This window comes from Salvia splendens, chromosome 17 (assembly GCF_004379255.2).
Source record: "Salvia splendens isolate huo1 chromosome 17, SspV2, whole genome shotgun sequence".
Lineage (NCBI taxonomy): Eukaryota > Viridiplantae > Streptophyta > Magnoliopsida > Lamiales > Lamiaceae > Salvia > Salvia splendens.
In genome coordinates, this window is record NC_056048.1 from 7,247,121 (window position 1) to 7,315,655 (window position 68,535).

The 68,535-nt window shown below is 36.7% G+C and overlaps 9 protein-coding genes across 17 annotated transcripts; 5 read left to right on the forward strand and 4 right to left on the reverse strand.

The window, feature by feature from the left end:
- The first annotated feature begins 4,233 nt into the window (after positions 1–4,233).
- Positions 4,234–6,888, forward strand: LOC121773622. Of its 2 annotated transcripts, XM_042170515.1 has the most exons (11): positions 4,234–4,302; positions 4,462–4,589; positions 5,118–5,213; positions 5,362–5,446; positions 5,537–5,658; positions 5,745–5,769; positions 5,861–5,944; positions 6,034–6,063; positions 6,147–6,249; positions 6,395–6,459; positions 6,633–6,888. In XM_042170515.1, exons 2-10 carry the CDS (start codon positions 4,497–4,499, stop codon positions 6,456–6,458), a joined length of 702 nt encoding a protein of 233 aa, XP_042026449.1. In that variant the 5' UTR covers positions 4,234–4,302; positions 4,462–4,496; the 3' UTR covers position 6,459; positions 6,633–6,888. The 2 variants fall into 2 exon arrangements, with proteins under 2 accessions (XP_042026449.1, XP_042026448.1); XM_042170514.1 differs by lacking the exon at positions 4,234–4,302 and having other exon boundaries at positions 4,310–4,589.
- Positions 6,889–11,411: 4,523 nt separating this feature from the next.
- On the forward strand, positions 11,412–12,838 carry LOC121773853 (uncharacterized protein At3g28850-like). Its single transcript, XM_042170768.1, has one exon. The coding sequence runs from the start codon at positions 11,517–11,519 to the stop codon at positions 12,663–12,665; it is 1,149 nt and encodes a 382-aa protein (XP_042026702.1). The 5' UTR covers positions 11,412–11,516; the 3' UTR covers positions 12,666–12,838.
- Positions 12,839–23,647: 10,809 nt separating this feature from the next.
- On the forward strand, positions 23,648–27,871 carry LOC121774024 (mannose-6-phosphate isomerase 1-like). 2 transcript variants are annotated; one of them, XM_042170939.1, is made up of 5 exons: positions 23,648–24,194; positions 24,602–24,736; positions 26,489–26,701; positions 27,106–27,372; positions 27,449–27,871. In XM_042170939.1, exons 1-5 carry the CDS (start codon positions 23,841–23,843, stop codon positions 27,779–27,781), a joined length of 1,302 nt encoding a protein of 433 aa, XP_042026873.1. In that variant the 5' UTR covers positions 23,648–23,840; the 3' UTR covers positions 27,782–27,871. The 2 variants fall into 2 exon arrangements, with proteins under 2 accessions (XP_042026873.1, XP_042026872.1); XM_042170938.1 differs by having other exon boundaries at positions 23,653–24,194; positions 24,569–24,736.
- Positions 27,872–29,850: 1,979 nt separating this feature from the next.
- On the reverse strand, positions 29,851–31,785 carry LOC121773431 (40S ribosomal protein S7-like). Its single transcript, XM_042170290.1, has 6 exons — positions 31,629–31,785; positions 31,011–31,093; positions 30,830–30,903; positions 30,634–30,757; positions 30,199–30,381; positions 29,851–30,102 (listed from the first exon to the last, which is right to left on the reverse strand). Exons 2-6 carry the CDS (start codon positions 31,083–31,085, stop codon positions 29,983–29,985), a joined length of 576 nt encoding a protein of 191 aa, XP_042026224.1. The 5' UTR covers positions 31,086–31,093; positions 31,629–31,785; the 3' UTR covers positions 29,851–29,982.
- A 201-nt stretch (positions 31,786–31,986) lies between these two features.
- Positions 31,987–36,845, forward strand: LOC121773863. The gene is made up of 11 exons (XM_042170780.1): positions 31,987–32,210; positions 32,871–33,063; positions 33,172–33,257; positions 33,610–33,694; positions 34,061–34,139; positions 34,280–34,410; positions 34,540–34,626; positions 34,788–34,891; positions 35,307–35,437; positions 35,879–35,992; positions 36,405–36,845. The coding sequence occupies exons 1-10, from the start codon at positions 32,152–32,154 to the stop codon at positions 35,989–35,991; spliced, it is 1,068 nt and encodes a 355-aa protein (XP_042026714.1). The 5' UTR covers positions 31,987–32,151; the 3' UTR covers position 35,992; positions 36,405–36,845.
- A 348-nt stretch (positions 36,846–37,193) lies between these two features.
- LOC121773618 (protein ABA DEFICIENT 4, chloroplastic-like) lies at positions 37,194–39,059 on the reverse strand. Of its 4 annotated transcripts, none has more exons than XM_042170512.1 (6): positions 38,788–39,059; positions 38,214–38,415; positions 38,025–38,125; positions 37,802–37,930; positions 37,613–37,701; positions 37,194–37,502 (listed from the first exon to the last, which is right to left on the reverse strand). In XM_042170512.1, exons 1-6 carry the CDS (start codon positions 38,839–38,841, stop codon positions 37,361–37,363), a joined length of 717 nt encoding a protein of 238 aa, XP_042026446.1. In that variant the 5' UTR covers positions 38,842–39,059; the 3' UTR covers positions 37,194–37,360. The 4 variants fall into 4 exon arrangements, with proteins under 4 accessions (XP_042026446.1, XP_042026445.1, XP_042026444.1 ...); XM_042170511.1 differs by having other exon boundaries at positions 37,194–37,505; XM_042170510.1 differs by having other exon boundaries at positions 38,208–38,415.
- Positions 39,060–40,333: 1,274 nt separating this feature from the next.
- On the reverse strand, positions 40,334–44,074 carry LOC121775526 (caffeoylshikimate esterase-like). 2 transcript variants are annotated; one of them, XM_042172609.1, is made up of 9 exons: positions 43,939–44,074; positions 43,624–43,820; positions 42,857–42,886; positions 42,200–42,326; positions 41,962–42,108; positions 41,470–41,600; positions 41,243–41,380; positions 41,077–41,175; positions 40,334–40,723 (listed from the first exon to the last, which is right to left on the reverse strand). In XM_042172609.1, the coding sequence occupies exons 1-9, from the start codon at positions 44,030–44,032 to the stop codon at positions 40,514–40,516; spliced, it is 1,173 nt and encodes a 390-aa protein (XP_042028543.1). In that variant the 5' UTR covers positions 44,033–44,074; the 3' UTR covers positions 40,334–40,513. The 2 variants fall into 2 exon arrangements, with proteins under 2 accessions (XP_042028543.1, XP_042028544.1); XM_042172610.1 differs by having other exon boundaries at positions 43,624–43,815; positions 43,939–44,060.
- Positions 44,075–51,264: 7,190 nt separating this feature from the next.
- LOC121774171 lies at positions 51,265–59,507 on the forward strand. Of its 3 annotated transcripts, XR_006044943.1 has the most exons (5): positions 51,265–51,508; positions 52,067–52,199; positions 52,284–52,502; positions 54,509–54,639; positions 59,450–59,507. XR_006044943.1 is itself a non-coding variant. In XM_042171087.1 (3 exons), the coding sequence occupies exons 1-3, from the start codon at positions 51,345–51,347 to the stop codon at positions 52,338–52,340; spliced, it is 354 nt and encodes a 117-aa protein (XP_042027021.1). In that variant the 5' UTR covers positions 51,265–51,344; the 3' UTR covers positions 52,341–52,796. The 3 variants fall into 3 exon arrangements, 1 of the variants encoding a protein (XP_042027021.1); XR_006044942.1 differs by lacking the exon at positions 59,450–59,507 and having other exon boundaries at positions 54,509–55,616; XM_042171087.1 differs by lacking the exons at positions 54,509–54,639; positions 59,450–59,507 and having other exon boundaries at positions 52,284–52,796.
- A 3,732-nt stretch (positions 59,508–63,239) lies between these two features.
- On the reverse strand, positions 63,240–65,729 carry LOC121773834 (cytokinin hydroxylase-like). The gene is made up of 5 exons (XM_042170753.1): positions 65,236–65,729; positions 64,863–65,089; positions 64,546–64,787; positions 64,052–64,421; positions 63,240–63,833 (listed from the first exon to the last, which is right to left on the reverse strand). Exons 1-5 carry the CDS (start codon positions 65,540–65,542, stop codon positions 63,408–63,410), a joined length of 1,572 nt encoding a protein of 523 aa, XP_042026687.1. The 5' UTR covers positions 65,543–65,729; the 3' UTR covers positions 63,240–63,407.
- Positions 65,730–68,535: the final 2,806 nt, after the last annotated feature.

A 68,535-nucleotide genomic window follows, 5' to 3' on the forward strand; every position in this document is an offset into this window, starting at 1 on the left:
GTTATTTATGTCATTTTCATGAGAGCAGAAAACCGTCACTTTGGTTCATTCGTTTCTCTTCAAGTATGTGTCGTGACGGAGAAATTATTTGCCACATATGTTGATGACGGGGTACAACAGAAACAAAATGTTGTCGAAGTGACGGTTCTTTCTTATGAAAAAAAAACAAATAAATACTCGTAGCTCTTATATTTTGCAGGTATTTTGGTAAAAAAAGTGTTGAAAATTAGTAAATTTGTTTTAGTGATATTATATCAATATCAAGAGACATCCGATAATATTAAAAAAAAAGAATAATTGTGGATGACATTGCAATTATAACTTCCAACTGTGACGAGTATGATGAATGAAAGAGTGAATATGAAGGTAGTATATGATGGTGGTTGTGTTAGGGTAGGGAGTAAAGAGGAGGGATGCTTCTTTGTGTTTATAGCAGAAATTGGGACATAATGAAGGAAGACACACATGTGCTTCCAACAATAACATAAATAATTAATTATAGTATGTGGTACATACATAACATAGCCCACTCCCACGCTCTGCATATTTCACATCTCCAAAACTAATTATTAAATGCTCTCACTTCATAATGGTCGCATTATTTTATTTGCAGGACATTGGCATTCAATTATCCACATGCTTTGATCCTCTATTCCAATTTATGTTTATTTAATTTATTGTGTGCTTCATTTAGTCATCTAACTTAATTTGTTGTTTATATGCTCATCCCCCGGTCGCATTATATATAGTACTACATAATAATAATAATAGTATTAATTTGTGCATTTGGACTTACATATATGTACACATTGAAATAATTCCATACTCATTTTTCAAAAATAGGATACGTATTTGCCATGATCTATGCTAAGTGACAATGTTGAGGCACTGCAAGACTTTCCTTAACGAGAGATATTGAGTTCAATCTCATACATTTAGTTCATCCTGCACCTTGTAAAATGATGCATCTAGTGGTTCCGTCTTTGTAATTATTGTAGTACTATTATCTTATATGGTGAATGGTGATGGTATAGTGTTTATATCACAACTATGGTTTTTCATAAAAAAAAAATTACCTTGGTCGATGGAGACAATAAAAGTTTCTTAAATGGGTTCAGATTCAGGTTTAAGACAACACTTATTTTGGTTGACCCATTAAGTAGGTGGCCCAAAACTACTTTTTCTATGTCCCTATGCCCCCACTACTAGTAGTTGCCCACGTGACCAACAGCCTATGTTTACAAAACAAAGTTTTACTTCCTTGGATATAGTCCAATAAATACACGAGTAAATTTGTTTGTCTGTTTAGAGCAATATAAATTCGTTTGCTTGTTGGTAGTTGTTCAATTGATTTGACGGGGTTTTAACTGATAAGTTAAACTAGTTTTAATAATCTGTGACAAATTTAGTTACTTCCTCCGTTTCTTCATAATTGAGGGACTTTTCGACACGGAGTTTTAGAAAAAAATGTTGGGTGTGTTAAATAAATAGATAAAAAAGTAAGAGAAAGGAAAATGTAGAGAGAATAAAGTATAAAGTGAATAAAATATAGAGAATAAATTAAAAGAGAGTAAAGTAAGAAAGAATAAAGTAAGAAAGAGAAAAAAGTTACCATATATAGAAATGACTCAACTATAAAGGAACTTCTCGAAATAGAAAAATGACTAAACTATGAAGGAATGAGGGGAGTACTAGTTATAATTTGTTAAATTCTAAACTAATTTACGAAATACTAGTACCAAATAAATTTACACAAGTGGAGGACAGTATTAAGTATTATTGATTTTAAAAGGGGGAAGAAAAACTAACGATTAAGGGGCTTCTTGGAATGATGGAATGGAATGGAATGGGTGGGAATGGAATGGAGATGGGGATGAGGATGGAACGAAGGTGAGAATGGAATGACAATTTCATTTCATTCTTGTGCTTGGTAAGCACAAGGAATGCAAATGGAATGAAATTGTTATTTCTTGATTGATTCTATTATTATGTTTGATAACTAAAAATAATATAGAAATAGAATGGAATGAAAGAATAATTAATACGTTGATTCTATCAAATAAAATATATTTAATTTAAAAATATTTTTACCAAATACTCCATTTTTCTTGTGTGTGTATATGTGGTGTTGTGTATGTACATGTGGCGGTGTGTGTTATATGTGGTGTTGTGCGTATGCATATGTGGTGGTAGTGTGTGCGCGCGCATATGTGTTACTCTTTCTCTCTCTCTATTTCAATTATTAAAAATTTTAAGATTTTAATTTTATTATAAAATTATGATGATACTAAATATAAATATAATATAAAATAATATTTATATAATTTTGTTAAAATTTAAAATAAGAAAGGAAAATGAAATAGAATGGAATAGTCATTCCTTAGCTAAATGGATGGAATGATCATTCCAATTAGAATGGTGATTCTTAAGAAAAATATTTACCAAGCAAATGAATGGAATAGAGATAGGAATGTCGTTCCATTCTCCCATTCCATTCCATCATAGCAAGTAGGGCTTAAGAGCTGAACTTTGCCGCCATGATATTTTTTGGTATAAAATGATATATGGATTTAAATCGTTGTTCCAAATGAACCAATTACCATTTTCAAAGTTTTCAAAATATGAATTAATGTGACTGAAATAGACAAACCGTTTATTATCTTAATCAGTACTTAATCTCTCCACCCCCATCGTTAAGAAAATTCCCCGAATAAATATTAATTAGGGAAGAGCAAAAGCTAAAAAGTATCAAGATTTCCAAATAAACAAATAGATAATCTAAAAAGAATCGATAAAAGTTGTAGATAATTTAATGGATAAAAAGCAACAATAAAAAGACTTTTTTTTGTAATTTGCGGCCCCCATTTGTTTTGTACTACTATTATTATTATTTATTGTCGGCAACTTGTTTATTAATATGCGCATATTTCCGCCTCAATCATATACTGAAAAATCAAAGAGAAATTAAATTTCATTTTATTTATATGTAATCTCTTATTATACTAGTTACTGTAATAGCTTTTCCGAAATTGTGTATAATTTTATTATCATCATATTATGATATTACATTTAACAAAAAATTGGTTGATAAGTGATAATTCGAAAACACCAACATGATGAAAATTTTATATTACAAGTGAATACTATAAATATATTCAATGTTTTACCACGCCTAATTGAGTTCAAAAAAGAGAAACAAAAAATCTAGTACATCTAAAATCTGCTCAACAAGTTTTTTATCACTGGGCTGAGCCCAGTGGCTGTAGTGGAACAAAATTTGGGTATTACTTAAAGCCCAATACCCTTTTCATTTTGCCCTTTACATTTTCGGAAAAAAAACAGTGACTTCTATACACAGATTGCAAATAAAGCTTGAAATTTTTTAGAGAGAAAATAGCTTCATTCCTCTAACTTGGTGTCATTTGTTTTCTTTTCCATGTATTTAAATAACTATATTTTCGTAGATTACTCCTATTTGAATAAATATATTAAGATCCCAAATTATTGCTAATAGTTATTCCAAATGCTCACTGTAAGTTGGCTAATAAATAGTAGTAGTACTCAAATAATCAAATTACGTTGGTTACCACTTTCCACACAATACCCTAATAAAGCCCAGGAATTAAGAGCAAAAATATAAAAATTCAATATAATGCCAAAATAATACCTTTTCCATTCACGATTAAATGTTTTATTTTAAAATGAATGTTGTGTACCCTACATATATATAGTGATAACCTCAGTTAGTCAGTTTAAGAATCGGAGGTTCTGATTTTCAAAAAATTGGAACAATCGGATTTGTAGCAATTTTTCCCTATTTTTGTTATTGATTTTCTCCAATATCCCACATTTTCCCGTAATTTTCTCAAATTTAGGCTAAAATCGACTATAAACGACTAATTATATTTCCAAAAATTTTAGAACTACACCAATGAAATACACTTTCGATTTAACTATAGACAAACCTCATCCGCTCATGACTAAATGATTCATTTGAGAACATGGATTACAAGACTCTGTGAATAAAAATAAATAATTTATAGAATGTGAAATTCGTTTTATATAGTAAATAATTTTATAAATATGAGAAAAATGAATTAGTTACACTTATTATACGCGGAAGCTAATAAATGAAGCATTTAATTATAAACATTTGAAAATGACAAAACGGATCTTTTAATCTCCGGTAAAGTGTTCATATAATTGTGTTTAAGGTTTTTTCCTTCTAAATAATTAGTCGATAGACAACCGACAACAACAAACGTCCACGGTTGATTCGTCGAGTCAGAAATTGAATTAAATGTATACTACTAAAATAACGAATTCAGTTCGAAGATTTCAAATTTTCTCAAATATCAAGACTCCCTTACTTTCAATTTTATTTTTTTGAAAATTTCCTCACTCTCTATCTTCTATTCTTCTGCAAGTTGATTCTTGATCCCCTGTCTGTGTATATTCTAGGGCCCTTTCTATTTTTTTCCCTCTAATCTGAAAACATGAAGCCTAACTGGGAGCTGACGAATTGCTGTCAACATGAACAAGTCCGATTTCTAGCAACCATTGGCATTTTCACCGTTGTTATTCTTGCTGTAAGTCTTCGTACATATTTTCTCTTGTTTTATTAAACTCCATTGTTGTTATTGGTTTAGATTTGGGTATTAGACGAACATAGGCATTTAGCTTGATTGCAAAAACTATTAAATTCGTTGTGAAATCTTTCTTGATTTTGAAGCTTTGGCTAAGTCATTCGATCTAAATTTCGTGTATTGAGCTTTGTTAATGTGGTATTGTAAAAAAGAATTGGAAGGGATTAAGTAGGATTCACAACTGGCTCTCTCTTACCTGTATTTGGCTCGATCCGGTGTCGATTACGTTGTAAAGGTTGAAGCTTTTGTTGAAGTTAGGTCACATTTAGAGATCTTTGCTTGAATGAATGCTGGGTTTCTAAGCTTCAAGCATTTCATGGTGGGAATTTTGTGTGTGTGTTTTGTAATTTTATGCTATATGTACAGCCATTGAATTGGGGAATTAGGATCTTTCTGGATTTTTCGCACTTTGAGAAGCCATTTTTGGTGAAATAACTTTCCAGTTTGATCTTCCTGTGGTGATGATGGCAGTTCTGGAGGACATTTTTGCTGACACCTTTTAAGCTCATCACTGTGTTTCTTCATGAAGCAAGCCACGCGATTGCGTGCAAGATTACTTGTGGCGAGGTAGAAATCTTTCTTAAGCTCAGCATTGCGTAAGGGCTTCTGGTTATATTGACTTAGGAAGTTCAATAGACTTTGTGTGTGTTCCTACCGCCCTACAGTGCATTCCTCTTTGTTGAGTCCGAGGCATCTGATATCCCGTTACTTGTAGGTCGAGGGCATTCAAGTTCATGCTAACGAAGGTGGCATGACTCAAACACGTGGTGGTGTATATTGGTTGATCTTACCGGCTGGATGTACTTTTTCTATATTATGCTTCTGTTTTTGGTTAATTTTGATGCATATGCTACATGCCATCTAATCATTTGTGTGGCTTCCTATTACAGACCTTGGATCATCGTTTTGGGGTATGGCTCTCATACTTGCTTCGACAAACCTCCTCTCCTCTAGAATCGCTGCTGGTTGTCTTATTCTTTCCCTCTTTATTGTGCTCTTCATTGCACAAAATGTAAGTTTCTTAGAAAATCGTCCCTGAATTATACTACATCTGTTATGATTTATGAGGATTGACTGACTCATTCAAACGTTGCACAGTGGACTCTACGAGGGCTTTGTATCGGTAAGCCTGTGAAACATTTTTGTTCTTGAGATGTTGTAATTTCTACAAATTCAAGATATTAATTCTTGGATATTGCGGTTTAATTTACCAGGATTTATTGTTTTTCTTGCTGTCGTCTGGGTTCTTCAAGAAACAACCAACGTTCGTATCCTTCACTACATTATTCTCTTCATTGGTATAGGCTTACCCATTATATTTGCTGTCTCTTCAACCGGCTTTCAATAGATTTTCTTGTGTTTCTCACACATTCTTCTCTGATGGCAGGTGTTATGAATAGCCTGTTTTCCATCTATGGTAGAAATTCGACTTGTCGCCATCAGTAAATTAAACTCCTCATCACTTGGTGGGACATAATATAACTGTGTTTTATGATGCAGATATATACGATGATTTGATATCTCGAAGGGTTCACTCTAGTGATGCTGAGAAATTCGCAGAGCTTTGCCCCTGCTGCACGGGAGTTGGTTGGGGAGTAATCTGGTACGCACGTATACATGTACAGTTTCAAATGAATGACTGCAAGTTTAATAGGATATGATCAGAAACAACTTAGTAGCCTTAAAATCTCTTATGCTTATGAAGCTCAATGTTTTTCTCTTCTTAAAGAATTTACTAATTCTTGTAGGGGAATGATATCCTTACTGTTTCTCTCTGCATCGATATATCTTGGACTCGTCATCTTGTCCTGAGGTGCGTTACCTTGCTGTAATATATTCGCCAAAACATATGATGAGAGATTTTAAGTTAACCATGGTAGTTATTCTGATGACCACTGAGAAATGATGCAAAGTTTATGAAATCTTCAACTCAGAAAATAGTTTAGTTTCGTCCTTATTTGACAATTTCAGTGTTCATTTCTTCAGGGTTGAAAATAATGGAGTTGGCCTATTAAGGATTGCAACAACATTATCCATACATATATCTCCATAGCAATCAAATTCATTTATTTGGCTGCATCATCAAATTTGATCCTCAAGCTTCGCATTCTAACAAAAATCGAATTATTTTGGTTCCAATTCTGTCGAATGGTTATAATTTTAGAAATCATTTCCAGATTGTAATATTCAAATTTTATAGTATATGATTCAATGCCAAAACTGGATACAGCATTTGTTTTAATAAATGTGTTTACAAATTCAACTATCGTCATAAAAGTAAACAAATAATTTAAGGCTCTATTTAGCCCCCAGAACTGATAATAAACTAATCAAAATTTTTTAATGGTAAGAGCATCTAGGGGTGAGCAAAAAAACTGGAAACCGAATATCCGAATCGAACCAAACCGAAATTTTGAAATTCGGTTCGATTATTTCGGTTTTTCGGTTCGGTTTTGAAAATACAAAAATTTTGATTTTTCGGTTCGGTTCGGGCGAACAAAAAAATCGAAAAACTGAAAAACCGAATTTATTTAAAACCGGGCCCAAATTAATTATTTTCAGTGGCCCAATTCAATTTTTAAAAAATGGCCAAATCTCCTGCTATACTCCCATCTGTCGGCCTACTCCCTCCTTACCACTCCAAAAATCCCCAAATCATCTCAAGTCGTAGATCTCCTACATCTCTCTCATCCCTCTCGTCCCTCTCGTCGACGCCGCAGGGCAGCCGCCCTTCCCGCGCCTCGCGGCGGCGTCCCGCAACCTCCGACACCACCTTCTCCCCACCTCTCTCCGTCTACTTCACCCCTCCTTCATTTCTCCCTCACAAATCAAAGTCTCGGTTGAAACGAATAACCCTAACTTCTCTCTCTTCCTCTCAACGAGTCGATCCACTGACCGCCGTTCACCTCGTCCTCAGTCGGCGCCACGGCTGTGTAGCCGCCTCCCTCGCCGTCCCGGTGCCATCGGAGCAGCGGAAGGGCTTCGCCGTTTCGGAGGTACCGTCGTCAAGCTTGGAAATTAGGAATTGTATGTTTCTGTATTTGATGAAATTGAATGTTCATTGTAATGCAAAATTGTATGATTGTTGTTTGATAGGAAATTAGGAATTGTATGTTCACAGTAATGTAAAATGCTATGATTTCATTATTCAGTTACATAGATGTTGTGTAAAATTGATGATTTCTTTGATAAATGTTGTGTAAAATTGTATGATTGCATTTTGGTTCTCGGTTTTTCATCATTTCGTTTTTTCGGTTTTAGTTCGATTTTTTAGTTCGGATTTCGGATTTCGGTTTTTCGATTTTCGGTTTCGGTTCGGTTTTGATTTTAGCCTAAATTCGGTTTTTCAGTTTCGGTTCGGTTTGGGCAAAAAACCGAACCGAAACCCGAATGCACACCCCTAAGAGCATCCACAGTGGGACGGGTGTCCCGACGGACTTTCCAAAAACACCTCCTGCCACGTCATAAGGACCTCCCACTGCACTGCCACGTCATAAGGACATCTCACTGCCCAATGACGGACATCCACAATAATAAAAATTCACAAATTCACCAAATTAAACAATTTACGGAATTAAAATTTCGACACGAATACGGAGAAAATGCAACCACTTTATTTAAAACAAAAAACATACATAATTATTAAAATATATATATAGTTAAAAAAAACAATCTCAAGCTTCGACAAATGCCGCCCCTGTCTCACTCCTCGTCATCCCCACCGCCAGTCCCGTCGTCCTCGTTGCTAGTCCCGGCGCCACTATGGGGCAGGGGTTCCATCCCCAAATCGCTTCTCACAGTGTCGATGACATCCTTCAACATGATCTTGTATAAAGGATCACTCGCTGCATACCACTTGTCCATGGTGTTGAGCATACTCTGCGTTAGCTGCACACGGGCGAGATTGTTGAGCTCGGGAGTGACCAAGGATGAAGATTCCGATTGGACCTCGTGGGACTCGCTGGCGCTTCCCCTAGCCATTCGCATCGCGGTCTTTTTCCCAACCGGGCGACGACGGCGGGAAGATGATTGAGGGGTCGGGAACTCTGCCTTGACATCAGGGAGTTCGTGGGAACCGGCATTGCTGCTGTACTCCCTGGAGGCGTTGTTCTTCGTCTGCTTCGGCCAGCCAGCTTCAACACCCGCACTAAACTTGGCGGAAGTATAGACCTCCCAATATTTGAACTCCCCGAAACGCAACTCACTGTCGGGGTACTGTTGGTGAGACAGAAGCTTCACATCATCGGCGGACATGCCGCTTGATGTCGTGCGGAGGTTGTTTTGGTAGATGCCGGCAAATCGGCTGAGCTGCCTCCTCAGCCGCTCCCACGGTTTCCGGCATTGCTCTCCATCGTGAGGCTTCCCACCTGGCGGTTTGAATTGAAGGTAGCTTTGGCTAATGCGCCACCACATTCTGTCGATGTGCTGGTTAGCCCCGATGTAGGGATCCTCGACTACACCGACCTAGGCCTTTGCCAGCGCGACGCACTCCTCTATGCTCTAGGTGGTCCTCTTTCTCCCGCCGGCTTCCTCCCCCACCCCCTCGGCCCCCGCCCCATCCTCGTTCCCCGCACGCGAGGACGAGGTAGTGCCCTTGCCCTTCCCTCTCCCTTGCTTCCGCGTCCTCCCTGCCGCCGGTTGCATCTCAGTGGGAGACTCCCTGACCAGAGATAGTCCCAACTCCTCAAAAGAGAAAGTCTCGATGCCGGTGAACTGAGTCTCCAGAGGAGTACTCTGTGGGGAATCACTCGACAATAAATCCATGTAGGGGCGATAGACATTGTCCCCAGGTGATTGGGGGACCCCCTGTCTACTCCACCAACAGCGGCAGGCATGCCCTGCATCATCCCAGTCATCATCATCCTGGGCCTTTGCGGCATCATCCCCGTCATCGCGGCACTCACCCTGGGCATTTGGGGCATCATCCCACCCATCCCTGCACACCACCGGGGGGGGGGGGGAGGGGGGTACATATTGTAGTACCCCTGCCTCATCCCCACCATTTGGGGTTGGGCATCGTTGGCGTCATTCCGGGCATCATTCCGGACATCGGTGCACTTCCGCCGGCGTTTCCCCCCAATTCTAATGGGAAACATCGGCGTTTGTGTCTTGCTCGTGGCGGGGAAATCACTATCGTAGTGCTCCATTTATGTTCAAAAGAAATGAAAGTATAGAGAGAGAAACTCGTTAAAACAAGTGGTGCGAATGAAATGAAGTTCAACGGGCCGTATATATAGAGTTTTTTTTAAGAAAAAAAATAAAAATCGGGACGCCCATCGGGAACCCGCAATGGCGGACGTCCCGACGGACGTCATCGGAAATCCGCGGAACTCCGGTGTCCGCAAGCGATGTCCGCGTCCGCCTCGCGCTCGCCTAATGGCGGACGTCCCGCGCGGACGTTCGGCACGCCGGTCCGACGTCCGCCGCTGGGATGCTCTTAAAGAGGATAGAAACCCAGAATCATATATGATATATCCAAGTCATCATCAGGGTCCTCATCTGAATAAGGTATCTCGTCGTCTGAATCACGAAAATAGATTATCTCCCCCTGCCGGAATCCTCTTTCTCGGCACAAATCTGCTCAATGTCACTTCTGCATTAATTGAGAGGTTTCCGATCACCATATATTCGAATGTTTTTGCCGTTGCCGGTGAAACAAAAGATTGAGATGATTGTGTGAAGAAAAAAATCCAAGGCTTCACAGAGCAGATCAAGAGAAAGCTCCCTTGATTTTAACAAATTAGAGCTAATAAGGGAATGTCATAACAAATCATTCACAAATTCAAGATGAATCAATACCTTGATTCTCAAATGGAAGGACCACTTGCGCTCGGTCGTTTCACTCCTTTTCAGACAACTGTAGACGTGCACACTGGATTCTCCCCTTCTCAAGTTATTACCAATTACCATCAAAGAAGAGGCTCATTGAATTTCCCCTCGGTCCATCCACTGGTTGAACCATTTGCTCTAAAATAGCGCTCAGTAGCCCGGGCCTCATGCAGATCCGAATGTAACACCCAGAATAAGCTAGAATTTTGGCCTTGTAATAAAAATATCAAACTTAGAAGGTATGCATGTTGGATTTATGATCAAGCAATGTGGAATTAAAAAGTGCCATATAACAAGAGGAATCAATTTATACAAGTGCTCAGAAACAATAACTTAGTTTCAAGAGACTAATGCTCTCCCTTTTTAGACGTTAGTTGTCATTCTAATTCTGTTAGTTGAAACAAAACTACGACAAATATAGAAAGAGACATTCAAAATTATTGACGAATATGTTCGTTAAATAATCAAATCGTAGTAGTATAATTTTATCTTTTCTTGACACCACTTAAAATTCAAAAAATCGAAGTTTGGACAATATGTTTGTTCCACTACAAATTTGTAGTTTCCTTTTAACCATTACTCTTTGTCTTGGACCCCAGCCATCAACTCACAAATAAAAATATTTGTGGGTCCATTTTGAAAATAACAAAAGATACGAGGGCATGCCCCAAAATATTACTCCCTTCGTTCCTCTGTAATAGAGGCGTTTAATTTTCAGCACTCGTTTTGAAAAAATGATAATAAATAATTAAAACAGAGAAAATGTAAATAATAGAAAAAATAATACAGAAAAAACTCTTAACTATATTATTTTCTTTTTTACATTATCTTTTTACACTTTAGTAATTTATTATAATTTTTTAAAAATGAGTGCTCAGAGTGAAACGCTTCTAAAGAGAGACAGAGACGGAGAGAGTACCACCTTATTTTTCAAATTTCAGACCGTTGGCCAATAGACAGTGTAGTAACGGTTTTTTCTTACTGTCTTAAAAATAAAAAAACAGAGCAACATTCTGAAAAAATCACTCTCCCCCAAATCAAATGGGCTGCGTTTCGTCAAAGCTGGTAGCTAAAGAAATTCAGGAGAAAAGAAAATCACTCAGAAATGCCGATTACGCCCACCACGTCGTCTCCCTCACTTCAACCACCTACGGCGCTCTCTCCCTAGACAAAGCAAAGGTTCAAAATCCGATTCCAGAATGCGAGGTGGAAGAAGCAGCGAGTAAATCTTCGTCGTCGCCGCTCCGGGAAGAGCCGGCGGAGATAATCAACTCGTGGGAGCTCATGGAGGGTTTGGAGGAGGAAATTGCCATCGCCGTCCAATCAAAAAAAAGCCCCAAATCGAAGCTTTTCAGGGATTCAATGAGCCCTATGAAGTTCCTGGCTTCTCCGAGGAAGGCGAAGAAGGCCGCGGGGAAGGAGAATAGGGGAATTAGGTCAACAGAGAATAGCCCCAAACCGATTTTGAAGGAGAGCAATGCTAATAATAATCACAGTGTGAAGAAGCCCTCTCCGAAACTGTGGGCTTCGATCAAGAAATCCGATAGCACGCAATTCGATTCAGGTGTCGTTGCGTCGTCGAGGAGGAGAAGCCTAGGGCCGCTGTTCGATCCCGAGCTCGTGGCTTCTCTAGAGAGAGAGGTGTCGGAGGAGGAAGAAGAGATGATTAAGAACAAGAGCAATGCCACATCGGGAAATTCGAATGCATTGCTTGAATCTTACACGAAGAAATGCCCTCCCGGGGGAGAGAATGCGGTGGTGATCTACACAACCACGCTGAGGGGGATCAGGAAGACTTTCGAGGAGTGCAATGCGGCGAGATCCACGATCGAGTCGCGGAACGTGGAGGTTATCGAGCGGGATGTGTCGATGCACTCGGCGTTTAAGGAGGAGCTGAAGGTGCTGATGGGGAGCCAGGAGGTGAGGGTGCCGTTGGTGTTTGTGAAGGGGAGGTTGATTGGCGGGGCGGAGGAGATGGTGAGGTTGGATGAGGAGGGCAAATTGGGGATTTTGCTCGAGGGGATCCCGGAGGCGGCCGCGGACGGGTGCTGGCGGTGCGGAGGGGTGAGGTTTGTGATGTGTGTGGAGTGTAGTGGGAGTTGTAGGGTTGTGGGGGAGGATGGGAGGAAGAGTGTTAAGTGTGGCAAGTGTAATGAGAATGGCCTCATTCAGTGCCCTAAATGTGTGTAAGTTATCTCACTTGCTCTTTATTTAAGGATTAATATGATTGGAACCTTATTGATTGAGGTTTGATTTTGCATTCTAAGATGTATTTTAGGGTGTAATTTGCAAGCTTCGTGAAGTGTGTCTTTTTGTGCATTGAATTGTGTTTTGTTTGAGAAATGTTATACTCACTCCGTCCCGCACTACTCGCACATTTCCTTTTGGGCACGGAGATTAAGGAATGAGTGATAGACAAAGTCAACAATTACGACTGTAGGTATAAATTGTTACTAAAAATGGAAAGAGTGCAAATAACTTGGGACGCCCAGAAAGGAAATAAGTGCAAGTAGTGCGGGACGGAGGGAGTACTACTTATTGACATAGATATGGGGATTGATAGGGACAGGACGAGGTTATGGGTCGACCACACATGATTTCAGAATTCAATTTCTAGTCAAAACAAAATATGCAGAAAACGACTTGTTGAAATTTTGTGGAGGTTCATTACAAGGAAATGTGGAATTTATCAGTTTTTATTGATGGTGCTTTCAATCTTCTTGGAAGATTATGAGATAGATGATGTATGGTGAAATTAGATGAGATCCATTTTAACAATCAACTTTTTATGTCTGAGAATAATAGTCTCATGTATGTTTTTCATCAGTTGGCAAATAATTTAAAATTTTCTTATTGTCTTAAGTATCTTTTTTCAATCAGTTGACAAATTATTTATAAATTGTCTTATTGTTTCATGTATCCTTTTTCATAAATCCACAAATAATTTATAGTTGTCTCATTTACATTTTATTTTTGGTAAATGAATTAAATATTTCACTTACTTCTTCTACTTGCATTTATTATAAAATATACGACTTGCATCTCACTCATTTTTACTATTCACTTTCCTTTACAAGATTACTTTTTACCCTTTCAATTGTTTTAGGATCTTTATATTTCTTTCATTAGTTAGGTGAGGTATCAATTGAGAGACTGAACATCTTTTGAATCACCAACAACAACACTAATTATACAAGTAGTACTATAGTTTGTGGTTCAGATGGAAATGCCGGTTCATGTTCCAAAAATATTGTAATTATAATCGGACCATAATGGACTTCTTAGTCTCTAATTTTGAACCATGAATCACCAGTTCTAGTTTAGAGATCATCGATTCCAGTCAGATTTTCATTTTTTCTTGTTTAAATAAAACATTGTTATGAATTAACTTGTACTTATAACTTATTCATTAATTTAAAACAGTAGAATATATAAATTAAATTTAAAGCAATTCAATAAGCACAAAAATCAATATTTTATTGATTTGAATTAATGATTATAATACTCTTAATTGATGAAATGTCCTCGTTAGCTTAATTGAGGATGATATTTTGCAATTTAATTTTAAATATCAAGTCTATCTATGCCCTTGACGTTCATGGTAGAATTGCGAAAGTACTGCAAGTTTTCCGAATGAGCTAGGAATAAAGAATTAAAGTATCTAATTCAAATCCATTGTCAAATTAGCTCGTTTTATAAACTGCGGTTACAAATAAAGAATTCATGTATTTAATTCAAATTCATGAAAAAATTAGCCAACGTTATGTAAGAGCACTAGCAATGGTGGCCCTTCTCAGAGCCTATCTCAATTTTTTCCTGTCACGTCAGCAGACCCATCTCAGAGCCTATCTCCATGCAATGAGAGCTCATCTCAGAGCCTATCTCATTTCCACATCAACACTATTTTTATATTTTATTTTTAATTATTAGTCTGAAATAAAAATGATATGAAATAGCAGAAAAAATAAATTAAAGACAACTCAATAAAAAATAAATTTCATTAAAAAGAAAATATTCTACATTTATAAAAAATACAGAAAAAAATAAACTAAAAATATTGATAAAACATTAAAAATATTGTGACTAGAGAAAAGTAAAATGTAGAGTGAGATAAAATAAAATGAGATTAAATGTGAATAATTGGTGGGGAATGGAGTATATATAGAGGGTAAAAAATGAATTTAAAAAAAATCGGCCTAGCCGATACATCGGCTGAGGCGTGGAGGCCGAAAAGAGTGGCCATCAGCCCCCTCTCCACAATGGGAGCCGATAGGAGGCCGATCGATATGCCCTTGCGATCAACCCCCATTGCCAATGCTCTAAGCGATATTTACATTATTTTATATTGTATTAGTACTAAAATAATTAAGATAAAAATTGATTTCATCTCAAGATTAAAAATCTAATTTTATATATATCATTCCATGTTCCTATTTTTCTAAAAGGAATAATTAATTTGAATTTAAATTGACTAATCAAAATTGATTACAGGAGTATTACTTTTATTTTTAGTATTCGATTATAATTTATTAAATGCAGATACGCAATGCGGCTTCTACCACACTATCGGTCGAGGGTCGTGCATATGCTCCTTCCGCAATAGCTATTCTTCAGTTACTTTTGAAATATTATTTCCGCATCGCACTACTATAAAGGTTTCAATAGTTTGAAGCGACGAATATAGTATCAAGTTATTAGAGGAAAGATAAATAATGGACACACATTTATGAGATCATTGAGATGTAAATTTGAGACCTCAAGATCTATCTGTGATATTCTTCATCGCTCTACCTCTACCTTTAAAGTATAGATTTTCATGTTTTATTTATATGTCTTTAGGATACAAAAATAAAAATACTACTAAAGAAAAACATATATTTTCACTTAGCTCGAATGTTCAAAACACAAAACAAAAAATTTGCCGATGTCACCAAAAATTTATACTACTATATCCAGAAAATACGAATATATATCTTGTTTTCCTCATTAATTCAATTCAACAATATCAACTTTTCAATGTACTTCCTACAATTATTTTACACTTAATTTTAATGGATTGATGAACTAAAACTCTTGGTGCAAACTACAGTTTCCCTATAAAAGTTATGTAATCAAGAAAAAAGTGGTCTATCATCTATGGATTAATTAGTAGTAGGTATATAGCTTTAGGGTTGTGATCAATTGAGATTTTTTAGCCTAATTGAGAATTGAGATGCATTATTAGTCATTCATTTTTATTAAATGAGTGGTCCAGAATTTGCCACATGAAAAATATTTTTAGATTAATTAATTATGAAAGGGTAGAATGGTAATTTCATGGTACATTTTATTCAATAAATACTTTTTTTAATTTTAATTTTTTAAAAAAAAATTAAAAAAAATTACATTTTTTTGGTCAACTATATATACAATTAATGTCAACTATACACATATAATGTCAACTACATATACAATTCATGTCAGCTACACACATATAATGTCAACCACATATACAATTCATGTCAACTACACATATAATGTCAACTACATATACAATTCATGTCAACTATACACATTAATGTCAACTATAAGTTGTTGACATTTGATGTCCAGGCTATTGACATTTGATGTGCATGATATTGACGATAATACACTCGAGTTGATATAATCTACTTGTAGTTGACATTTCAAAAATGTTATGGATGAGTGACTGAAAATGCATCTCAATTCTCAATTAAGCCAAAAAATCTCAAAATAACGTGACTCTATAACTATATAATAATAAGGAGAGATGATTTAATTGATGAAAACGTTTATAAAACCTAGTCCTAGCTAACTCTACGTACTTAACTCTATGACTTCCTATATAGTACTGACTTTTAAAAAACTCATAAAATTGAGGTCTAGACAACATTCTTCTTTATAAGTCCACTATGCACTTATACGGCCGATTCAAAAACCAGCTATTACAGTTCAAAATAGGTAGGTTTTTATCATTCTTTTATTTTTCATAAATTTTCCTAGTTTTGGTCCAAAACTAAGGGTTAGCCACCAATTCACGGCTATAGTATTAATCAAAGTCGGACTAATAAATCGATAACCGGATATAGTTGAGTCCACCAAAGCCTATTGCGGTTTGGCTCATAACCATTGATCCAGTTAAAGCTGACCTTGCAATTCCGGTTTATTAACCGTATTACTAATATTATACTAGTACTAGTTTATGAGAGTTTGACCCAACTCTATGGTAATTTAAATTTTAATTAATCATGTTTAGTTTCTTCCATTTTTTATTTGTTAAATAAGTGTAGACATTTGTAGACTGACCAACATAGCTCCAGATTATATATAGATGATCCCAAATGAGTAAATTAGGTTCTTTGATGCGTAGCATATTTCTTATACTTTTCTCCCTAAACTACACACTTTTATGTTAATTATAACTCATCAAGTGGTATTTGTATTGAAGTTTAGGAGGTTTGGAAGCTGGAAGTTCGCCGGGGGAACTTGGTAAAGCATGCAGAGATCAGAAATTTCACCCGGTCGGGCGATTATGAGCTTCAAAACGCCCGGTCGGGCGATACGCGTAAAAGCATGAGGAGAGTCCAGAAAGTTCGCCCGGTCGGGCGATTCTTGTCTCTAATTTCGCCCGGTCGGGCGTTTGTTTCTTTTAACTGCACTATTACAGTTTTGTGCGGCGGTTTTCTTTTCCCAATGAGAAGGCTGCAAAAAGGAGGGAAGTGACGTGAAGGGGGCATTAATTAGGAATGGAGTGAGGAAAATAAAAGGAGAGGTGGCAGGGGATTGGAAAGAGGGGGAGTTGACGGCTGGAAAGAGAAAGGAGAGAAAGAGAGAAAGAAGAGAGGAGGAAGGTCCGGCCTGCTCTCCGACGATCCGACTCCAAATCCCAACTCCACTCACGAGAGCTTGAATCCTACGGTTTTAATTGCAAAATTCACCATGTGTATAGGCTAAGCTCTCTATGTTGCTCCAAGTTGTAATCTAGGCTTGTATGGATATTTTTACACCATTGATTTCATATGTTTGTGTCCAACTATGTGCTCAATATATATTCACTATGTTTTTGGCTAATAACGTAGTGATGTTAATTCCTCGGCTATTGTCTCTTTAACATAGTTTAGGAATGATTGATTGTTGGATTGCTATCGAATTAGAATTGTTCAGAGGATAATTTGATAGTGGATTAAGTAGGTGACTATAGTAGATGATCTTTTATTCCCGCGCTTCCGCAGGAATTTAATATCATTGAAAATTAATTCATGGAACAAGTGTTCAGCTGACTGTGAATTATACGTCGCAAACATGTTCAGTGCACGCGATTAGGTTGATGTTTTAATCCCTTCGTATGTTTCATTGTTAAAGGTGTAGAATAATACAAGCCTCGTGAGCAACTTGGAGTGACATCTTTCTCCATTTTCGTACCTTAGTTTGTAAATTTAGTTTATTAATTTTGTCAATTCTTGTTAAATAATCTACGCCTCCCTGTGGTTCGACACTCTTTTACTACAACTGCATCTGTACTCTTGCAGAAAGTTGTAATTTTAGAGCTAATTTATTAAACTTGTGTGTTCTTAATCCATTAATATAAAAGCTCGAAAAATACACATCAATAACATTTGATAATATCTTTTGAGATTCGTCAACTATGAGACCATCCATTACGCGTCTCGCCCGCGTCTCGCGTCCCATCCCAGAGAGATGGAACCCCGGCGCGACGCGTTGCAGCTCGCCGTCCCGTCCCGCGCCGTCCCGCGTCTCGTCCCGCGTCGCGTCCCGTCGAGCCACGAGACGGGCTGTCTCGCCACGCGCCTAAGCGACGTGGCGCGACCCGGCGTCGTGCGTGACGCCCACTCGCCGGCCCGCGAGTGGGCGTCGTCACGTGCTGACGCAATAAATATTTTTTTTTAAAATTTGAATTTTAAAAAAAATAAAAGAAAAAAAAATTTGTAACGGTAATAATACCGTTTTTTTGTTTTTTTTTTAATTTTTTTATTTTTAATTAATTTTTTTACTCTATAAATACTCCTAAACTCATCCTCATTTCACACACAACTACACATCTATTCTTCCTATCATCTAAATTTTCTCTCAAATTTTCTCTCAAATTTTCATATAACAACTCAAGATGTCCGGCGACGGCGACGGCAACTACGGCGGTTCCGGCTCCGGCGGGTGGGATCTCAACGCGTTCGGCGATTGGGAGACCATGATCAACACATTGGGAGGTTCCAGTTCATCAACGCCGGGGACCCAGGGTTCGGCGACGCCAGGGGGGTACCAACCACCCAATTTTGACCTTGATGCATATGTTCGTCCCTCCGCCCAGCGGTATTCGCAGGGATTATCCCAGATCCGGGAGGATTTTCCCGTTGATCCCACGCCGGGAGTAGGCCGAGGCAGTGGAGGTGGCCGAGGCGGTGGAGGTGGCCGAGGCGGTGTACAACCCCAGGCGGGCGAGGACGAGGAGGAAGAGGAAGAAGATGAAGAGGATCTAGGCCGGCATCTGTACAACAACCTCGAAACGCTGGCGGTGTACAACGCCTGGATCACCGTCTCGTACGATCCCATCGTCGGGAATCAACAATCTCGGAAGTGTTTCTGGGAAAAGGTCTGCGAGGTCTACCACCAGATAAAGCCGAAAGGCTCCCGCAAGCGCAAATTTAAAATGCTCCGCTCTCACTTTGACCGAGTCGACCGACAGGTCAAAAAATTCTGCGGCATCTACTCGGCCGACGAGGCGCGCTACCAAAGCGGCGCAACGGCAACCGACATTTTGACGTCCGCTTTGCGCGCCTACTACCAGGACGAATGTCATCAATTCAGATTTGTTGATGTTTGGCAGGCCGTCAAGGACGAGGAACGGTGGGCCGGCGGTTTTCGCTCCAGCTCGGGCTCAACCTTGAAGCGCACGAAGCATACGGCGAGTGGCCAATACTCGTCTGGTGGTGACACCACTGAGGGCATCAGCCAACCTGAGGCTGAATCCCAGGAGTTTGCGGGTACGGTCGGCGATGCTGGAGGATCCGCGAGTGGGCGCCGTTGGCCGCAAGGGACGAAGGCGGCGGAAGAGGCTAGAGCAAGGAAGGGCCGAGGCGAATCAAGCCAGCCGGCCTCGGGATCGGGCTCGCGGGGAGGCTCGGACACACTTATGGTGGCGTACATGACCGCCACAATGGCGGACACTTCCCGCTTCTCGTACGCCCAATTCACGGCCTGGTGGAACGGAATTGTGTATATGGCAGCACAACTTGGCCTTCCGACTCCCTCTCAACCTCGACCGCCTCTGGAGGATGATTAGCCGACGGAGTAGTTTTTTTATTTTTTCTTTAAATTTGTATTTTAAATTATGTTGTGTGTTTTTTATGTTGTGTTTTTTTTTATGTTGTGTGTTTTTTAATAAAGTGTGTTTTTAATAAAGTATGTTTGTTTTAATTGAATTGGGTTGGGAAAAAAAATAAAAAATGAAATTGAATGAATAGTAATTAAGGGACGGAATAAGGGACGGTTAAGGGATGGAGCGTTGCAGGTTCTGTCCCTTAGTTAAGTGATGGAGGAAAAAAGGACAGTGGGGCCCTCAAATAGTGGTCAAATAGTATTTAAGGGACGGTTTAAGGGACGGTATAGAGACAGCGTAGTGGATGACCTGAGTTAATTTCAATTTAACTACTTTTTAGCTATTTTTAATATTTTCATGACCAAAGTGCCCTCAAGGCAATGAAAGTCATTTCAATCTATCTTCTCTCTCTTTTTTATTAAAATATACTAGCATAATTTATTCTCATTCTTTCTTCATCTCCTTTCTTCTTTCTAATTTTTTCTTTCCCTTTACCCTAAAAACCCTAATACCTCAAATATAAAAACCCAAAATATGTAATTTACTCTCTATTCTTCATTAAAATATGTAATTTTGTACCATTTAAAATTCCAGTCCAAACAAATCGCCGCCTCAGAAATCAACCCAAAATCTAGAACCAGGATTCCCTAAAAATTCAATCTTTCCATAAGAAATTCCAAAGAGAAGTGAAAGGGGCATGCATGAGGAAGTATGTTTTGTAGAGAGATGGGGGTGTTGAATATACTCTGGTGTGGTGGAGGAGCATTGTGCATAAATTAATATTTGTCTTTAGGGTAAAGGGAAAGACAAAAGATGAAAGTGGATGAAGAAAGAAAGAAAAATAAATTAGTACATACTTTAATGAAAATGAGAGGGTAAATAGATTGAATTGCCCTTCATGGCTTTAAGAGCATTTTCGTCCAAAAAATATTAAAAATAGCTAAAAAGTAGTTGAATTGATATTAACTTATAATTGATGAACTTTAAAAGATATTATGAAATGTCACAGATCAAATTTGTTCATTTAGGATAGTTGATGTACTTAAAAAAAGATGTTCCCTCCTAAATATATGTTAGAAAATTAGGAAAACTGCTAGGTTGATGATTTTATAAAAATATACTCCATACTAATATTAGTTGGTGGAGGTTTAAACCCTCAATTTTTACGCCCTTGGGTGACTTATTGCGAAACTAGTTCTCATTAAAATACATACTCAACAAATTAAATATAGCTACAAAACAGTAAAAATCCATATGGATAAATTTAATTCATGGTGTATTGGTATATACTTTTTCACTTTTATAAATCGAATAGAATAATCTGGATGATAAAAGTAGCATCTATAAATTTATAATTGATGGATTGGATTACACACGGGATTTTTGCGGCGTGTGTGACTATGAAATGCCCACGAATTGGAGGGTGAAGCATCCGATACCGCTGAAACCACGTTTTTTCATCATTTAACGCTAAAATAAAGCGACGTATTCTCGCGAGAACGACTTCACGTTTGATGTAATCCAATTTATTATTAGTATGTGTATTGTATGTCACACCTCACATGCATATAAATACTCCTAATTATTATAAAATCATTTTCTTGATGCTAACCTTAGAGTTAGACCAATCCGCTTTCTATTTATGTTGTTCAAATTCTCGAACCATTTCAACTTTAACTCTAGCAATTAAAGTATAATTAATATATTACTACTCCCTATATCTTTTCTCTTTTAAGTTTTATCTATCATCCAAAATTAATTTCATTGTAATAAACTAAAAATGTACTCCTAATTTATTATTTAATTTTTTTAATCTCTCTTTCTTCAATTTTATCTATATTTTTTCTTTAATTTTCTACTTTAACAATTTTATATATTAAAATTTGTGTTGTTTATTAATAAAACTAATTTTAATGGATGAATGAAGTAAAGTAAGGAGGGACAACTTATCAAACTACTCGTTGGAAAATCATCCACGTGATCAATGTCCCATTCTATTAAGTACTATAATAAATGAAATATATAATAACAACAATGAATGATCGAATATCAAATTTAGCAACTTGCACATTTAGAATAAAGTGAGCATTTTTAATGGTTTGTTAGGTCCGTGAACTTTGAAAATATCATTTGAGATCCGTCAACTACTAGTTAATATTAATTGAAGTATTTCCTATTTTCAAGTTTTTTGGGATGAAATACCCTCAATGCCTTGAAGAGAAATACCATCAATTTATTAATAGTATTCAAAAACTAAATAAAATATTTTAATACTCCCTCCGTTCCGCGGTAGTGGAGACGTTTCTTTTCGTCACGCGATTTAAGAAATATTGTGTTAAGTGAATTAAGTAAATAAAGAATAAAGTAGGAAATGAAAAAGGTAGAGATGAAGAGAGAATAAAGTAAAAAGAGTAAAGTAAGTGACAAGAAATGTGTTGACTTTTACTAAATAGGAAAATGACTTTGCTATTATAGTAAATACCAAAATGGAAAAATAACTTCATTACTATGGAACGGAAGAAGTAATATTTGTTAATAATAAAATAATATATCTATATTCAAGTATCACTAGTGTCTATTGACTGTGATATTAATATTTACGAGTACTCAAAAATATTTTAAAATTCTTTAATTATAAAAAGTTGAAGAAGGAACTTTTTTTGCATGTCACAAAATTAAGTGATAATATTGAAGGTTATATTATATTTAGAAAATTCGTCAAAAATATATACTAAGTAGTAAAGATATTTATAAAAGATATGCATATGTGATAATTTTAGTACAAAAATATATATCCTTCAAGGCGCTGAGAGTATTTTTCGTCCGAAAAAACTTGAAAATAGTAAAAAGTAATCCGATTGATATTAATTTATAGTTGACCAACCTCAAATGATATTTTCACAGATTTAAAATGATAGTTTGACAAAGTTCACATACCATAAAATTTTTTTCCCTCTTTATAATATACTAATAATAACAGTTTTTATGGATCTAAAAAGCTAAATTATATTCTTCGGATCCAAAAAATAGTCATTTTTTTTTTCAAATATCCATAAAACGTACTAATTCTAATTTCATTATATTGTTTAGTGGACGAATGTATTGTTTGTATTGAATTGGTTTCTGATTGATTGAATAGTTACCCTGTATAACACTCCCTTATATAGGATTTTGTGATGTGTTTACAACGATAAATATCAAGCTACTTAAATAGACCAATTCAATACAATAATATATTCTGTGATATCTTCAGTGATATGTAGTCTTGGTCTTCAAGTATCATCTATATCTTCTTATGATATTTTGCAGTATATATCTTCTAATAGAATGGGATACTAAATATCATTAATATTCACAAATAGTGAGCTACGTATTTTTCATCGCTCTAATATATTCACGGCACTTACAATGTTTTTCCACTTACTCAAAATAAATCTCATAATAAGTGATCAAATCAAATGTACTACATATTCACATAATTGAATTACAAGTATCCCGTAATCTTCATAAATATAACCTAAATACTATAAGATCAAATACTACTATACTCACATACATAAATTAAATTGGTAGGTATTACGTGATCTTCATAAATATTACCTAAATATTACAAACATATAAAAAAGGAAATCATGAAAAAGAGCTTACCCTAGAAATTAATTTAAAAATATTGACTCCAGCAAGTTGGGTTGGCATGCAAGTAACCAGATGGGTCCCAGGAATGCTGACGTGGCCTAGGTTTGTGGACCCTAAACCTGTCAAACGCCGTTACTGCTTAAATAATGTCAACTCGCTGACGCTGTGCGCCACCGAGTCATCACCCGCCGTTTCCAATCTAACGATAACGTTAACAATATTTTCTTCCCCGTCAACTCCTCTCTCTTTTTCTCTCTCTATCTTTCCCTCTCGATTCTGTTGTCTTCAAAACCGCTCTCTTTTTTATTTCTCCCATGGATTTTTCGTTTCTTCTCAATTTCTCCTCTCTCAAATTCCACTTCATTTCTCTCTCTAGACTTTGACGTTCCGATTCCATGGGCGCGGAAATTCCTGGAATCGTCAGGCTCAAGTGCTCTGTTCAAAAGTATGACTGGGGAAAGCTTGGGGACGAATCGGCTGTGGCGCGGCTGTACGCGAAGAACAGTAGGGAAGAGGTGATCGGCGCCGAACCCTACGCTGAGTTGTGGATAGGAACTCACGACTCCGGGCCCTCCTACGTCGTTGCAGCGGCGGAGGGAGTGAGGGATGGTGGCGTGGAGGGGGAGGACACCTATGATCGTAAGAAGGGAGATGTTGTGAGTTTGAAGGACTGGATTGAGAGGAATCCGAGTGTTGTTGGGGATAAGGTGTTGCAGAAGTGGGGACCTACTCTTCCTTTCCTGTTAAAGGTATTTTGTCGAAATTTCCTTTGGTTTTGCCGCTGTTTTTTCTGGAATTTACTGAAGAAATTGATCTTAGACGTCATACCATCATCTTTCGACTCTATCGATGCTGTACCTAAAATTGAATCAGTTGCATTTTATACAATCTGTACACACACGTATCATGTGTATGGGCAATGCAATCTACATGTTATGCACTCAATCGCCATGTTATCCCGATTTCCGGTAATTAATCAGATGTACTCCGCATCTATGAATCTAGTTTCTGCACCTATTTCCATTTGTATTTGAAAGATGATGAATCGGATGCTAAAAGGGTGTTAATTTTTTCTTTTTGATAAAATTGAAGAGAAATTGAAACGAATTTTGAGCAAAAATAGGTACTTTCAGTGGAAAAGGCTCTGTCGATACAGGCTCATCCAGACAAGGATTTGGCTCGAATTCTGCACAAGCAGCAGCCAGAGGTGTACAAGGACGGTAATCACAAGCCGGAGATGGCTTTGGCACTCACCAAGTTTGAGGCGCTGTGTGGATTTGTTGGTCTTGAGGTAGTTTAACCATCTCTGATTTTATTTGATTGAGATACTATTATTTTTCATTTGCAACTGGAAATCTTTCTAAATGTGTTCAAGATACTTGTACAACAATCTATTTTGTCTGTAGTGATTTTGTTTCGGGGCTCGGTGTATATATGCCGTAATTCCTAACATATTGGTCCAAAAGCCAGTAGGTAAATGGTTTGAGTGGTTGGCCTGTTCTCCATCTGACCTATGGTCTGATGATGTGTTCTCTAATTCTATCTCACAAAGTAGTGTATAATTATGATTTGTTGAATGCTAAGTTGATCTATAAATAGTTAAAGTGGTTGGTGAATCTGGATGGATTTTCTCCCCATGTGCACTTATTTTTTCTCTTGATTGCTTTGAGAGTCTGAGAATATTGATAATAAATTTCATGTGAAGGTGTTCCTTTCTGGAATCGATCAACCATTTTGTATGTCAGCCATGGCATCAGCTAAAATGGCTTATTTTTATGATCCATATTAACTTTGTTTTTGTTGCTTTAGATGATATTACCAGTAGCATCTTTGAACTAGAAAAAAAAATGCAGTTTTTTTATTTTTTGGCTTTAAAACTAGTATTGAAGGAAGTTATGTGAGCAACCTATGCGGCACGGATACGGATACGCGTATCAGTATCCGAAGGATACGGATACGCGGATACGGCTCTTTCCCAAACAACCCGATACGCGGATACGTTTTAACTATTTTTTTAATAAATAATAATAGTGCATAATAAATTACAAAATAGATATTCTAATGTTATTATACAAATAAAAATAATAAAATTACAAAATATTAAAAGCTAAAGTCAATTTCTTTTATGGTCGATTACACCACATCGATTTTTTGGTTATACTTATCCATATTACCAATAATATTGATCAAAATATTTATTTATAGTTACAAAATTAGACAAAGTTAATGGAGTAATAAATTGGCCCAAAAATGAGCCCCAAATATACTCCTTTTCCATCGTGACCACTTCTTGCCCAATTCATTCTCCCATTTCCAATTTTCTTCAATCCCTAGTTGAGGCAATAGCGGCGCCTCCCCTTTCTTCTTCTTCTTCTTCTTCTTCTTCTTCTTCTTCTTCTTCTCCTCCCATTAACTGTCGATTTTGTTCCCAAATCGGATTGAAGTTCGTAAATTGAAAGTTGCGAAGTTCTTCGACAGAGATGGACGTTGATTTCGAAGAGGAGAACCTCAGATCTTTGCAGATAGAGGAGGATGAAGGCCCAATACGGCCCAGCTCGCGGATACGCCGAAGGATACGTATCGAATCTGAGGTTTCCCGGCCCAATACGGCCCAGCTCGCGGATACGCCCAGGATACGTATCGACGGTGTATCCGTCGCGTATCGGTATCGGATACGTATCCGATACGCGATACGGCAACAGGGTGGCGTATCGGTGTTATATAGTGAGCAACTGACAAATTTATTGATTTTGAATGATCTGTGTCAGTTACTATTAGGCATGTTAGCCTTATTGGAGTAGGAGTAGATTAATTTCCTAATGAGGATCGCAAATTTTGGCCCTCGTTACGTTGTACACTCTGAAACACGACTAATCAGTGATTTGTTACATTTTGAAGACATTTTAGTGAAGTATTTAACGGCGCTAGAAATGAACCAAGTTTCAGACTGAAGATGATTGAACTAGCTGAAGATTAAGTATGGATGACATCAGATTCCCAAAAGTTCGATGTATTTATTTTTAGGTATTTCTCTTTGTTTTAGGAACTTAAGAATGTCGTTCGCTTTGTACCTGAGATGACAGAAGTGGTTGGAAATTCATGTGGGATTCAAGTACTAAACACTAGTGAAGATGATGGGGAGAAGATAATGAAAGAAGTCCTGCAATCCTTATTTACTGATCTCATGTCGGCTAGCAAGACTGTGATATCTGAAATAATTCCCAAGTTGATAAGTCGGTTGAATAAAAAAGGCCAGGTATGTAGTTTCTTTTATTAATTGTTCACTATTGTTTAATGTATGCTTGAAACTGATTCTCAGCATATAAGGTGATTTGGAACTAGTCTACTTCATTCTCTCATTTCCCTCATTTTGTCCTGTCAGTTTGAACAAACGCAGCTTCTACTTAGTAGCTCAATTAGAATTATCTTGATGCAATGAAAATGAAACTTCATTAATAGTATGTTGTTATCCACTTTAGCGAGCCGAACTGATAACCTTCTGAGAATACCTATGAGCTCAAGGAAGTTTTATTCGAACTAACAATATCATTACCAGTTGAAAGAGTTGCACACCAAAAGTTTAAGGACCTGTGTTTGAATTGTAATCATTCTATTTATTGTCCCAAAAATTGCATAAATTCACAGAGTAATTTCTGATAGGAAATGAAGCTGACTGACAAGGAAGAGCTGGTATTGCGTCTCGAAAAGCAATACCCCGGTGACATTGGTGTGATAGCAGCCTTTTTGTTTAACTATGTGAAGCTGCAACCAGGTGAAGCATTATATTTGGCAGCAAATGAACCACATGCTTATATACAAGGTGAATGTGTAGAATGCATGGCAACATCAGACAATGTGGTCCGTGCTGGTCTCACTCCAAAGAAGAGGGATGTCCAAACTCTCTGTTCAATGCTGACATACAAACAGGTAAATGTGATGATGATTACAATTAGTCCAGGAGCTCAAATTCCTTATTGTGCGTCTAATTCAACTATTTATGCAGAGTTTTCCAGAAATCCTCCCTGGAGTTGCTGCAAATCCTTATACAGTCAAATATAGCCCTCCGTTCGAAGAATTTGAGGTCGACTGCTATAATATTCCCGAGGAAGTATCTATTGTAATTCCAGCGGTTGGTGGTCCTTGTGTTTATCTGGTGGTTGCTGGCGAAGGAACCATGCATGCGGCTTCTAGTAAGGAGGTGATTGGCGAAGGCGATGTTCTATTTGCACCTGCAAACACTGAGATCACTCTTGAGACTCATTTAGGTTCAATTGTGTATAGAGCAGGAGTCAACAGCAGGGCTTTGGAGGAATTTGCAGCAAAACTAATGCACTAGTTTAAAAACTAGCTGTACATCACACGTAGAATAAGGAAATATGAATCCATTTTCTTAACTGGGAAAATAAAACTTATGGAACTCAACGCACAATCATGCAGTGATTGATCATTCTACGTTGCACATTGCATAAAATTCTTACACATAATGATGATAATCTACTCATTCCCGTGTTTCATGCAGGGATTATATACCCTACAAAATTTGAAGGTCAATTTTGTGTTTTTCCTAAAGTGTTCCATCGTTTTTAAGTAATTATATCATTTAGTATCTATTGTTCCATTTTTTGAATTAAATCCTCCTGCAAAAAAATTTCGGTGATCGAGATATCAAAGTCACAACTGAAATTACACGATTACACAAATTACACCTACATTACCCAAGATTAGACACGTGTCATTTTGATATTCTGGTCACTAAAAATATTTTACATGACATTTTGTTCAAAAAAATGAAACGATTGTAACATTTTTAAATAAACTCTCTAAATGATAGTAGGACAAAATGGACTCTTTACCCAAATTAGAACGGAGTAAAATATAGTTGGAACTGCCTAATGAGCAACCAAAATTTGAAGCCCCATTTGTAGGGTTCACGAAAACAGCTGAAGTCTGGAATTCGAGAGCCTGTATGATTGGCCTAATTGGGACATTCATAGTTGAATTGGTAAATATTTTCAAATAACTTCATGATTATTCACATATCTAAAAAACAACTTTTTTCTCTTTCTCTGAAAGTTGACATTTTATAAACATCTCTCTCTGTAGATTCTGAATAAGGGGATACTTGATATCATTGGGGTGGAGGTTGGAAAAGGGCTTGAAATTCCTCTTTGAACGTGTTCAGCCATGAACAGCGGCAAAGAATTGGAGACTGGATTCGATTTCGGTTTGCTCTTGCAAGAATTAGATGTAAATTCTAATTAAATTCATAATCGATCCAATCAATACATGATCAATATAATTAAGATACCAAATTATTGCTGTTGTTATTGGTGATGGATTTGAGCTCATATTGTCTAACACTAACTTAGGTAATCGACGAACTTTCTTACTCTTGAACTTAGTAGCTGATTTGTTTTCCACTTAAGCATTTTTAAGACTTATCCCTCTGATAATTACAACATATTCCTTCACTTTAATATTCAAGAGATGGGCTATCTACTATATGCAAATGTAAATCTTGAGTAAACTAAGTGCATACATCCTCCATCCATCAAAATTACTTTCATTGTTGTACGGCGCGAATTTTAATGCAAAATTGGTCATAGAAAAATATAAAATAAGTAAAGTATGAGAAAGAGAAAGAGGTGGATAAAAATCCATTTTTAGTATGTGATTAATTTTAGTGGAAAGACATAAATAAAAGGACATAACTATTTTTCATGGATGAAAAAAGATACTACTACACATTTACCATTTGAAAGTTCATTGCATGATACTATGAAGCAATTTATTGTGTTTAGATAGTAAAAAATACATCTTCCATTCGCCAATAAACGCTGCATGTTATCATTTTAAAATATGCACCATCGAATGTTCATTTCACTTTCTCTATTTTGTTTTTGCAATGGACTCACATTCTAATTTTTCTTACATTTCTTTAATCCTGAGTCTAGTTATTTATGAACCAAAAAATATTTGCATAAATTGACAAAGCAATTTATGAATGACAAGGAACAACTTGCCTTTGAATACCCGCCGCCTTGTTGAACTATGTGAAGCATATCGACCACAAGCTTATTTACAAACAGGTATTGTGGTAATTAAATTAAAATGATTCACCCTTATAGCTAAATAGGGGACGTATTTGTCACTACAAACCCATGATTAGAAACTTAAATCCAATATAGTAATATAGATGCACCTCTATAAATCCAAACAATTAATATGGGGATGACTATTAGCAAATTAATATAAGATCATATTCCTATTTAAACACGAGATGCACCTTTACAAATTCTAACAATTGCATAGCATAAAATTCATTTTAACAAATACTAATGATCTACAACTAGGAAAAGCATGAAAAACCGTTAAACGAGGCAGCAAATGTATGGAATCGGAAAATTTAAACCAAAGTGAGATTTAAACTAGGAAAAGAGTACCGCTTAAAATTTAGCTTGGTCAAAACTTGGAACAACTCTTAATTAATCCATTAAAAGCAGAACAAGAAACTAAATCTAGTAAAACATCAAGTTTTCAGACCTCCACTGTGGGGAATTCAAAGACAACATTTTTCCCAGAAAGCTTCCTGTACACCCCAGCAAAAGTTTCCAGCTTATTTTCAGTATCGTTCCTTGACTTTGGATCCAAGAACACCTGCAATTGAAAGAAAAAAAGATGAGTACATTAACATGTGCTGGTCATCCCAGACTAGGAGAGATATTTTTGGAGGCATATCAATGAAGCAAGGACCTTCATGATCTTTGATCCATCAAGTCTGTATCTGATACGTTTCCCAACAATCTCAGCAGGGTACACAACATCTTCAAGCACCGCTTCGTGGACTGAAGTAAGTGTGCGGGATCGAGGCCTTTGGACAGCAGAGCCTTTCTTGGGGGGGCGTACTATCCTCCTGGTAGCAACAAAAATGACATCCTGCATAGACATTCAATACAGGGATGAGCAAATAAATATGCATTAAATACAGAATGAGCAAGTAAAACAATAACATCATTTAGCAGAAATAATACAAAATCATTAACAGTAAAACAAACCAACATCAATGAATTGGAGAAGTTCAGTGAAAAACCAAAACCCAGTCCACCAGTAAAAAAAAGTTGATTATTTTCTTCTTAGACGAACAACAAAAAAGAGAAAATATCTGAGAAAAACAACAAATCCGCGTACCTTTCCGCTGAACTTCTTCTCAAGCTCTCTAACAAGCTTTGGGTGCACCTTGCGGAAAGCTTTCCTCAGTCGGTAGGGAGCATGGATCACAACAGCCTTCTTACCTCCAGCCACATCAATTTGGCTGTAACAAATTAGAATATCTATATTGTCAAGCTCGGATAGTACTGGAACACATTAATACTGATAGACTTACACTGCAGAGTTGATATAGAGGTCTTTCAATTCACTCTTAATGTCTTGGTTGGTGTTTTCCAAATCAAACAAAGCCTGTAAACAGGCACGAAGATCAGAATACATAATTGAGTTCTAAATTCAATAAATTCCTTGTGCATCACAATTGAGTTCTATTCTATGTATAAGGCATATGATGAGACCTGAGCAACAGACTCCTCAAATTCAGTGGGATCAGCATCCCTGTCTTTGTGGATTTTTTGCAATGCGGTAAACATATTGACTTCTGCAGAATACAATATTAGGTTGATCATAACAAGATAGTACTGCAAATTCTAGCAGCAAAAAGATTATAATTATTCAGATAATAAAACAAATAACCATAGAATTATGTGTAATCATTCAAATAAGCTACAAATCGAATGTCATTCCTTAGTCAGTAATGTATCTTATGTACGCCTCCACGATCAATACATCACATTTACCACTTGCACCAGAACAATTGCAATCTCAAATATATTGTTTTGGTGGTCATTGTTTTAACCTATCTAAAAATGTGTAATCATCTACGAATCCGAAAAGGCTTGATTATATCACCCGGCATCCAAATAAGCTTGAATCTCGCCAACAGGGAAACCACTCGACACTAGCAACATACTATCTTAACCCAAAAAAAACTATTCGAAAAACGTTCATCGAGATCCAAATCGCACAACGGGTGCATTTAACAATTATCATATAAAATTCAAATAAACAACCAAAGAAATTGAAACCGCAGCTATATTCAAACAATTTAGAATAAAAAATCTCTAATAATGCACCTTGTTGGAGCTGTGCGAAGCGACAGAGGGGGAAAATCCAAGCTTCGGCGCCGGAGGCTGTACCTGAAAGTATGGATGAAAGGAAGAGAGGGTGAGTACTTCGCAATAGAGCTTATATATTACACCAAAAACCCTTGCAATTTGGGCCGCCATCCACTGTGCATGGGCCGCGATCCATTTTTTAAATTTACTCCAATTAAAACAGCGTTGATATATCCAAAACAACTTGATTTTATTAATAGGAGTAATATTTACCACAACGAAATTATTATGAAAAATTAAAATTTTATATTTTATAAATATTAAATAATCATTAAATTAAAAGAAAGAAGTTTCTTAAATACAATTAGAAATGAAATTCAAGTCGGGGTTTCAACCTGAAGCAGTCTTCTTGTTGATTGGGAGCAAACCCAAAATCTGCTTTTCCCTTGAATCTCCATTTCCTCTCCAACCCGCTCAATTTTGTAGATCAAACGACTTAAATTTTCGTTGGGAACCAAAAAGTAGAAAGTGATAGAGAAAAATGATGTCCCCAAATCATATACCGGAAAATCGTAGTCCTTCCCTCCCGGCCACTTTCAGGTCAGTATTCTGCATAGCATATCCAATTCCATTCCAAATTATTTTGTTTGAGACTTTGTTTTTTCTCAATATTGTTGAGTAGCTCAATTTATGGAGCTGATTGGAATTTCACAGTTTCAGATCCCATTGTGTGTGCGAATGTGTTTATTTTCCTTCACACTGAAGTATTTATGCATGAAGCACTGAAAATTTGCTCCTATGAGAACAGAAGAGTTGATTGGGAAATAGGACTAATTTCAGTTTTAGAGAAATTGGTCATTGTAGAGGTAAATGCGTGGTATGTGTTGAGCTACCAATTGTAGCGGATCAAATAGTGAAGTGAGCCCCCACAGAGAAGGAATGTTTTCATTTTCGTTTTTTCTAGAAGAGGAATGTTCTATTGTAACTTATAGAGTCTATAGTAGTTATAACATGAAATATAGAAAAGGTACAGTACAGGACAATGCTGGTTCGGTTTTTGTGTTTTGCATTTAAGCACGTCGATTTAAAGTACAAAATGCATTACATGGACTGTTTTTAGCCATTTCCACGGATGAAATTATCAAGTGAGTGTACATATATGATGAGTGGTCACAATATTTTATAGATGCCGTCAAATTCGAATTGTCTAGTTGATAAATCATGTTTCTTGTTTTCTTGATCTGATATTGTTGAATGTAGGCAAACTCCCTTGAAGGTCATCCATGTCTTTGGTAACTTTATGAGAATTTGGTCGATCTACTCTGTCTACCGCTATTTGTCTCAAACAGGGGCTTCAGTTGTTTTGTTTATATTCAGCTGTCTTGTTCCATCGTCCATTCTGTTTTTACTTATGCAAAAACCTTGGAAGGGCAGATCTCTTTCTAATACGCAGGTTATCACGAAACCCACTGGGACCTTTTATTCTTCTTCCTTGCTTATTAAAGCTTAAATTTGATATGAACGTCTTTGCTTATGTCTTTAGCATTCTTACTTCCTTTAGGTAGTGCCTTCTGTGATAAATGGTGGTATAACTGCCCTATACTTCATCTTATGGGGAAAGGGGCTTCGATCTTGTGGTCCTCTCAGGTGAACTATCAAACCGATTTTATATACAGCTGCTTTAACTTGTTTATAGGCCTTGCAATTCATAGAGGATGATGGATCGCAGCTACTGGAAAAGAATCCTCAGTTAACCTGGTTACTAGCTTTTGTTTATGTGACCTTCACAGTAGCATTTGTCTGTAAGATAGTTTAAAAAGTGGTGTGATTCTTGATCCTCAGAAGAGTAGAATTACATAATCTGTGACGATACATGTAAATGAAATGCGAAGGACTGGCATGTAGTCATCTTTTATGAAATAAAATGTTTTCAAGGGTCAAACCAATTCGTACATGTAGCTTGCCAATTGCTCCATGAAAGAAATGCTTAATATGTCAGGATCATATTGGCGGAGTATTCAGGTGCTGTCCTTGGAGTGTTATCTGCAGTCTTGTATGGAAGGAGAGATCGTGTTTGGAGAAAGGTATTTTTTCAATAGGTATCACAATTGTTTCCACTTGCAATTTATAGATGCAAAGCTTAATCCTGTCTTGATATTATGTGTACCTATCAGAACTTCGGTAGCTTATTACTGTTCATTCTTTCCCTCTAAGTGAAGGTGTGAGGTAGTAAGATATCCTCGTGGATCAATAATTAAATTTCAAAGAACTTGATTAGTAAACTTCATTAGTGTAGTCAAATTTCTAGTGAATTTCATATGCAGGCTCAAATAGTCTAACATCAATCTGGATGCATAGATAAATACAACTTTTTCTCTTGAAAAACATGTCACACAATTCTTTTTCTCTTGACATGCTATTCTAAGTAGTTTTTCTTATTTCTTTATCAGGTTGGGGGCCTCCTTGCAATGTTAGCATCTTTTTACTTTTTGTCTCAAGGATGGGCCACAGCTTCACAATCTCCTCTTTATATCCTTTAAAGATTGAACTATTGTTAACTATTTATTAATGTATCCCATGCTACTGAAGAAGGTGGTGATTAGGTCTTCCCTTTAAACACATTCCATCCATATATGATTTGGGTTTTGGTGAACTTAACTCAGAACTACCATTTAGTGATAATGAAGATGCAGACGCCCAGCCTGAAGAAGTTTTAGGTGTTAAACAGATGCTAATTCCCATATTTGCTGGAATTTTATCAGCATTAAGGAGAGTGATCGCAAGACGTGTCTCACTTAAGGTATCGACTTCATTTGGCTGTATATGTTTTGGATATCAGTTCTTAATACCTCTGCCAAATGTACACAAATCCGAAGAAACAAACTGGAACTAAACATGACATCCAAATGTGTGCACTTTATCATTACAGAATCAACTTAAAAGACGGTTGAATGCCGTAACCATTGCTTCTGCCACCTGTTTTCTCTTCCCTGTCGCCATGTGGGACATGATCATTGTGAGTGTCATTCTTTTGTCTTTTTAGCTGAATACATATCCTGGTCTTCTTTTTTCTTGTCGCTCTTTATGTTGTAACTTTTTCCCTATTAATCCTTAGGTGTAGAAATTGCCTGATATATACTGATACCTGGTTTCTCAATTGTGTTGTGAACTTGTCAGGGGTCTACAAATGTGGAATTGCCATTTTCTATGTGGGCCTTTTCAAGCTTTGTCGTTTTTGGAATTATTTTGATATTTTATGTGGACAGTATTGCAGAAGAGAGGTACTTTCTTGGCTTTGTATGCATCTAAGTAGGCTTCTGTGCTTCATATGGATTTATACCTTTTAATTTGCTTCTGTGTTCCGGTTTTATCGGGAGTAACACATAATAGCCTAGTTCCTTGTGATCTACTTTGCATAAAATCTGGCTCAAAGTTTGGTAATCTGTTTCTTGGGGCCAGTACCAGTGTACCACCAGAAATTTTACGAGTCTCAGCATACTTCTCAATAGAGCAGTGCTTACTAAAATAGAATAGTAACATGCTGATGAACTTACAATAAGTATGTGTTGTACTTGTGCACTACATCCCTTGTGGCAGTGTAAAATCTGAAGTGTTTCATTATTTCTTTGTGTCATGAGATATTGTAGTCAATTCGTAGTGATACATGGTATATTGATTGGGTGTAACAACTTGCAGATTGAATATGGTGTTCTCATCTCCAAGACATTTGCTGGTTGCTGGAGGATGCATCATTGTGATGGATATTGTGTACAAAATGGATTTCTCTTTGCCTGGCTTTTTACTTTGTGCAGCCATTTTGGGCTTTGGTACGAATGGGGCTTTTTTTGCTTTATTGTTTTTATTACAATGTATACACTCCATGGGCTATGATTTGCATGGATAGAACTAGGCATAGTTCCCAATTTATTGTTGTAGTAGTGCACTTTATGTCAGTCCTGATTATGCTGTCATAAGTAATTTGTCAGGTATTCACTTTTCAAACTTCAAATCATTCACCTTATACTAAGCATGTTTAGTTGTATGCTTTGGCAAGGAAAAGTTTATCAAAATCAGTTTATTTGTTGTAAATTGTTTGTGGATTGTCAGTGAATCCACTTCCATTTATTTTTCAACTTTTTCTTAGTATCTTTGTTAAATTCTTCTTGCCCCTTTTCGTGTTTATGTGGTAGTGTTTATTGGCCAATGGATATTTTTGATGTCCATGTGCACCTGTAAATGGGTTCTCAATGAAGCATTCTAATTTGTAGGGATACATGAAGCAACTTCTTTGGATCGTATGAGGAAAGATTCATTGCAACGTTCAGTTATATCAGATGAAGCTTATGAGGACCAAATTCAGATGTCACCACTTCCAACTTAACGTAAGGACAGTTCCACAATTTGTGACATCATATTCACAGTATATCATGCATCTATTCTATACATGCTTAATTTTCTTATTTTGATTGCGATGAGTGATCTTTTTCTTATAGCAGTTTCTGAAAATGAGAATCGGCACTAGATGTAGCTGCAATTACGAAATTCTACCAATAGCGAATATCATGCTAAGTATGACATTCGAAGATAAATTCTAGTAAACTTGTTTGAGTAGGATTTCTTCACTGTGAAAGGTAGCTTCGTGTCATGAAAAAAAATTTATATTGTTCTTAAATAAACTGATCATCCTAGGCCTTGGTGTCCAAAGAACATTAATGAATTGAGGTTCTTGTGTTTTCTTCGCATGTTGAGCTCATCTGATATTACTTTTCTGAACTCTTATGAACAACACACCAGATGTGGACAACTGCTGAGGCAAGGCTCGGGGTGATTAAGAGCGGCACATATTTTATCTGACTACAAAATTTGCAGTATCTAGCTCAAAGTTGGCAGTATCTTGCTCAAAATTTGCAAAGAACATTTGTGACTGCAAGGATCTCTGTGCTGTTTGAGTAACATGGGACTACAAATATGCTAGGAAGCATGCTAGTTTTGCAGTTCAAGATATTGATTATGGTACATATGTAGCCACCACAATCTTTGGTCTTTTCAGTTTTAGAGGCTATTTTTTTATTTCTGAAAGGATCTGTAAAGACCAATGCTGCGCTGCATATATTCCAGATCGAACAATTCCATAGTTCCCCATTGCTATCTTGATATTGTTGTTCTACATTGTTTTTTTATTGTTCTAGTCTTGTGAAGTAATAGAATCATGTGGCTAGATCAGCTGCTTCTATATTTCCCTCATTCTTACTCTAAATACCTGGTCTGAGTTGATATTCAGTTAAATATTTACAGAAAACAGCTAATGTTGTGCTGCACTTTATGCTAGCTACAGTCCCAGGCCAGCGATGGAAACCAGCTTGATCGTGAATATTCGAATTTGCCTCTCCTGAACCATCAGTTTTTATGCGTGATATTAGATAAAAGTGGAAACAGTTTGTTAATGTTGTTTAGGATGCTCTTATTGACATTTGATATTGGCGCAAGTCACCAACTGATTGCCGATTTTGCTGAGCAATTGATGGTTGTTGTATCATTGCGTGGATTGTTAGGTATAGCTGGGCAGGTTTGTACTATTAATCATGATAGACTAGAATAGATTTGGACTTGCATATAAATCAAACACACCTTGACTATCTAATGATGTAAACAGAGGGCAGAACGGCATTGTTTCACTGATATATGTAGTAATTTAATGGAACAAGGACTACTCCTATCACTGAATGGATTGATGAAAACTGGTTGCTTGCTTAACGAGTTCCATGCTCTGTTTTCCTGCTCACTGCTTTAGTTATAAAATGTGTAAGAATGCCAATGGGGCAAAACAGCAGGCAAAGAGAAACCGAATGCCGGGTTTCCACGTTGTCTTGCAGTCCATCAAAATACACCTGCCTGCTTCAATATAAATTGACTCTCAGTGTTTGTGTTTGGGTATGTGTATGTGTTAGAGAGAGGAGAGAGGAGAGAGGGAGAGAGAGAGAGAGAGAGAGAGAGAGAGAGACCTTGCAGCAAAGAGATCGACGGCTAACAAATGAATCCAAGCAGAAGCGAGAGTCATCTCACTCGAGAACATCTTGGCAATGCCCGGTAGCTGAAACACAAGTAGACCCGTGAGCGTTTTGAGTGCATCTTTCCTCCATGTTAAACTGAAAAATGTTTACAGAACTCTACACTGCAGTAAAAAAACACACCTCCGGCAGCAAGTATTTACTTGCAAACATGTAGCGGATTGTGTCGGGTGTCCACGACAGATAGAGTAGATAAGCATACAAGATGGCAAGAGCAATATAGGGTATGCTGCTTGCCACTATTTTCTTAGTCTGCAAAACCACAGATATAAGAAAACTCAGTGATGTTTGATCATAGGAGAAGGGTATATGAACAAGAAGTGTGTTTACAAAAATGGGTATTTACAAAGTCAGCTTGAGGCGCGACAACCATGAAGGTGTAACATGGAAGCACAGCAACTGTACCCCATGTAAAAGCACTAGCAGCAATCTGAGAATTCGCAAGCCCTGCCAAATTCACCATTCGATGTAAAATTCTTCCGAGCAACACGAGTATATTGATGCTATAAGAGACGAAGCAAGTAAAGACCATTACACAAAGCAGATACGACTGAGCTTTTTCTGTGTACAGCCATTGTTCCAGGAATAGGTATACTAATAGTTCTTGAACCTCCAAGAAAATTAGAGCTTGACCGTTGCCTCATACCAAGAACCCATATTTTCGTGCTTTCATGAGAATTATTACTCGCTCGGGTGTTACATAGGTTAGTAATGGGCGGTCTTGTGTGAAGATCAACCTGCAAGATGATGCAGAAACCTAACTTGTGAGAATCTCACATCAATGGAATGCAAATTCCGTGTTGAATTCTTGCATCAAAACAAATAAACAAGTCCCTAAGAGTTACTAGTGCCACCTAATCAAATCTTGAACTGCAAATGCAATATATTTGCTCCAAAATCATGTTTAATGATAGTGAAATGCAAAATGTAAAAATCAAGAAAAGGCCAAAGACAATTGAATCCAGCATTGGGCATGCAGCAAATTTAAGAGGGATCAACAAACATACTCATTCATTTACAAAAAAAAGTAGCAGCAAAGACAATTGACAACACAAACACAAACACACACACACAAAAGAGGCATTGATTTGACAAGAGAGGAAGCATACCCGGAGAGGAGAAACGCAGGGTGGAGCTCGGAGAAAACAAGAAGAGAATGACATTTCTTGTATTGGGCTCACACAAAAAAAGAAAGAAAAGTCGTTCAAGAAAGAAGGGAATCTTTATGCATTTGCAGAGATGGGGTCTTAATTTATGAAGAATGAGAGAAAAAGTAAATTGAGAGGCGAAGACGCGATGCTGAACTGGAGATGCCCACTCACAGTTTCTCGCCTGTAAATAGTTAAGGCATTTCAAACCCAAATCCAAAGAGACAACGTTATTGGATAGAACTAGAGAATGGCCTTGTCCCTCCGCCGACTAATTTATCCAAATGCATCCTCCTATGCGCTCATGCCACGTGTAATTTGCGATTGTTCTTCAGAGTGATTAATCAGAGTAATATTTATTTTTATTTTTATTTTTCTTTTTCAAATTAACGTTATTCAGAACAGTGAGTATTATATGTCTGTGATATAAGTATTTGTTGATGAAATAGTCGTTAATTTCATTTGAGGGTGTGATTTGGGTATTTGCAATTCCTCAATCCCTATAACAAAAAAAAAAGTCTTACAGTTGGTGATACCCTTTAGAAAATGGATTGACCCATCATGTTGTATATCATTGTATCAATTTTATATATTCAAATACGCCAAAACCTTGATGCATCGCCGCAATCATTATTTAATTATTGATTAGTATTAATTGATTGTTGATTAACTGGATGTATTTTCAAGTGAATTTTTAATTAGGGCTGATGCGCGGTATTATTATTATTATTATTATTATTATTATTATTATTATTATTATTATTATTATTATTATTATTATTATTATTATTATTATTATTATTATTATTATTATTATTATTATTATCATCATCATTATTATTATTATTATAATTATTATTACTACGTTTTGCCGCACCTGAACTTTTTAACGCTTCAATTTCATATTGATTAATCATTGATTTATTACATGAGTAGTTTTATGTATTCCTTAGGAAAATTGCTAATTAAAATCCAATTTAAATTTAATCCAAATTGAGTTCTTGACCACTTGAAACTAGAATGAAGCATTTACGATTTTTGTTGGTATGATCCAAGATCGAAACATCAAAAAGATCTTAACTTTTCAAAATAAAATGTTAGATCAGCACTATTCTAAGGGGTTATTGTTCGCCTATATACAATGCAACCTAACCTAAAAGCACACACTCATTAGAATAGCATATTTGTCACATGAAGACGAACTTAATGATTCAGATTTCAGACCCACCAAAAAAATCTGGAACAGGTCTGGTATGTTGTCGTTCTGACAAGATTACACGCAGCTAAAAAATAAAAAATATAAAAAAAATGAAATCTTTCTCTAATCATGGCTTTTTAAAGCAAACTTTTCAAAGTAAAAAAAAAAACACAACAAACTCTGTGGAGTTGTGATTGGTGCAACAGCAAAATGCCATTATATGTTTGAAATCAAGCTGGCATCGAACCACAATCAATAACCTGTAAAAATCTGTATACCAACACTCGAGAGATGGAAATGAACCTAATATAGCAACAATAAATCACGTGTTTTTCGTGTGTAAAATGCAATCAAGAATGAAAATATCTTGCAAATTCATTTGGTTTTCTGCAGTCTTGAGAGTCTTAAATTCTTTCTTGCAACTCTACAAGTACCTTAAACGAATACTGGAACGCTGTTTTAGCCAAAGCACACGACAGGAGGCCTTGCTTAGCAGTGCTTGTCGAGCCAATATATAATATCGTTGAAGACTTTGAGTATGATGTCATCGGGCTCTCCCTCGAGCAGAGAGTGGAAGGAGTGGTCGTACAGGTTGAGCGTCTTGTCTTGGCTCTGGGCTCTCTCGTATAATGCGCTGCTCACTGATGGATCCGTCACTTTGTCGTCCTTTCCGTGCAGGATCAGTAGTGGCAGAGACACCTGTAGTTGGAACAAGTTTGCGGTTTTCAGAAAAAGAAAAGAAAATTCCTTATTTTAACGAAACGACATTGTTTTGAGCATTTGGCATCAGCTAACGACATCGTTTCGATCAGCGAACATTTTGTCCATATAAGGTTTCCCGACTGTCATATCACCATCGAGTTGACTGAAATTAGGATCCGTGAGATAATTGCGAAGGGTTGAAAAGTTGTGATTTTAAATTCAAATTCCAAACCTTATGAGATTTATCAGAAGTCAATGCAATTTCATGATTTAAATGACAATTGTTCCAAAATATCATCAACAAACTAGAACAATAAATGGTTGTAATGAAGCGATTGAGAGGGACATACCTTTTCCAATTGTTGCTCGATATCTTGCGTTGTCCTCAGCAACTCCACAGCTGTTCTTAACCGAGGCTTATGCTTGTAAGCAACGACGTTGTACGCAGTCTGAGTCATGGCAGAAGTTAGATAAACCTCCTTGTCACAATATCATTAACACGGTCAGAATCACAACCTGTTGTCGCTTCTTCACATCTTTGAACGCCAGCTCGGCCAAGTCCTTTTGTGGGACAAGCTTTTGCTTTGGAAATAGTTTCGCGAGTCCAATTAGAATTTGATCCAATGGCCACGGGGGAACCATTTCATCTGCTAACTAGATAGAGAGATATTCCATCAACTCAAAGCTCGGGGAAACTCTCGATGGATGCTTAACTCGTACAAGAGGAAAACTAAGTAAGGTACCTTGCACATTGGTGCAGCAAGAACTGCACCATTCCAAGCATCGGGTTGTTTTAGGTGCACCTTGAGGGCTACTGCTCCCCCCATAGATTGCCCAAACAAAAAACTTGGCAAAAGACGAAACCCTGGATTCTCTGCATCGGATACTTGTTTAGCTATGAAACAGCTGAGCAAAGGGAAAACAAAAAGGAAAGCATAGCTTTTACTAGCACTACACAGTTAAACCCAATATTCTAAGCTAACCAATTTATCTTCATTTCTACATGAATTCCATAAGGGATATATTCTTCTAATTTCATAAGCCCCAAATGCTGCCTCCTTTGATTCATGAAATGAATACCTTGTACAGCATAAAGTATAGACTCAACACCGCCAGATAGAGATTGTATATTATAAGCACGAGTGGAGATTGTATAAATCATCGTATGTAACACCTTTCACTATAGAGATTGTAGAAGTCGTCATATCTAGCAACTGAGTTTATGGGTATCATACCTTTCACTTTAGAGTATTGCTCAATGACATCATCAACGATTAGGTCAAATTTCGGAATGTAGCCATGTAGACCTTCTGACAGACCGAATCCTGGGTAATCCATAGCAAAAACGGCATAGCCAGAAGATGCTAACTTTCTAGCAATTCCTACAAAAAAAATCAAATAATAATTTAGTTCCAAGAACCTCCTTAAAAACGATAAAAAAAATATAATCCGAGTATCTTATGAGCCACATGCCTTCAAAGAAAAAAGTGCATGTATCACCATAACCGTGACAATAACAGACCACTGCCTTTGGGGACCTGCTATCTGGAACCCAACTTTTCGAGAAAATTTCCAACCCTCTGGAATTCACATCATATGACTGTAAAAAGATATAGGACAAGTTACCATCAGAAACAACATCAAGAGCTTTTGAATAAACTACAAATACCAAACACTGCAACTCAGGGCTGCTTATAACAGAAAGGAGCATTGTTAGATTCTACCGAAGGCAAGAATGGCTAAGCAAACGATAGTTGCATTGTACACCCTCCCTTGGCACGTAAATGATAGGAAGAAAACTCCGTTTTAGACAAGAAATTTTTTAAAAGAGGACAAATCAACGTTCTTGTGTGATCCAAAAAGTGAAGGTTGAAATACTTAACATATTACAAAAACCAGTTTCTAAATATTGAATAAATTCTTTGTACATGAGTCTGAGAGCAGGTTAAACGATGGGATCTCACGAAGAGACAGTTGAATGATATTGCATGGTTAGAAACATCACCATGTAAGAAAACAACAAAGATCAAAGTAGGGAATATAAGAAGAATGTGGCTTAAAGCTTGCAGTCATGCAAGCATTCCTAGACCTTCAACAACATATTAACCTGCAAAAAAAGAGAAACTTTACCTCTGTCATCTTCAACCTGTCGCATGGCATCTGCGAAAACGAGAGGGACAGTCTTGAGAACTCTACAAGATAGATTTATGCATACGGACGAGCAAAAACAAAGGATGGGAAATGAAGATAAAGCTCACGCTTTATAACTTGCAAGGATAAATAGATTACAATTCTTTGCCAATATCATAGAGTAGAAAAAATAAGTAATGTAAATCCGAACTAAAACCAGTAATGTTATCTGAAAATCATGGTTCATTCAATCATGGACACAAGACAATCTGTTTGAAAGGCATATATAGATTGCCATTTTCGCAGCTGACAGTCGAAGGAGCTGATAAGCTTATGACATTCCTATGCAAAGACATCATCACCGGTTTTAGGCAGAGACAAATTGATCCCATCTAACTGATTTAACTAAGGCTTGTTTTATTTCAGTATTTCTACCACAAACTTTCACTTCATCCTAGCTATTAAAATCATCTTCTTGCAGTTTTGGCATTTTAACTTTCAAACATCTAAAACAAAAATGGAGCCTAAATTACTGCATATCAACACTCATTCCCAGCCAACGAAACCACACAGTTCAATATATCAAATTGATGCAGTTAAACAGAGTAAATTCTCATCTTTCGCTGTGTAGCAAACTGCAGAAATCCTAATAAACAAAATTCAAAACATATTGAATTTTTAACTTAACAGATTTAATTTTCAAACGGCCGAAATTTCAAAAGATTCAATTTTTAACTTTCAATTATTATTCCAAAAAAAGCAAAGACCTTAAACAAGATATGATCAATGGAGAGCTGAATGTGCTTGAAGGCCTCACGAGCACGACGCCTGGGGCCCACTTGGTCCATGTCAGCATCCAGAATCTTCTGCAGCTCCTCAGTGACACCCTCGAACTTCACCGGCTTCCCCATCGCCTTCACTGCTGTCTCAGTCTTCCTCCTTGCGGGAGAAATCGTGGGCTTTACTTCAATTTCATACAGAGAAGAAAACCCAGAAGGAATGTTAAAAAGAAAGAAGAGAGTGAAAATTCCTAGAAGAGGGAAAGGTGATGACAAGTTGGGATTCGCGTAATTGAATACTACCATAGAAATGATGCAGCTCAGAAATCTCTGTAGCTCTCAATGCCATGTGGATATGTGAGAGTGGAACGTTTAAGAATTCATAATCGTTTCCCATTATTATGCTTTAGCAGAGAGATAATAAATGTTTAAGTGAAAAGAGCAAAGCAATTAGAGGATAAGATAAATTGTGTATATAATATACTAATTAAATATTCTTCTTGAATGATTTTGCTTGGTCGGAACTCACGTTCAACGCCAATTAAATATTCGTCTTGAATGAATTTTTCCTTTTTTATACTCCTTGTATATAAATTAAAATTGACTGATTTTTTTATGGGAAGATAAATTGCGTATATACAAATTAGTTTATAGACTTTCACACCGTAGAAGAAATAATCAAATGATAATATGATAATTTAATTATTTCTTACCTTTGTCATCCTCCATCATATTATTATGCTTCAAATAAACAGAGTTTTTTTCATCTATTCTAAAATCTCTATTCTCACAATTATTTTCGAGAAACTTAGCCATATCAAATTATTTTAAAATATACTTCTGTATTTATTTTCTCTATCAAATTTATACTTCATCCCATTAGAAATGAAACATTTATTTTTCGGCACGAGATTTTATGTAGTATTGTTTCGTGAGTTAATGAAGAGAGAATAAAGTAAGTGAAATAAAAATTAGAGATGATGTTGTTTCTATTTTAGAAAACGTTTCATTTCTAATGAGACAATCCAAAAAGAAAAGCGTTTATTTTTTTTTGACCGCAGGTGTTCCGAACCCGCCTTCGGCGAAATCGGATTAATCCTGCTCGGTCAGGCTTGCGGATTCGGCCCAGCGGGTGTGGTGGAGTTTGAATCCGAACTCCTCTTCGGCGGAATCGGATTAATCCTGCTCGGCCAGGTTTGCGGATTCGGCCCGGCGAGTGTGGTAGAGTTTGAACCCGTGACCTCAAGGTCACCACAGCTCCGCGCTGCGCTACAACCAGTTGGCGAGGGTTTGAGATTAATATTATTTGAGCATCGTACCATTGTTCTAAACAAATTAAATTATTAAATAAATAATTCATAAAAATATCAATTTAACAAAACGCAATGTAGACCGACCGAATTTTGACGGTGTTTATATGTGTAGTCAAAGATTTTCTTGACACTTATAAAGTTAATTTCATTTTTATTGGAATCATATAGATAAAAATTTGATAATTTTTGTTTGAAGATAAAATTTCGATAATTAGTTGATGTTTTTAAACTTCTCGTCCAAATATCGGCCTTCCAATTCACTTTATACATTTCCAAAAATTCGGTAGCTTGTTTCTTGGGAAATCATTCCATTTTTGCTATAATTCCAATGGTGCGATTTTGCTGGTGAAAAAATTGAGAAGATGGCCGATTGTTGTGAAGATCCAATGACAATGTGCCGGGTCGTTTGCCCCAAGCCCCGATGGGTCGCCTCGCTCAATCTCATTGCTATGCACGGGACATAAAAATTTCAAATAATCAATACAAAATATAATAAAAATATAGAAAAGAAGAACTCAAAGCAATGTGAAGATATAAAAAAAATTGCACTACTCCTCAATGAATGTATTATTTATATACAATTTTAATTTATGATCCAAGTGGAGTAAAAACAATAAAATTAATTACAAAAAGAATATGTGTAACTAAGGATCAAAGAATAGAAGTTAATTAGAATAAATATACAAATAAAGAAAATACGTGTGAGTAAAGATCAAAGAGTAGAAATTGGAATAAGAAACGTACAATGACAGTTTACTCATATTATATAATTCAAAAAATATTTTAATTAATTAACTATAAATTTTAAAATAAATATTAACTAAAACACTTTAAAATATATAATACATATAGATCAATCACACTTCAATGACATACTACAACTTCGTACAAAAATAGTAGTATTATTTTAATATTCAGTTAAACTCAAGAATAATTAAAACTTTCGGTCATTCAATTGAATCGAATATAAAAAATGTCTTTATTTTTATGAGGATGAAATATTAAATATTTTAATTAAATAAATATAGCATGAAAATTAAATTATATATTTGTGTTGCCATTTAGTTTATAGATTAATTCAAAGAAGAAATTATTACAATTGTTTTGTCTAATTCTGGGGATCCTCTTAGAACAATTGTTTCAACTATATATCCGTCCTATATGAATCATGAAGAGTTGAGTAATTGTTTGCATGATCGTGTCATACTTGCTCCTACTTTAGAGGTTGTTGATGAATAAAATTTTAATTTTAACCCAAATAGAAGGCAAATTAAACTCTTTAGCACAATTCCAATTTTAAACTCTTTAGCACAATTCCAATTTTAAACTCTTTAGCACAATTCCAATTTTAACTCAAATAAAAGGCAAAATAACAATACATAAACTTAATTAAAAAGATGAATTTAAATTAAAAAATATTTATACAAAGTCCAATAAATTAATAGTTCAAAATTAAACCCTAATTTTTAAAACATAACTATAATGATATATACGTAACACCCAATTTAAAACTATATTTCTATAATTTTTTTCAAAATCATAAAATCTAATACAAATAAAGCTCAAATAATACATTCCTTAGACTAAAATTTCAGCACAAATAAACCTAAATAACAGTATACTCCATAAATTAATATTCCCTACAAACCCTACAGAAAAATGTGGCACCTCCCTCCCTTTCTCTTTCTCTCAGCGCCGATTGCACTCTCCCTTCCCATCTTCTCTTTCTCTCTCAGTCGGCATCGCCGCTGCAACCCTTCCTCCGACGTCCTCCTTATAAAAAAGTGAATAGAGTATACTACTATTTTTTTCGTAAAAAAGGATAAAGTTACGTGAATATTAATTATATAATGAATATCAATAGATTCGTAGCACTTCTACCAACTATTCATCCTTGGAGTTCGAAGCCACTCTGCCTGCGGTCTACCAACGACGGAGTCAATTCCACATTCATCGTTTAATTAAGAATCGTGTAAGCTAGAAAAGTTTAGAAAAAGAGATTGTAGATTAAGGGGCGTCTGGTAGCCACCACAATTATTAACATGTTTTCATGGTTAATTGGCTTTCTTGATTTGGTGGATAGGATAGTAGGTTGTTTGGTTGAGCCCATATAGGATGTTTGGGCTTATTTTCGGCGTTTGATTCAACAAAAGAGTGAAGGAAACAAAATGTCATCCGACTAAATTACCCTCTCAGGACTGGAATCTGATTAGTGTCGCACACCCCATCTGACCAACAGATCGAAATCCAATAAACCTCAAATTCGAACTAATACAGCAGTAAGGAAAGGCAACTTAGATGCACAAACTAGCTTTTGGTAGATGCACAACAATCTATCCAAAAATGAGTAACAATGGTTCTTGCAGGACGAAATTAATTATGCAACCCAGCCTTATCGAAGACAAATTCGCAAAATTGGCACTAATGCAGAACGAATGCAACATCACAACCAGACTAAATCATCACCTTAAGACCATGTTTATCAACAATCACCAATATAATCCAATCTAACAAGCCACTTTTTCAGTACTATAATTCTATCTCTTCCACATCATCAATATTCATTCAATCCAACCAAACTTCTTTTTATGATTTATCAATGAGCACCCAACCATATATATATATATATATAATATTTTTTGTAATAATAATATTATTACATAAAATATTTATTATTGCATAATAAAATTTATATATAAAAAAACACAATAAATGACCAACTAAAATTTTATAAAAATAAACAAATAAAAAATATAAATTATATTCCCTCCGTCCCACTTTAGGAGTCCCGGTTGAGTTCGGCACGAGTTTTAAGAAATATAAAGGAAAGTTGGTGAAAAAAGATAGTGACCTGTCTATATCAAAAATCACGAAAGAAACATACATCAACCAAGTCCAAAAGTGACTTGGGAGCTCATCCGGACATGGTCCCCTAGACATTTCGGACTTCGCATGGTTTGGAATGCTGGGCTGACCCTGACTATCTCTGTCTTCATCTGGCGCCTCCTCCTCCGGCGGGTCCCTGTTGAGTGTTATGTTCAGACCCGTGGTATCTCTCTCGCATCCAAGTGTATGTGTTGTGTCTCTTCTTTTTCAGTTGAGTCTTTTCAGCATTTGTTTGTGTCGAGTCCTGTGGCGAGATCGGTTTGGGATTTCTTTGATGGCTGGTTCCCCTACATTAGCACGCACATTCACACGTGCACTGATATTGCACATAGATTAGGTTTTTGGTGGAGGTCCTCTCACAGGGCCACTGCCTTGCACATCAGCTTCATTATCCCTTGTTTAGTATACTGGTTTATTTGGACGAAGAGGAATAGCTGCAAGCACCGCGGCGTTCTTTTCGTTCCTCCCATGTTATTTGGCAGGTTATTCATCATTTGCGGGCCTTGGTGGCGGCGGGCGTGCTTTTACCCCTTCACTGGCGCGGTTGCACTCCGGCTGTCGACTTCATGCCTTCGGTTCCTCATCGCCGGCGAGTTCTGAGGTCCCTGAGTGTGCTTTGGCATCCACCCGACGATCCTTGGGTGAAGCTGAACACCGATGGGGCCTTTATCACCTCGACGGGACAAGCTGGCGGTGGGGGAGTGGTTCGTGGTTCAGACGGTTTTCTCTTGGGGGCCTTTTGCATGCCACTCGTAGCTGGGTCGGCCTTTGAGGCCGTGCTTTTATCTCTTCTTCACGGGTTGACAATGGCTATGGAGTTCTCATCGCAGGTTTGGGTCGAGATGGATGCAGCAGCAGTGGTCGCGGTGTTCACTTCAGGACGCGGGGGAGCAGCGGATGTGAGACATCACATGGCTCGCATTCGCACTTTGCTCTCACAGCTGCAGGTCAGGTTCTCTCACATCTATCGAGAGGGCAACCGGCCAGCCGATTTCCTGGCAGGTAGGGGGGCCCAGACCCCTGCCATCACCTTCTATGATGCGGATTCAGCGCCTCGGTATTTGAAGTCGCTCGTGAGGATGGACCAGTTGGGCTATCTGAACTTCAGATTCAGATATCGAGATGGATGGCTTCTACACTTGGCTCGTGGTTTTGATTTATGGTTTTTATTTTTTCCTTTGGAGTTGGCCAACCCTTGGTCACCATCCTTGTATTTACTTGCTTCTTATTTTAGTTCTCTCGTTAGTTAGATGGTTAGTATCCGGTCTGTGGGGATACCATTGTAGCTTTGTTAGCTCTTGTGATTTGTATCTCCTTTGCGGACCGAGTCACTTTTGAGCTTGGTTGATGTATGTTCCTTTCGTATTTTTTGATATAGACAGGTTGTGGGTCTGCCTTAACCCCCCACCATGACGGTGTTTGAGGAAAAAAAAACCAAATCCAAAAGTGACTCGGTCCGCACAGGAGATACAGATCACAAGAGCTAACAAAGCTACAATGGTATCCCCACAGACCGGGTACTAACCATCTAACAAATGAGAAAACTAACATAATAAGCAAATAAATACAAGGATGATGACCAAGGGTTGACCAACTCCAAAGGAAAAAATAAAAACCATAAATCAAAACCATGAGCCAAGTGTAGTAATCATCAATCTCGATATCTGAATCTGAAGTTCGGATAGCCCAACTGGTCCATCCTCACGAGCGACTTCAAATACCGAGGCGCTGAATCCGCATCAAAGAAAGTGATGGCAGGGGTCTGTACCCCCTACCTGCCAGAAAATAGGCTGGTCTGTTGCCCTCTCTAAAGATGTGAGAGAACATAACCTGCAACTGTGAGAGCAAAGTGTGAATGCGAGCCATGTGATGTCTCACATCCGCTGCTCCTCCGCGTCCTGAAGTGAACACCGCGACCACTGCTGCTGCATCCATCTCGACCCAAACCTGCGAAGAGAACTGCATAGCCAATGTCAACCCGTGAAGAAGAGCTAAGAGCTCCGCCTCGAAGGCCGACCCAGCTACGAGTGGCGTGCAAAAGGCCCCCAGGAGAGAACCGTATGAACCACGAACCACTCCCCCACCGCCAGCTTGTCCCGTCGAGGTGAAAAAGGCCCCATCGGTGTTCAGCTTCACCCAAGGATCGTCGGGTGGATGCCAAAGCACACTCAGGGACCTTAGAACTCGCCGGTGAGGAGGAACCGAAGGCATGAAGTCGACAGTCGGAGTGCAACCGCGCCAGTGAAGGGGTAGGAGCACACCCGCCGCCACCAAGATCCGCAGATGCCGAATAACCTACCAAATAACATGGGAAGAACGAAAAGAAATGCCGCGGTGCTTGCAGCTATTCCTCTCCGTCCAAATGAACTAATATACAAGGCAAAGGATAATGAAACTGATGTGCAAGGTGGGAGCCCTGTGGGAGGACCTCCACCAAAATCCTAGTCTAAGTGCAATGTCAGTGCACGTGGGAATATGTGTGCTAATGTATGGGAACCAGCCACCGAAGAAATCCCAAACCGATCTCGCCAGAGGACTCGACACAAACAAATGCTGGAAAGACTCGACTGAAAAAGAAAATGTGAGTCCTATTTTTATATATTAGTTTTATAATAAAATGTGAGTGAAAAAAGGTGAGTGGAATGTGGGGCCTATTACCAATTATGAATACTCCTAAAGTGGGACACCCAAAATGGTAAACCGGGACTCCTAAAGTGGGACGGAGGGAGTATAATCTTGAGAAGGATTGAAATTTTTGGAAGGATTAAAGATTTGAGAAGAATAGACATTTGGGGAATCAAAATATATTATTCTCATCATCCTCTCTAGTTATTAGTTAGCAACAAAATGAACTAAAAAATTATGAAATTGTATCAAAGAAGAAGGATTATATGAGGAGCAAAAATGATATTTTTTGTATTTCAAACTATAGTAAATGTGGTTTATATTTATAGAAGATAAAAAATTATGAAATTTGTAAAAATTTTATAATTTTTTAATAAAGTACGATATATTAAAGATATATAAATTTTAAAAAAATATATCAACCAATGAGATTGTGCCATTTGACAGGATCTCATTAGAAAATGAAATTGAAAGGAGTGGAGACGAAACGGTTGGAGGTTGGCTTGGAGGAGACCTTGGTTTAGGAGAGAGAATAACCTCCACTTTCAATATTTTTTAAAATGGGGTGATGTAGCAATACACATAGTATAAATGACACATTTTTATTTTTGAGATGTGTCATTATAAATGACATATTTCTTAAAATAGAAACGTCACCTCCTATACCATTTTTTTTCACTCTTAATTACCTTAGCTTCTCTATAGACTAAGAAAAATGTAAACTAGCTAATAAAATGGAATAACCAACTTTAAGTAACTTTAAATTACTAATTATAAATGGAATAACAATTAAGTAAGTTAAAAAAATGCCAATGTTTTTTGAACATCGACTTTACTGAAATCGATTGTATCGAAAAAAGTGGGCGGAGGTCGAGAGAGTTGCTGATGGCGGCAGCCACTTTCAGATATTTGGTGCAGCTACACAGAGACGTTCCCAAAGCGGCGAGATTTTATTCGGAGGGCCTTGGCTTCACCATTGATGTCTGCACTCTCCGATGGGCCGAGCTCCACTCTGGCCCGCTCAAGCTCTCCCTCCTCCATTCTCCCAGGTGCGTTTCCTATCTCTCCAAATTCTTTGTTTCTTAATTATGTTAATGTCGATGAATTCGGGTAGTATATTTTCAGAATTGCGGTGCTGCAAATGATTGGAAGATTGGGTTTTGAGGCATAGGGAAAAAAACATTTTGTTGCTTGGCTTATGTAGTTGAAATTGGAATTAGTTTGATCTAATTATTGGTTGTTTTTGTGATGCAAGAAAATGTGATTGAATATAGGTTTAATGGCTGGCACAACCTTGGTTAGTGCACTGTTTGAAGCAATCTCATATTTTTTTTTGTTTAAAGGGTTTGGTTTATGGTTGAAGATCATGCTATCGAGTACTGTATCAACTTTTGGTTGTTAGTTAGGTTGAAGCATTCTTATTAGCAAATACTAAACCTTTTCAAATATATATTCTATGAAGTTCTTTTTTATGGCTTTTGGGGCTTTTTCTCGTGTTACAGCAGTTGGCTTGTAATCCATATGAACTGTGTTGATCAGGTGCTTGTAAGACATGATAAAAATTCTCTTTAACCAGTTTGTTAATATGCCATGCTCTATTTTTGCAGCAACCGTGTTCAACAGAAGGGTTATTCGTCGCTCCTATCCTTCACAGTAAAGGACATCAATAGTACTGTGACGAAGTTGATGACCTTAGGTGCCGAACTGGATGGCCCAATCAAGCATGAAATCCATGGAAAGGTAACCTCCAATAATGGTTTACACCTTAAGCTCAGTAGTCTGGCATCTCCTCTTTAGATTAATTTATGCATTGACTTTCAACAGGTGGCAGCGATGAAGTGTGCTGATGGGCATGTGTTAGGTCTATATGAGCCTGCTTAGGAGCTCCAAAAATGAGTGTTGCAACGGTAATGACAAATTGATGGAACAAAATGTAACTTTCTGGCGCATACACAGTTGTGATTGCAGTTTGAAGGAAGGTTTTCCGTGAGATGCTCGATGGCATAGAAGTAAGGCTTTCTCCTACTGTTGACGATGCTCCTGGTATGCAGCAACGCCTACACCATTAAATCTGTTGAGCACTGCTGATTTGAAATGGATGTTGCATTGTTAGAATTCATTTTTGAACAATCAAAGTGAATGTTTTCTCTCGATTTTAAGCATTTAGATTTCATACCACTACTCTTGTTTCAGCAATGATGCCATCTGAGTAGTATTCTAGGGTATATACAGGAGCTCTCTTAGTAATGGAATGTGCTAGTTTGCGACTTCAAGTTCTAACTTAATTTCGATAACTTACAGCTTTTGACCTGTCCAAAGCAGCTGGTGTTTTGATAATATTGTTATTTTCTGGTTCCCTACATAATTGATTATCAAGAAATGTATAAGTAATTGGAGAGATATCGAAAATATATAACAAAATGTGTGCAACTGTAATTGTCTCGTGATTAACTAACATATCAACACACTGTGTGCAACTGTAGTTGTGTGCTGTGTTTTTAACAAATCATGTTATAACAAATCATTGTACTAGATATTAACTTGGCCCTAGTTACAATTTTTTTGAACACCAATTACAAATTTTTATCTTAATAGGTATTAACATGAATGCATAATATAAAAATAAGTAATAAATATATATTATTAATTCGAGTTTCGAAAAAATGCTTAAAATGGTGCCCATTTCATGTGATTTAGCTCGGCCTGGCCCATTTGACCCACCCATTCTAACTGCCCGGACTGGGTTTGAGTGGGTTCAGCCCAATGAAGCCTATTTGATGTTAGGATTTATTTTTGTATGTTCTTTTTGATAATAATGTATCTGCCATGCTATTGAGTTTATTAGCCTTTGCCTTTTTGATGCTCAGCGAACCTAGAGCGCCCAACGGTATATTGAGAATGTTGTTTGCATGAGATTTGTAAATCAAATATGAGAACTGTAACTCATGCAGTCCTCTGTATGATTTGGTTCAGGATATGAGTATATTTTGTACCAATGCCTCCTTCTGCCGTGTTATCAAGAATACTCACTTCTTACATTGTTTGCATTGTTGGTTATATTTTTCTGTATAATCGTCTTCCTCTTGTTCAATTCTTCATTGTTCAAGCTTTAGTTTCAGTATTAGCTTACACCATAAGAAGTGCTATGAAAATATAATTGGAAGCTGCCTACCAATATACTTATGATCATTGAGTTTTTTAAGAAAAATTGTGTGCCCCTTTATCATCCGTGTTGCTTTAGCCAGATGACCGACTGAATCTGATGCATATGTGATATGTAAATATTTGGAAAAGGAAATAGGAAATGAACTCTGGTAGACATTGTTTTTGGAAATATACTCCAAGAATGATCAAGGGTGGGTTGTTTTGGGCCTAAGCACTGCATCATCAATGTAAACAGAATACTTAATGACGAGTGTGCCCATATTTGTGTTAGGCAGTTGGGAGCCGCTTAATAAATTTGGCTATAGAAGTCTAGTCAAGTTTGAGATTTAGTGTAACGAAGTTTTCAAGTCATAAATTGGCTTTGATCCAACCATCTAAGCAGCAGCAGAAGGCTCTGCTATGAACTACAGATGCCAATTAGTTCATTTTAACAAATCCAAACTAAACTATTCACTAGTAAAATCTCCAGAGCTCCTCATGAGTAAAGTTTTTTTTGCCTGTAAATTTCCATAGCTAACTGTTAAATTAAATTTGTACTTATATGTTCATTTTCTATATATGGAATTTGAGGAACAAGGGAAAGTATGCTGATTGAAGTCGGTGAAGTACATTTACCGTATTTATATATTTTAATACACATCGTCATAATGGAAGTGAGTACAGTAGCTGGCGATCCATGAAGTGACAAGTGAACAAACATCTTGAATCTCATGATGCAAGCTAGAAAGTTTTTTGCTATTGCAGATATAATTTTGTAGTGGTAGTGCAAGTTGGCCACCTTTTGGCATGAGAATAAATCTGATGGTGATCGATCCTAGCCCGTAAGCAATGCCAAACATGTGTATATCACCAATCTTTTCAAGATCTATCTATATATCTTGCAGGATCTCTCTTCCACCATCTTTCTGCATGTCATTTCAGCAAATTTGCATGCCAACAGGCCGCGTCACTTGCTTTCTTCGCGCATTATATCTTCCGTCTCTGTCTTAGGCCGAGCACTGACGACAAAAACCAGGTACCCAATTTGTCCTTTAACTCTAGGGCTGCCAAGATGAGTTAGGATAATCTATTTTTGGAAATAAAGATATTCTTGAGTTAGAAATGTAATGGAATGGAAAAAAAGAAGAATTTTTTTGTGGGTGGAAATAAGAGACTTGGTTGACTATGGCCAAAACCCAATGGCAGTGCTCTCTACACATGGCTGTTGGTATGTTAAAGTGGCTACTCATGCTTGTCACTGTGCTGCCACAGATCATACGTGATAGCTACCAATATCACTAGTACATTTTGTCGGGCACGTTTTTATTTGTAATATTACCTCGGCCATAACAAATAGTCGCATTTTTCATTTTAATTCGTTCACCAAAATTAATCTCTATTTATTGGTAAGCAATACTCCGATCACTTTTTCTCTTTATCTCTCTCATACTTTAATTAATTTTGCATTGAATCTCATGTCATCCACTGTCAAGAGTGAAGACTAATTTTTTTGGATGGAGATAGTATATTTTTCCTTACTTCATCCATGTATATTATGTATACATAAATAATTTGCTCAAGCAAACATGTTTTGATACTACTTAGCAGCCCTCGTCGTTGGATTGTTTTTGGTTTTATGCCCTCTTGAACTATTGTCTGCGTTTGGCTAATAAATTTACTTAAGTTAACATTTGCCGTGATGTGACACATTTTGCAATTAAATTGAATGGCGATAGTTTGATTCATAGCAAAAGTCGTTCTAGGTGTTTTAGTATTGTTATTTCGGTTGGATCATGGATGATATGTGGTAAATTTCTAAGTCTGTTTTTGAGTCTCGGTCGTGTCGGCCAAATTTGTGTCATTGTGTGCATTGTTAGCTATTCAAATGTGCAAGAATGCTATGTCTAACCTAAGAATATTAAAAATGAAGTCTAATTCCTTTTCACTTGTTTAATCAAATTAAGAGTATAGTACTATTTTGTCCTAAACATATGGCTGATTTACAATTTTGGTCCAAAACATTCACTTTTTGAAAATCGAATCCAAAACAAATGAAAACGTCACCGAATCGGTTCTTTTTTTCGGTTCCGTCAAAAACTAACGGTCAACTGTAAATTAGTGAAAATTTGACCGTATTAGATGATTTTGATTATTGTAACTAAGGGTCATCTTCTATTGCTTATAGCATCATAATCCAAAATTAAGACGAAATCTACACCTTTAGATTTTAAAATGAGTGGATGAGATTAAACCTTACGAATTAATAAATAGTAGACAAAATATCAACAAAATGGTAAGATTGTCATTTAGTTAACATATTATAATTTTCGTGGTTTTTTTTATATCAACATAGTGTATTACAAATCTCAACACAGTGACATGGGAATCTCAACACAAGTACCAGAAAATATCAACACAGTTTTATTGAGATTTTACATGTATTATATTGAGACTTTTGATGCATTTATTAATAAAAATATGCTTATCAATATATACGAAACTGAAATAAAAATGATCAAATTTCATCATCCGAACGTCGACGGAACATATGCAATTGAGATCTCGTTAGAATCCTAATAAAATTACCTTTAATTTGATGTATTTTTTGCAAAAAAATAATTTAAATCGAGAGAGTAACGTAAATTTAATGTTTTGGGATAATTTTAATAAGAGAGAATTGACATTAATACCATTTAATTTTATTTAATAATTATTTAAATTTTCAATATAATCCACCTCGCATTATATCACCCACTAGATCTTCTAATTTAATGATTAAGAATTGTTCTTAATTTTGGATGGCTAATTAGTTAGCAATTAATCAATGTAAGTAATATTTAAAATTTAAAAAAAGTTTACCGTGACTATCTCAGTTTCTCTCTCTTTTCTCTTCTTCACTTCCATCTCTCCCATCTCTTCCTTTTTCCCCAAATCGGTCTCTCTCTCTCTTTCTCTTCCTCTCATCGGCAACCTCTTCTCCCCCCGACCCTGAGCTCCACACCTACTTCGCCACCTCGCCCATTCGCACGGCCCCATCTACTCCCTCAAGCTCGGCAACACCCAATCGCACGGCCCCATCTACTCTCTCAAGCTCGACAACAAGCTCAACGTCGCATCACCTCGCCGGAGCTCGCGAAGGAGGTCCTCAAGGTTGGGAATAATAATAAATAAAATAGTCACTAATAAGTCTTGAATCGATTTTAAAAAATTGTTTCACATAAAAATGGGAATAATAAAATTGAATACTGCAACTACAGAAAGAGAAGTAAGAGTGATACTCTTAAAAAACAGAGCAGATCTGTGAGAATTGAGAAACAAAAAATGGGTGAAGTATCTGGAAAGAGCTTCATACCGAAATCATTTCTGGGGTATTATTCGGAAATTGGGATTGTGTGGGAGTTGATGAAGGCGCCATTGATAGTGTCGTTGCTGACGATTTGTGTGTACATTTGTTTGGCGATGTTCATCATGGTTTTCATGGAGAGGCTTTACATGGGTTCGTCATCATTTTGGTTAAGCTATTTGATAGACCTTGATCTATCGGACTAGAGCACCAACGATTTGTAGTGAAACGAAGAATAAGATAAACCCCTAGTTGAAGTGTTAGGGGGCGATTTCCGCCAGAACCGGAGAATGAGAACAAGTTTATACTTTATTTCTCAATGAATAAAAGAGTACATAGACCTCTAATTTATAGAATACTAACTAGACTCAATAAAGATAAAGATTGCATAAAAATAACTAACAAAAATAGAAGATATGTTGAGATCTTGCGCGAGATATTGTTGACGAGATTCACAAGATCGAGGACTCTATCAACTCTTCCGCCGTTGAAAACCACCTTGCCCTCAAGGTAGGTCATGAATTAAGAACATGAGTGGCTTCATTTGGATATCCCTAGCAATGCCGGAGTGTTCACAACCCCGCCCACTCTGATCCATCATGTGTGATAGGCACAACAACAATATATGTAACTTGGATAGTTTCAACCCCCTTAAGCTCCCGGGTCAAATATGTGAACTCCCTCGACTGCACCTAATCGAAGATCTTCACACCTCTGTTTGCTATCTCCAAAAAATGTCACAAGGGAACGACTGTGTTGGGAAGCGGTTGTGCTGTCCGTAAAGGAGTATTGATTATTCAACGCCAATGCAGTGGCCTTGCTGCCATAAATGGTGGCACGTGGTTCGAGCGGGACCTCTGTGATGGCACTGGCGGTTAGTGATGATGCCGCAGGCAAAACAGCCACCTACAGCAGAAGGGCAGGAACATATTCAAACTTCTCTATGATATGATCAGTTAAATCTGTTGAGACTCCCTTGTTCGTTGCTTCTTGTAGTGGATCCTTTGAACAACCTCGTGACAGCAGGGGTTGTGAATCAGCCATAACCTCAGATTGGGGGTTGACTGAATCAAGAAATTCGGTGCAGAAATCAGTATCAGCTAGAGCTTGAACCTGCGTGGACTGCTCCTCAATATTGTCGGCGACGATGACTTCATTATTAATATTCAAAGCCATGCTACAAGCTTGGTCAATGAGACTGTCATCTATGGGATTTATATCAACGGAAATATAATCTCTATTACATCCGTTGTGCTCCTTAGTGACGCTATCCACATACAAGGTATTCATGCCCATACACCCATCGCAAATAATTGAATTGGAACCACTCCCATTAGCAAAATTATTGCTAGAAACAGTCACAGTCACAGGTAGAACACCAAATTGATTGACACTTACTTGTGTGACCTCCTCTTTACGCTGCGGTGGCTGATGATCGAGCCCCTGATTCGCAACTAGGCACGCCGTTTTGCGGTTGGGCTTTCGCTGGTCCCGGCCAGTCGCCACGTCTAGTTTGTAAAATTCGGGATCGAACCGCTTCTCTACGGCCAATAAGAAATCATCCCAACTCTTACCTTTGTTAGTTTCCACCCAATATTCCCTCCAATCTGATGTCGGATGATCAAATAAATATTGTGTAAGATAAAGACGATCATCTAGTGGTGTGTAGTGGTGGTTATAGTACCTTTGGATCTTACCGATCCAATCCAGGGCATGCTCTCCGTCAAAACGTGGTGTTTCGAGGCGGAGGCGTGGTAGGGCATGAGGGTTGATACCAAGCGGTGCTTTTGTGACCGACTGCGGAAGATACCAACAAGAACGACTTCCAGACAAAGAAAATATTCTAGGGTTTTGAGATAAAACCCTAATATGCTGTGAATTTTGAGAGAATAGTTTGGGAAAAAATTTGGAGAGAGGTTGGTGGGAGAAGTGTAACTCAATGAAGCACCAGTTTGATAGACCTTGATCTATCGAACTAGAGCACTAACGATTTGTAGTGAAACGAAGAACAAGATAAACCCTAGTTGAAGTGCTTGGGGGCGATTTCCGCCAGAACCTGAGAATGAGAATAAGTTTATACTTTATTTCTCAATGAATAAAAGAGCACATAGACCTCTAATTTATAGAATACTAACTAGACTCAATAAAGATAAAGATTGCATAAAAATAACTGACTAAAATAGAAGATATGCTAAATAAATAAAATCAAGAAGATATGTTGGAGATCTTGCGCGAGATATGCTTGACGAGATTCACAAGATACCCTATCACTATTCTGGAAGAAACCTGAATAAAAATACAAATGGGAGGCCATGAAAGACGATTTAGAATAGGGGAGTGCCGCTTTCCCTATGGTTCTCGTTCAAATCCCCTTGTTAAACGAAAAGGAAGTATCTCATCTATAATTAACCTCCTTTTTGTTTGTAATGATGAAATCAAATCCACTGCAGGGTTATAAGATTTCAATTGATGCTGGTTCTAATTTATCTTGTCCTGCTGATAGGCTCGTCATTCAATCGTCATAATAAATCGAAGCTGCTGGAGTTTGGTTGTCGGCGAGGTGCTGACGACAGAGAGTGCAATTTGGGGAAGAAGAAAGGACAAGAGAGAGGCGGAACAGAAGAAGAGAGGGTGGAAGTCGTATTTTTTAAAATTTTTATTTTTTAAAATTTTTTATTATATTTTATTTTAATTAATTATGTATTAGTATATGAATTAAGTCAAAATTTCACTAATTTACGGTTGACCGTTAGTTTTTGACGGAACCATAAAAAAGGACTGATTCAGCGACGTTTTCATTTGTTTTGGATTCGATTTTCAAAAAGTGAAAGTTTTGAACAAAAATCGTAAATTGGCCATTGTTTATGACCAAAATAGTACTATACCCTCAAATTAAATTCTAGGTCGGATTGTCGATGGCATTGGATAGTATATAGGAGTATTTAATTTTTTGGAGAACTGAAACAAACTTATAAGGAAAATAGTGGAAACCGACCTCACCATAAAATACTTTTTAAAAAACTTATTCCATTTTATGCCAATTGGTTTAAGCTGTGCGTGCCAAAGGTTATCTCCAGCGGCTATATGCCTTTTGTATGACATGACTGATTGATTTAATGTATGCCCAAGCAAAGACAAAAAAAATTGAGTGTTTTATTTACTAGCTACTCCCCCGCAAGTAAAGAATATGCGTGCAAGTAAAGAATATGCATTCTTTACTTTTTCGTCCGTCCAGCAAGAATTAACATATTCTAATTTTGAAAACTCTTTTCAATCTATTAAGGTAAAATCCATTCTCCACTAATAATATTTTAATTATTTTTTTTTCTAACTTTCTCTTTAGAAATTCACTTGAGAAAAAAAGCAATAGACGAACAAAAAAAATACTCCCTCCGTGCCACTTTAGGAGTCCCGGTTTACCATTTTTGGGTATCCCACTTTAGGAGTCCCGGCTGAAATATTCCACAAATAGTATTAGGCCACACATTCCACTAACCTTTTTTCACTCACATTTTATTATAAAACTAATACTCCCTCCGTCCCGGACTACTTGCACTTATTTCCTTTCTGGGCGTCCCAAGTTATTTGCACTCTTTCTATTTTTAGTAAAAATTATCACCTACAGCCGCAATTGTTGATTTTGCTATACACTCATTCCTTAATCTCCGTGCCGAAAAGGAAATGTGCGAGTAGTCCGGGACAGAGGGAGTATAAAAAAGTAGGACTCACATTCCACTATCTTTTTTCACTAACTTTTCTTTACATTTCTTAAAACATGTGCCGAATTCAACTGAGACTTCTAAAGTGGGACGGAGGGAGTAAAAGTAAATGGGCATTATACATCCTAACATAAACAATAATTCAACTATACCCCTAAATTGTGCTATTGACAGTTTTTTAGTAGTCAAATGTGACATATCGACGGTTGGGAACTGAGGCTGGGGTTCTGGTCCCCTAATAATTTAAGATCCAACCAAGACTTGATGCAATGGATTTACAACTCGCATGTGGAATTATTGCTTAGTACCTCTATATTCCAAGAAAGTTAGAATCATTTTTTTCACTCATTTTGAAAAAATCACAATAAATAGTAAAGTATGAGCGGGAATAATGTTGAGAAGAAAAGGTTAAAAACCATAGAATTTAAGTATCAGAGCTTAATTTATGTTGCAATATAGATATAGTATAAACATTTTGTGATTACTTTGTAGGAGGGATGGAAAAGAATAAAAGTAACTCCCAAATTAATGAGTCATCCATCGCTAATTTTTTATATTTCCTTCTATCCACTGAAGATGACTCACTTTCATTTTTAGTTTATCCCAATCAAGATAACTCATTACTATATAAAATTACATAAATTCTATGCCGCCCAAGGAATGGATCATCTTCCTTGGAACGGAGGAAGTATTTAAACACATAGGTATAATGCCTCTTAAATAGACTAGCTAGTCAACAAGATTTACTCCATATCATCATTCACGATTCAATACCATCATGTCTATTGCCATTTTAATCACCTTTAATTATCAAAGCACATCCTTAGTACTCCCTCATCCCAAAAAAATATGCACTCTTTCTTTTTTAGTCCGTCTCACAAGAATATATATTTTCTAATTTTGAAAACTCTTTTATCGAGGTGAGATTCATTCTCCACTCACAATATTTTAATTACTTTTTCTCTTTATATCTCTCTTACTTTACTAATTTTGCAATAACTCGTGCTTAATCCAAAGTGCATATTCTTGGGGCAGATGGAGTATTTGTTTATTGGGCATATGTTGGAAGATATACTCAAATTTAGATTAATGTCTACACCTTATAACATATTATGATACATGATATATGGTTTTGGTTTGGTCTAGTATGTTTCTCTTGATCTTTCAGTTATGTACCTGTTGATGGTTTTATTTTTATGATTGTCGTATGTGCTCTGATTTGGTGATTCCATCTTGTTGCTGGGTTGATTTTGATTGTGCTTGATCAGGTGTTACTTTTGGCCTTTTCTTATGAACAGATGCTTTGCATTTTCTTGTTTAGTTGTTTCTTACTTCGATCTTGTTTCTCCTGCTTACTTTTGTCTATATATGTTTATGCCTCTTCTCACAAGTGATTTGAGCCTTTTCTGTTCATAAAAAAATATTTGAAATCCAACCCAATGAGATGACTCATTAGACGTTGAATAGTAGAAAAATTACTCTTGATTAATTTTGTAAAATAGTACTCTCTCCGTCCCACACTACTCGCACTTATTTCCTTTTTGGGCGTACCAAGTTACTTGCACTCTTTCCATTTTTAGTAAAAATTTTCACCTACAGCCGTAATTTTTGACTTTCCTATACACTCATTCTTTAATCTCCGTGTCGAAAAGGAAAGGGGCGAGTAGCCCGGGACGGAGGGAGTATACTAATAATAATAGTACTTGCTTCTTTTCTTTTTATATTCATGACAGATAGATGAAAACCAGCCGCCGCCGACATGACTCGTATACAAATTGCTATGCCGTGTCAGTTTGCTTCAAATTTTCTTTTTCCTCTTGAATAAATTAACACCTTCCTTACATGTATGCTCAAACCCCGATATGAAGAGTCATGACATGAAAGATGCTCTTTGTCGCGAGATAATTTTGTTAACTCATTTAAATATGTTAGTTGTACGTAATTACATTGTGACCAGCTCACCTATTTTGTGCATATTCCTTTATTTCTTACATTAATCACGACTCACTGCACTTAATTAGTCCCTGCAATTCTTTTTGTCTCAGGCTTTGTTCGTACACTTAATTTGTTTTGACTTCTCAAATTCAGTCCATGAACACTTGCATAGTTAATTAAATTTAAATGAATACGTTATAGTATACTTAAGCAAACAATCTATGACAAATTAATGGCAGCAGGTGTCAGCATTAATTTGTTTACATATACGGAGTATAAATTACGGGGTTTAGTGCTTGTGTCTGTTTATATAGAAATCAGAGGTTTTCAAGTTCTCAGTGCCGCATTTTGTTACATGTATCTCACTTCCATTCCACTAAATTTCATTATATTTTATATTAGTCCTATAAAAATATGAACATTTGAGACGACATGAGAATTAATGGACAATTAATAAAATAAGAAAGAAAAAAGTAATTATAATATTATTAATGGATAATGGGGTTCACCTTATTAGAGAGAATGAAGTTACCAAAAAATAGAAAGGGATAATTTTTTGGGACATCTCAAAATGAAAGATGTTCTTATTTTTATGGGATGGAGGGTGTATAAATTTAATACATAAAAGTACGAATAATATTCCACTAAATTTTTCGTTCACTTTCATATTTCTTAAAAATTGCGACAAGTCAAATTTGGATATTTAATCCAGGACAAAGGAAGTAGCATACTATGTAAAAAATTAGTACCATATTATCCTCAGCCATATAAACTCTATATTTTGGGAAAAAATAGGAGAAAAAAGTTTCATATGTGATTCAAGGGTTCCAATAGGATTTGAACGCCATACTTAGGTTTCATGGTGAGCACAACAATGGGTGCGTGACGATAGTTAGGGGAAATTGTGAAGTTAAATTTTGATATTAGCATTGCTAATATGATGTTGGCCTCCATTAGAGCAAATCCTTGACCCACACAATTCCTAGGGCCCGCCGCGAAAGGGATAAAATGCTGCCTCCCCGCCCCCGATTTTGAGGCGAATCGCTCAGGGTTGAACTCGTTGGCGTCTTTCCCCCATATTTCCGGGCTGTGATGGATCGCCAACACCGGAATCCATATTGACAGCCCTTTCGGAATCACTAGATCGCCAAGTTTTATGTCTTCGAACGCCATTCGGGGAAGCATTGAAGCCGGTGGGTATAGCCGAAGACTCTCATTAATCACCATTTTTAACTGCATTTTATAATAAAATAGAATCGCGAATAAAGTAAGAAAAAAAGATATAGAATAAACTAAAATAAACTTAAAGAGAGTAAAAGAAGCATGTTAAAAGAGAGTAAAATAGGATTACTTAATTATTGCAAAGAAAAAGAAGGAAATGCCTCTTTTAGTACAGGATCTAGAAAGAAATACGTCTCACTTAGCCTAGAACAGAGGGAGTATATGATTACCTCAGTGAGCTTGGAGAGGTGCTCGATGGAAAGCGGGGCGCCATTGCAGACCTGCTTAACCTGAGCTCTGATCCTCTGCTGCCACGACGGATTGGTGGCGAGCAGCATCATCGTCCACGTCAGCAGCAGCGCGGTGGTGTCGTGGCCGGTGAAGAAAAAGGTCTTGCATTCGTCCATAATCACCTGCAGATTCAAGCCTGAATTCTTTGTCTGCATCTCATTCAGCAGCAATCCCAGCAGATCGTTACCGTACGAGCTGCTCCGCCCCATCTCCACGCAGTCTTTCCGGCTCTCTATGATCTCCATCAGCAGCCTCTCCACCTCGCCCTTCACCGATTTTATCTCTCTGTTGTACTTGCTCGGGAAGAATCTGTTTATAAAATGATTGAAGTATTGTTAGTGGAGAATGAGACTCACTTCATAATAAAGAAAAACTTGTCGAAAATGAAAACGGAAGGACCAAAATAGAAAAATGAGAGTATTAATAACAATACCTGCTACCGGGAAACCACAAGTGGCGGGTGGATCTGGCGCAGAGATTTTGAAGAAGAGTTAAGAGATGAAATATTTGCTTTCCCTTTTCATAATTTATGCCGAATTCAGTTCTCGAAATTATATCAGCGGTGAGCTTAGCCATGTATTCTCCGATTTCAAATTCCCTCTGCCCATTTCCGAGGGAGTTTTCCAATGATGCGATCATCTGCTTCGTACAATCAACCATGTATCCTGCATAGCTCTATAAAAAAATATTAAAGATTCTCAATCATATATTTATTTATGCAGAGGAAGAAGAAAAGGAAATGAATGAAACCTTGAGCTTGTCGCCGATGAAAGCAGGAGCGACAATATGGCGCTGGTGGGACCAGTCGTGGCCGTTAGCCATCAAGAGGCCGCGTCCAATGAAATGCTTTGACCCCTGCTGCTGCTGCCACGACTTCCCGGAGAGGCTGCTGTATTTCAACAGCAGCTCTTTGATTAGCTCCGGTTCCGTCAAGCACATTCGCGGCTCGACCCCATTCCAAAATATAAACCGTTTCCCTGCACATGGTGTATATACATAGAAATGAAATGAAATAAATGTGCAACCAATAGTTCAAAGGTTCAAGTTATATGTATTAATAAATATGTAGTACATATAAACCGTTTTCCTGCACATCATGCACACAATACGAATGAATATGTACCGTAGGTTTTGGACCAGAGGAGGTAATGCGGGAGGAGGCGGGAGACGATGTCATGATGGACGGAATGGCAGTCGTGGGCGGTGGATTTGGAGTGGAGAGAGGCCATGTCCAAGATGTTTCCGATGAGAAAGCGCGGTTTAGGGCCACGGACGCCTTGTTTCGCCATTATTTTCCGAATGCGGCGAGGGCTCGCCCAGTAGCATATAATGCTAGAATGCATAACTTTCATCACGCACACAATTAGTATCAACACCACCATCCACACCACCAATTCCATCTCTCTCTTAAACAAAATCCAAATGTACATAGATATTTAACAGACTAAGAGAGGGCTGCGGGAGTACTCCAATATTTATAATTTTATTTCACCAACTGCATGAAATGATGAAAATGTGTTACTGTAAGATTTTGAAAATATGATGGAGATGCTACTTTTCCCTTTACACGAAATAACACATGAGCGATTTTATTTTTCAAGGTACAAACTTATAAAATTAACGAAACTGTACAAAAAATAGGAGCATTACACAATTCAACAAGATAGTACTATGTATATATAGGATTAGGATTATTTAATTTGATGAACAAAATTTAATACTACCTCCGTCCCCCAAATATTGTCCCACTTTGATCCGGCACGAGTTTGAAGAAATGTAATGAAAAGTGAGTTGAAAAAGTTAGTGAATTGTGAGTCCTACTTTTATATATTAGTTTTATAATAAAATGTGAGTAGGAATGAGTTAGTGGAATATGAGGTCCACTACCAAAAATGGTAAAAGTGAAATGGGACAAACTTTGGAGGACGGACGGAAATGGAAAAACGGGACAAACTTTTAGGGACGGAGGTAGTATGATTTTTAATGTAACATCCAATATATAAATAATTAGAGTTCAAGAGAATTTTTTTTCTCAAGTTGTACATAATCTCCTATTATTAAAAAGTAATTAAACTATCTTTAGGGCATAAGATAGTACTACTACTTTTTTTTTTGTCAATTAAATTAAAGGTAGGATGGTTGTACTAAATGAAATGAAATTGATCGAGTGGTTTTGTGGGGGACTACTTTTGATACCAATGGTGTATAAAATAAGAGGAACGTACGCTATTGCTGTATGTATGATTACATGAACTAATATTTTTTGAATTTTTAAAATCCCAACAATTATAAAAATCTAGAATGGCAGGGTTAATCTGAAATCTAAAATCAGTTTTGTATAAATATATATGGATGAAACAGGTGTCTGTTATTTAAAATTCAATCTTGTAATCAAGGCACATATAGAAGGATTATAATTAATTAAACACTTGGAAGAGACGTGCCCTTTAGTGTTAGGGAAAGGGTTATAACTAATTGGGCAAGGATGACCCATTCTCAATACTTAGTAGGACAAAATACTCCATTCGTCTGCAAGTATATTGTTAGCCGTTCGGGTTTTAAAAAATATAAATAGAATAAGTTAATAAAATGCGAGATCTACTCTTTATATACTATAATAAAAGTAAAATTAGATAAGCAATTAGCAAATAACCAAATAAAAAAAAATAACGAATACAATAATTAACAAAATGTGACATATAATCCCAAAATGAAGCTGTGTACCACTTTTCCTTAAAAAATGTTTTTGTCATGTGCCTTTAGTATATATCAACAAAATTCACATCTATTTCATATGATCATAATCTTATAGTATAAATGTAACAAGAGGATATAAATACTTCCTAAGTCTACAATCAATAGTTATAGTTTTTATTTTGGTCCGTCCATAAAAATTAGTAATATTTCATTTTAAATAAGTTTATCTCTCTAATGAGACGAGACCCATTATCTACTAACAATATTTCAAATATTTCATCTATCTATCTCGCTTATGCTTAACTAATTTTGCATTATAACCCGTATCATTCACAGGCAACAGTATAACCTAAAGTGTGCAAATCGACTTAATTAAGATATGGAATCTTTAATTAAAACATTGCTATAGTAGCCCAATTACATTAGTTACGAATGTGATTGCGTTACTTGTATTGTTAATTTGTTAGTGTGTAGACATTGTGGGTGCAACCGTGCAAATACTAATCTAAGACTTAACCTAGCCTAATTTGGTTTTACGTTATACCTCCCCCATCTCACAAGAATATGCACTCTTTTCTTTTAGTCCGTCCCACAAGAACATGCACTTTCGAATTTTGGAATGTTTTTCCTCTCGAATGAGGCATGACTCATTCTCCTCTAACAATACTTTAATTACTTTTTCTCTCTACACCCCTCTTACTTTACCAATTATACATTAAAACCCGTGCCGAACCATAAGTGCATATTCTTTGAGGACGAAGGGAGTATGATTATAAACTTAACTGTATAATGACAATCGCGGGAGAGAGTTATAAGCTTATAAGGCATTTTCGTCGATCAAGAATATATGTGTATGGTACAAAATGACATAGTAGTGTATGTTTGACATTTTACATGTAAGAACACATCACAAATACTCTTTAATTTTTAGGATAAATGGTTAATTTTTCCTGTCGTTTGAAGTGTTTACCCGAATATGTCCTGCCATTTAGCTAATTAACGTTTAGTATCCGTCGTATCATTTTTGAAAATAAAATATCTTACAAAAGTTATGTCAATCAAAATAGTGATGTGGCAGCCAAAATTCCATTTCAATATAGTGATCAATGTGAAATTTTAGGTAAGCAATGTGGGCATCGATATTCGATCGATGAATTTTTTTGAAGAACAATTATTCCAAAAAGAAAACAATGAATACCTAGTAGTAGTAATTACCAAAACAATAGAGAAACGCCGTGTAGGAGAAAATCATCCTTTGACTGTAATTTTTATACTAAATCAACATACGTGTATTTCAAGTAGCCATGCTGATGCGACAATAACTTTTATATGGCACAATAGTTAAATCAAAGAGAAAATTCAATAAGTTTTCCATCCATTCTTTAAAAATAAGGACTCTAGGGATCATACTAGTTTTAAAACAAAATTGATAAAATATAAAAAAATAATTAAAAAGAAAAAATAATTTAAATATTATTAGTGAAAAATATGGTTTATGAAATATAAAAAAATCAAAAAAATATAAAAAAAAATACTTATTAAAAACAAAAGTAGACTAATTTTCTAAGACACGACCAAAATAAAAAAGGGTGACTATAGTTTAAGAATGGAGGAGATCAGGAGAGTGCTAAATTTGTGCTTTATAATAAAAACTGAAAATTCCCATTATCCACTAACAAATCTTAAATTCAATAGGAAATGTGACCTCAAAATTTCCTAGATTTAG

What these genes read in the sequence shown, in the direction of transcription:
- LOC121773853 (XM_042170768.1), top strand. Translation starts at nt 11,517, where the DNA reads ATGGGCTGCGTTTCGTCAAAGCTGGTAGCTAAAGAAATTCAGGAGAAA.
- LOC121774171 (XM_042171087.1), top strand. Translation starts at nt 51,345, where the DNA reads ATGGCGGCAGCCACTTTCAGATATTTGGTGCAGCTACACAGAGACGTT. An exon ending in TCCCTCCTCCATTCTCCCAG is followed by an intron (nt 51,509 to 52,066) that starts GTGCGTTTCCTA and finishes CTATTTTTGCAG; the next exon opens with CAACCGTGTTCAACAGAAGG. An exon ending in AGCATGAAATCCATGGAAAG is followed by an intron (nt 52,200 to 52,283) that starts GTAACCTCCAAT and finishes GACTTTCAACAG; the next exon opens with GTGGCAGCGATGAAGTGTGC.
- LOC121774024 (XM_042170938.1), top strand. Translation starts at nt 23,841, where the DNA reads ATGGGCGCGGAAATTCCTGGAATCGTCAGGCTCAAGTGCTCTGTTCAA. An exon ending in CTCTTCCTTTCCTGTTAAAG is followed by an intron (nt 24,195 to 24,568) that starts GTATTTTGTCGA and finishes GAGCAAAAATAG; the next exon opens with GTACTTTCAGTGGAAAAGGC. An exon ending in CAATGCTGACATACAAACAG is followed by an intron (nt 27,373 to 27,448) that starts GTAAATGTGATG and finishes CTATTTATGCAG; the next exon opens with AGTTTTCCAGAAATCCTCCC.
- LOC121773622 (XM_042170515.1), top strand. Translation starts at nt 4,497, where the DNA reads ATGAAGCCTAACTGGGAGCTGACGAATTGCTGTCAACATGAACAAGTC. An exon ending in TCACCGTTGTTATTCTTGCT is followed by an intron (nt 4,590 to 5,117) that starts GTAAGTCTTCGT and finishes TGATGATGGCAG; the next exon opens with TTCTGGAGGACATTTTTGCT. An exon ending in GCAAGATTACTTGTGGCGAG is followed by an intron (nt 5,214 to 5,361) that starts GTAGAAATCTTT and finishes CGTTACTTGTAG; the next exon opens with GTCGAGGGCATTCAAGTTCA.
- LOC121773431 (XM_042170290.1), bottom strand. Translation starts at nt 31,085, where the DNA reads ATGTTTACCGCATTGCAAAAAATCCACAAAGACAGGGATGCTGATCCC. An exon ending in CTCTATATCAACTCTGCAGT is followed by an intron (nt 30,758 to 30,829) that starts GTAAGTCTATCA and finishes AATTTGTTACAG; the next exon opens with CCAAATTGATGTGGCTGGAG. An exon ending in ATGGATCAAAGATCATGAAG is followed by an intron (nt 30,103 to 30,198) that starts GTCCTTGCTTCA and finishes TTTCAATTGCAG; the next exon opens with GTGTTCTTGGATCCAAAGTC.
- LOC121773863 (XM_042170780.1), top strand. Translation starts at nt 32,152, where the DNA reads ATGATGTCCCCAAATCATATACCGGAAAATCGTAGTCCTTCCCTCCCG. An exon ending in GAGATCGTGTTTGGAGAAAG is followed by an intron (nt 33,695 to 34,060) that starts GTATTTTTTCAA and finishes TTTCTTTATCAG; the next exon opens with GTTGGGGGCCTCCTTGCAAT. An exon ending in AGCTTCACAATCTCCTCTTT is followed by an intron (nt 34,140 to 34,279) that starts ATATCCTTTAAA and finishes ACTCAGAACTAC; the next exon opens with CATTTAGTGATAATGAAGAT.
- LOC121773834 (XM_042170753.1), bottom strand. Translation starts at nt 65,542, where the DNA reads ATGTACATTTGGATTTTGTTTAAGAGAGAGATGGAATTGGTGGTGTGG. An exon ending in CCTCTGGTCCAAAACCTACG is followed by an intron (nt 65,090 to 65,235) that starts GTACATATTCAT and finishes CACCATGTGCAG; the next exon opens with GGAAACGGTTTATATTTTGG. An exon ending in ACCTCTCCAAGCTCACTGAG is followed by an intron (nt 63,834 to 64,051) that starts GTAATCATATAC and finishes TATAAAATGCAG; the next exon opens with TTAAAAATGGTGATTAATGA.
- LOC121775526 (XM_042172609.1), bottom strand. Translation starts at nt 44,032, where the DNA reads ATGGGAAACGATTATGAATTCTTAAACGTTCCACTCTCACATATCCAC. An exon ending in ACAGGTTGAAGATGACAGAG is followed by an intron (nt 42,327 to 42,856) that starts GTAAAGTTTCTC and finishes ATCTTTTTACAG; the next exon opens with TCATATGATGTGAATTCCAG. An exon ending in ATGCACTTTTTTCTTTGAAG is followed by an intron (nt 42,109 to 42,199) that starts GCATGTGGCTCA and finishes TTTTTTTTGTAG; the next exon opens with GAATTGCTAGAAAGTTAGCA.
- LOC121773618 (XM_042170509.1), bottom strand. Translation starts at nt 38,841, where the DNA reads ATGTCATTCTCTTCTTGTTTTCTCCGAGCTCCACCCTGCGTTTCTCCT. An exon ending in CGTATCTGCTTTGTGTAATG is followed by an intron (nt 38,126 to 38,207) that starts GTCTTTACTTGC and finishes TGAATTTGGCAG; the next exon opens with GGCTTGCGAATTCTCAGATT. An exon ending in TCGCGCCTCAAGCTGACTTT is followed by an intron (nt 37,931 to 38,024) that starts GTAAATACCCAT and finishes GTGGTTTTGCAG; the next exon opens with ACTAAGAAAATAGTGGCAAG.